The sequence below is a fragment of the Siphateles boraxobius genome, unplaced genomic scaffold, assembly GCF_051911475.1.
Source record: "Siphateles boraxobius isolate OS27281-9 unplaced genomic scaffold, OSU_SipBor_1 16, whole genome shotgun sequence".
NCBI lineage: Eukaryota > Metazoa > Chordata > Actinopteri > Cypriniformes > Leuciscidae > Siphateles > Siphateles boraxobius.
In genome coordinates this window covers 7355705-7416652 of record NW_027508766.1, presented here as the reverse complement: position 1 = coordinate 7416652, position 60948 = coordinate 7355705, and the positions used below count along the sequence as shown (strand labels likewise).

Sequence of the window (60948 nt, the reverse complement as noted above, 5' to 3'; positions counted from 1 at the left end):
TGTATTTATCAGTGTCTTAACACAGGGAGGTAATGATTTGAAAAGACAGCATTATTGCAGTGGTGTGTTGGGAAATGCAGCCAAGGCTATATTAAAATAAATCAAATAGTAATTAAACCTGTCCTTAAGGTGCATGTGTGTGTACAGGTTTGCATACATCCCTTGTGGAGGCCAAATTAGTTTATTTTGCTCAGCTCCTCTGTGCATATTAATGTGCAGTTAATGTGTTAATAATGTGCAGTTAAATGATTTCTGTAAATCCAGTGGACAAATGCTTTGTGGACTCTTAATTTGCCACGTAATTATAGCCACCTGACAATATATAATTAATATATATATATAGGCCTATAATCAATAAATTATGAATAATTTGCTGCCATTGTGTGAATAATATGTAATCATGTAATTAATAAAAAGTAACTGTAGTCTGATTACAAGCATTTTAAAACATAATAATAATAGTAATAAGTACTTTTTTAAATCTTTTTTTTATTACTTTTTTTCAATTTTTGAAATCTGATTATTGTCACGTCGAGGCTGAGGCGGTCGGATCCATTCGCAGATAATTATTAAAGGAGATGACAAACTGAGAACGAGCAGACAAAAACTAAGAAGATGTCAAGGGCAATCCAGAATCGTAGTCAAACACGCAATGGTCAGAGGCAGGCAGCAAAGGTTCACAAAACTATATGAGAGTCCAAGTTCAAACACAAAAGATCAAGTCCAAGCACGGAGAAACAAGAGGTACAAACTAAGACAGAGTTTGGGTAGAACAATACTTCACAAATGGGCACAGAACAGAACAGTCCAGATAAAGGGTTGCTGAGGGTGCACAGGTGAAACTGATGAAACCATAATCAAACATAATGAGTCCATGGTGGAACATAACGCAGGAAGAGAGTGCCCTCCAGTGGCTCATGCGGGCACTCCAGCCGCTGATTGTCACATAACCCCCCCTCTAAGGAGCGGCTTCCAGACGCTCCTAAGAGCTCTGGGGGGAGGTCAACGGGGGATGGGATGGAGGGCCAGGTCCGTGGAGAGGCAGGGGACCTGGAGACAGGAGCAAGACCCGGGACCACGGAGAAGCAAGCTTCGCAGGCAGCCCAGGCGGGGCAAGCTTGGCAGGGAACCAGGCCGGAGCACAACAGACAGGAGAACAGGGCGGAGCACACTGAACACGGGAACGGAGTAGATCACACCTAACTGGGCTAGCCGGAACCAGTAATCCAGGAAGCTCAGACGTAGGCAGTAGAGCAAAGGTCCATGTAGATGCCGCCCCCATGGCCCTCTCAGGGTACCTACTAGCAAAGGTCCATGTAGACGCAGCCCCCAAGGCCCTCACAGGGTACCTCCTGCCCCCCCCCCCCCCCCCCCCAAAAATCCTTGGGGAAATCCACGGGAGGAAGGTGTTTGAAGGGCGCCGGCAGGGCAAAGCGCAGAGGCGGGGCCGGCAGGGCGAGGCGCAGAGGCGGGGCCGGCAGGGCGAGGCGCAGAGGCGGGACCGGCAGGGCGAGGCGCAGAGGCGGGACCGGCAGGGCGAGGCGCAGAGGCGGGCCCGGAAGGGCGAGGCGCAGAGGCGGGGCCGGCAGGTCGAGGCGCAGAGGCGGGGTCGGAAGGGCGAGGCGCAGAGGCGGGGCCGGAAGGGCGAGGCACAGAGGCGGGGCCGGCAGGGCGAGGCGCAGAGGCGGGGCCGGCAGGGCGAGGAGTCTGGGAACGCCCTCCGGAGCCTGGCGAGCCAAACGAGTCCTCCCTCTCTTCCTTCTGCGACGGCGCTTCACAGGGCTAGATTCACTACTGGACGTACTTGACTCATTAGACTCGGTAGACTCACTTGACACAGTAGACTCGGTAGACTCACTTGACACAGTAGACTCGGTAGACTCACTTGACACAGTAGACTCGGTAGACTCACTTGACACAGTAGACTCGGTAGACTCACTTGACACATTAGACTCGGTAGACTCACTTGACACAGTAGACTCGGTAGACTCACTTGACACAGTAGACTCGGTAGACTCACTTGACACAGTAGACTCGGTAGACTCACTTGACACAGTAGACTCGGTAGACTCGGTGGCACTTGACTCACTTGGCTCGGCGGCACTTGACTCACTTGGCTCGGCGGCATTTGACTCACTTGGCTCGGCGGCACTTGACTCACTTGGCTCGGCGGCACCTGGCTCGGCGGCACTTGACTCGGCGGCACTTGACTCACTTGACTCGGCAGCACTTGACTCACTTGGCTCGGCCGGCGGAACCTCCGCGGTCTCCGGATTGGCAAATCCAACAGGACCTGTGCGGAATACGGCTCGAGTGGGCATACGTGAGTCACGGGTCTGGTAAGACTGCAGTGAGGAGCTGGCTCGGCCGGATAGGACGGGAACGTGGCTATGGAACAGTCCACGAAGCAAGCCTCGGCAATGTACCGGTCCAGAGTCCAATCGGTAATGTTGCTCGGCATCCAGAGCAATCCGGTAATCCAGCCCGTTCCGAAACAGGCCTATGAGCTGGATTTCATCGAGCGTTCCGAGATGGCAAATGGAGAGGAAGTCCTTAGCATAGCTTTGGACGGACTGGTTCACTTGAAACATTACCGAGAGATATTCTCTCAGGGCCCGGTTGCTGACGACTATGGGAGAGACTGCTGGAGCAACTGCTGGTTCCATTTTGCGGTGAGTTGTTCTGTAATCTGCTGGATCCTTATGTGGTGAAGTATTCTGTCACGTCGAGGCTGAGGCGGTCGGATCCATTCGCAGATAATTATTAAAGGAGATGACAAACTGAGAACGAGCAGACAAAAACTAAGAAGATGTCAAGGGCAATCCAGAATCGTAGTCAAACACGCAATGGTCAGAGGCAGGCAGCAAAGGTTCACAAAACTATATGAGAGTCCAAGTTCAAACACAAAAGATCAAGTCCAAGCACGGAGAAACAAGAGGTACAAACTAAGACAGAGTTTGGGTAAAACAATACTTCACAAATGGGCACAGAACAGAACAGTCCAGATAAAGGGTTGCTGAGGGTGCACAGGTGAAACTGATGAAACCATAATCAAACATAATGAGTCCATGGTGGAACATAACGCAGGAAGAGAGTGCCCTCCAGTGGCTCATGCGGGCACTCCAGCCGCTGATTGTCACAATTATATACTCCAGATTACATGTAATCAGTTACTACCCAACACTGTATATAAATAAACTTGACTTGATTTATGTGCAAATGTTTAATGAGAAAAAAATTACTCAGTGCATCTCAAAAACACATATGTAGTTCAGCAACAAGTCAGCAGAACTGATTAGGAAGGCACACACACTTACAGGTATTAAAATGAGATGAGATGAATTTATAATAATCAATAGCTAAGACCAGAGTTGTTTTAGATCACTTTTGAGACTGGACACTTCTGGAAAGATCCACTATTATTAATTTGGAGACTATAGTTATCATCCTGATTATGGATTTGTAGTTTTTTCTTTATATATTTTTTCTTTAGTTTTTTTTTCTTTGATAGTGCCATAATGCACTCTCTGAGAGTTTCTGCGTGCAAATTAACTGATGGTGAAAGTCAAAGTAAATTATTTTATACTGTACTAATTTAACAACAGAGCAATTACACTTACGTACGGTGTCTGTAACTTTACAGATAACCTTACATTTAAAGAATTGAAATACTTCTCAATAATGTTTTATTTATTCAGGTTCTTTTTATATAAAATTAAGTAGCAAATGCAGTTTTCGGTTGCTACATAGTTAAAAAACATTAACAAATTAAAAGGAAGTGTGAGAAAAACAGCAACACATCCACTCAAAGTTTACAGTTACCTCTAGAAAGCAAGGAATGAGGTGTCCCTTCATGCATGACATCTGTTGTCTATTGGAAACCATGACTTTGACAGCCTTGAGCTGGAGACATTAATCTAGCATAATCAGGATTAATGCAGAACACAGCCCTTTTACTCGCACTGACAGATGGCTTAAATTATGTGAGCACTTTAATACATTTGAGTCATAAACTCATCGATTAGATTAGCAAAACTCAAAACAAGCATGGGTTAATACATTTTACATTTCAGAAAAATTAATACATTTTCTTAGGGAAAAAAGAGATAAAAATCTGAAAATGTAAGATTTTAGGAGGACAACATGACTTACACAAGAAGCATGTGAAACTGGAAAAAGATAGAACATAAACATAATTATCCAAGTTTTAATGGCTATGGAGCAATTTTGGAACAATTTTGTGATTCAGTAACCATAGCAATTCCATGGGAGAACTACACCCAGGACCACAGAATAAAAGACACACTCAGCATATTGCATCTCAGGAAACAGGGAGTCTGATATTTATGTGGGAGTACTAGGTCTGCCAGGACTGTCGTTGTACTTTGGCCATTAGCTAATTACAGGGACGTACTTCACTGCAGTTCTCTGAATGGATCTTTTAGTTGCTGTTATCTTTATATCCATTTGGTTTACTCAGCCAGAATTTGTAATACCTATGGGGGCAATCATAGGAGCTGGGATTCAGAACAGTCTCATTGACTGAAGCCACAGATTCAGCGCACCATTTAGCAGTGACGTGAATAAGAAATACTTCATCTGGAGAGTTTGGCTGAGTCATTTTTAATCTGCCGCTAAATCTGTCCTCCTATAAGGCCTTCTTATTCTGAAATGTGCTTGCTCTTTCTCTGAGTCTTTCCGTTAAATTTACACTTTTGTTGCATTATTATACATCATTCTAAGTAGTATAGAGATATGGTTATACAGAGCAATATTATTCATAGTATAATATACATATACATTATAAGCTATACATATAATAATATTTGAAACTACATTACATCCATTTTCAGAAACCTGCATATTATTTAGTCAAATCTGTGATGTGTTGCACTAATTGTACCACTAGATGTCACTATGTGCTTAAACAGTTGATTAAAGCTTAACGTTTGCGTAGATGGATATGAGGTCTAGACAGTGAACAATCGGCTATCAAAAATCTGACATGTCATATACAACATGAGATAAGAAGATTATTGATTGAGGATTTAATGTTTATTTAATGACTTCATAATTTAAATTCTTTAAATTAGTTTCTAAATCTCTTACATGTCCATAAAAACCATAATTTGGAGTAAGGTCTGGTTTTACATCACAATGGTGAACTATGATGAGCTATCTGCTAACATTAGTCGGAAGTTTGTATTAAGAACATTTTACTTGATAAGCGGGCCATCTTGCTTGTGTTCTTGCTGTCTTTCTTGTGTACAGATGTTTTTCAACACACCAAAGATTACCAACTGCTGATTACTGCTCCAGCTCAAACATGTTGCATCCTTAATGATTACCGTAAAATTGCAGTGTTGCTTAAGTGTTAGCTAATAAACAAACAACAAGTTTTATTTCACCTTAAAATTATAGATTAAGCAAGAAAAAATATATTGGGGAAACTATTTGGTGTGCCCAAAATTGTTAACTCATTCACTATTCCCTTTACAGTGAATGTCACATAGTCCACACTACAGATAATATGGAACATTTTGTTCCTTCGTCAACCCAAATGCAGTAGCAAGTAGTACAGTCTACTTGTTATTGATGCCATGAAGTATGATTTTAGATGTATGTCATTGCACTATAATGCAACAGTAATTACTAGATTACTGTATGCAGGCTACCACAATCAGCACTTGATTGATTACAACTGGTGCAAACTGTTACAGCTAGATTTCTAACAAGACTAAAAAGGGGGAGGCCATCAATTATTATTAAAATGTATTCCCCCTGTTTCACAGACCAGGCTTAAGCCTAGTGCTAAACTAAAATGCCGTATTGAGATGTTTTAACTGAAAACAACTTGCACTGGCATATCTTAAATATATTAGTGCCATTGTTTTGTCTTTTAAATGTCCTAATTAAACTAAGGCCTAATCCTGGCTTAATCTAAGCCCTGTCTGTGAAACCGGGCCATTCTGTGCCTTTTATTACTGATTAGGCATCTGATTTTATTGTTGGGTTAATGACTGTATTTTTGTCTTTGGTATGGCTTAACTTGAACAGCACACTGTGTTGTCTTTAAATGTGGATAATGTCCATTTAAAAAAAAAAATATATATATATATATTTAAATTATAATTGTAATGTGTGAACACTATACAGTACCTTGATCATTTAATCCAGACTGAAGTTGTGGGCTGTCATGAATTTTGACACTGTAGCTTTAAGGAGGGGGCGGGCTGCACAGCGATGACGCAGGAATAATAATGAAAGGATGCTTGAAAATTCCTCCAAGACTGCAGCGTGTGTGGTGACCAGCCGAGCTGCACACTTCACACATCCTAACAAGAGTAATTACACAGGCAAGCGGAGAGTTAGACAGAGACTCAAAGAAGACTCCAAACAGGGGAAGAGAGAGGGGCTCTGGAGAGACTTGCAGAAGAGACGTAACTCACTTATAAACAGAAAGAGTGTGACTTTGCCATACTTAAGTTCAATTAAGGATACGTCTTAATTTATATAGCAATCTACTTGTTAGAAAAAAAAACTTTAAAAAGCATTGGCTCTTTGCAAAAAAGAAAAAAAAAAGTTATTCGTTCATTGGTGTCAATGATGTCATGTTTCATATCACTATGTCTGTCCATTTGGGTAGTACTCATGATGCCTGGTAGGACAAGTGCACTGAATGACAATATCGACGTGATGGTCTTGTTGCCCCGCAACAACACATACTTGTTCTCTTACCAGAGAGTTTCCCCGGCTATTGAATACGCGAGAAAAACCCTCGAGAGATCAGAACTGTTTCCAGGCTTGAAATTCAATGTGCGATTTGAGAACTCCGGGTGCGGGGTGGACGCTCTCTATGCGCTCGTGGACAAGCAGAGAGAAGAGCGTCCCGACCTGGTCCTCGGTCCGGTGTGCGAATACGCGGCAGCGCCGGTGACGAGAGTTGCAGCCCACTGGAACATCCCGGTGATCACAGCAGGTGCTCTGGCCACCGGCTTCAAGGAGAAAAACAGCGAGTACTCGCATCTCACACGAATCGCACCAAATTACCTGAAAATGGCTGAGACGTTTCAGGCGATATCCAACAATTTCACTTGGAGAACGGCACATTTGATCTACGAAGACGATAAAGACGAGAGAAACTGTTACTTTACGATGGAGGGTGTTTTTACAGTGCTTTCAGAACACCACATCGTCACAGATCTCGCTGTCTTGAACTCGCACGAGGAGAGAGTAGACACCGACGAGATCATCACGTCCATCTACGGGAGCGAAGGTACTCGTTCACTGGTCCGTCAATTACTAAATGCTTTACGCAAGCCGTTTTAACATTTAGAATTAATATATATTTTGTTGGTGTGCACTTTTTCATTAGCTACAAGTATTTTATTTTATTTTAATACTTATAGATACTAGTATGTATTTAATTAGTCACTAGCCTAGCCTACTTATTCATAATGCAATAACCGTGTAACAAGTTGCACGTTTTTGGCATTGAATTGCATGGGGTTCTGAAATGAAGTAATAGTATCACTTAAGACTAGTAAGCTATTCCAATTGTCGCTGCTGCCTATTTTTTTTATTTTACTAGTAACTATTCATTAGGTGCTAGTTTTGTTTTTTTCTATACCGATAGTATGTACTCCGCCTTTACAAATACTACTGATTAATAGTTTTAAAGAATAAAACGGCTTGCCATAGATGCCAAAAGTGTCTTACATTCATTTGTTAAAAGCACAACCCCCTGGAGAAGTTTCTTGCCAGAAGGGGATAATTTGCACAAGTGGAATGGATGGCAACTTGCTGGGTTTGAGCCTGATACTTTTCAAATACTTGAAACAGGCGAATGTCTCTGAAGAGTCTTGCAGGAGTGACACCTTTCAATTACTAGGCTAGATCTTAACTATTAGAGTAAACCACACGTTGTAGTAATCCACATTGATAAATGGCCTCGACAAGACTGCATATTTCCAAAATGAAGGAATTTCAGTATAACATGATGTAAATGGGAGACATTTCAGATTTGGTGATGATAAAGGGGTACTTTAATGGTTTGTACTGTAGGGGTACGTAACGTAACTTACAAAATGTTTAGAAAACGTAGATAATATTAGTTAGGAAAAAAATTCTGTGCAGTTAGATTTTTTTTTTCACCAGTTCTCCGCAGTAAGTTGTGACACTTCTATTCACAGGTCAAAAGGGTGGATTTGCAAAGTAGGCCTAATTGCCCTTGGTCAACACATTTCCTTATCCTATTTAGTCTCTTTTAGTTTAAACTGGAACATAGTTTGTCCGGAAGTGTTGCATAATACCAAATGATAAGGCATTAGTAATCCTAACAGCAATCCCAAACTGGAGCATGTCGCAACAGACCAATATAGAACAGAGCAATATAACATATACATATACAACATATACAAACGTGTCAAATGCAGATATTTTCCTAACTAGGGCTGTTTTAATCCTTTCCTGATCTCCTCAAACTCCCCGTCTATAAAGATAGGTAAGAGGTCAGTTGCATTCCATAAGTAAGCCTGTGGAAAAAATGATCAGAATTTTGACAGGCGGTCAACACTGAGCAAGAGCTGTAGGAATTTTGGGGAGCAATTGTAGGCTTTAGCACTCCCCTAGACATCCTCAAGCACTTTTTAACAACTTTTCTCATGGCGGGTAAAGTCATGCGCCGTCTGCCTGGCTGATTCTCAATAACTAGAAAGGATACACCCTCCCTGGAGCTCACTCTGCTATTGGTGTTGGATAGATTGTGGCGCTAAAATATATGCCTGCTGTGAAAACTATGAACTGTCTGCAGTTATCCTTCTGTTATCCTTCTTTCAAACATCATATCCGTCTACCCCAAATCTGTGGCGTTTCACAGAAAGTCTGACTGTGCACCTCCTTACTGATCCTGTTTCATAAACAGTGCATTTCTCACATTCCTAGCAAGGATGTTGTCGATTTTAGAAAATATAAACATATACCTCAATACAAGGGCCCTGTATCACTTTCTTTCCTAAGACAGTCCTGTGCGTTGAAATGAACATCTTAAGTTTCTTAAGCTAATATTGCATATTGTGTGAATGCTGGTAATTAAAGGAATGTTCCACCAATTCTGAAAATGTCAGTATGGAATGACTGAAACGGGCTAAGAGGTTAATGCTGTCTTGGGGCTATTTTGACACTAACAATGACAGGGTAACAGCTCTTGAGGCCTTTTATAATTCTTTCCTTTTTCTACCAGTTCACTGCAGCTAGAGGTCCTCAACATGTTGCGATCCCTCACAGCAGCTATAAATTTGATCTGTCCATCTTTCAGCGACAGCCCTGTTCGTGTCGGCATCTGCCCTCTGCCAAATAAAAGTTGATATTGGCCCCAAATACTGTACAGTTTTATTTGACATCAGCATCAAAAGATATGGTAATCTTTTCTTCTCCCTTTTAAAAACTGGTAAGCCTATTTATTTGGCTATCCTATTTATGCATGATTATGGTTAGTTCCATTGTATTATACTGTGACCCACCAGTTGAGAACACCATAGAGCAGCAGTTCAATACTATGTTTTTTTTAAGGAGCTTGTGATAGTACTAAAGCAGCCATTTTTCCAAAATAAAATCTACCAGAATTGGTCTGTTTCAAGAAGGGAACATCACATAAGAAATATATTTTTGAAAGGTTTGTGACAAGTGACCAGATAGTTGGCTATAGCCCTATGAGCATAAAAGTTTGTGTTTATATTACCATCAATTTCTGACATAGCCACTGTATAAATTAGCATATATTTAAATGATACGGCCTGTTCCATGGGGTAGATTGGTGGCATTGAAATTAGTATTCCAGGCATAGTAGATGCTTCATTGTTTGCTCATGAAAGGCTGCAGTGGTGTATGTACTGTAGCAGCGAGTACTGATACAGTACAGATGGCAAATATGCTTAAATGTATCTGGGTGTCAAAATAATAAATTACATTATGAGTTTGTACATATTTTAACTACTTGTCACTACTGATGGCTTGTTTTTTTAACTTTTTGGTAAATATCATTTTAACCTCAAAATTCAGACTGCAACTGTATTCAGTGGTCAATGACACAAGCATGTAAGCAAGTTGATTTATGTGGCTGCTTATAATAACAGCATTCATCTGTATCTACTCTTTCACACAGTTTCTCATAATAACAATCCAGTACAGTTTGCCAAAAAGTTTTTTTTGCCTGCAGTCATCTTTAAAGGTCGTCATTGGTATATTCTCCAGTGCCCGTGATGCCTGATTTGATTCACTGGCCATTGCAATGCCCTTGTTTTTATTGTTGTCAGTCTTCGCTATGCAGTTTTGAACCTGTTGCACGAGGCTGCGGTGTGTTGCCAGAGCTGAGGCAAATGTAATAAAATACAGATAACTTTAATGACATATGGCCCAGCCTGCACATGAGCGCTGAAAAAAAAATAGCACCTATTTTTGAAAAACTGTGAAGTGGGAGTGTTTTTATGCTCAATATCAGGTACAAATCGGGTATAATTGAAAGATGAGTGTCAACGTTGGTAACAATCTGCTTGTTAAGTCATGACATTAGAAATACAGTTTTCGGGCCCAAGCCTTTAGTAGTTTCAGCTAAGCTTTTAAAAACACATGTACAATACAGTCTCTGGGCTCACAGTGTCCCGAACAGCAATATTTTAACGATTCATAAAAGATGAATCTCTGGCCATCTGAAATTTCAGTATGGAGATTAAGGTTAGGATTATGATTTTTTTGGTGGTATCACAGCACACCATGAGTTTATATTAGCACCATTTGCTGTTTGCTTTTGGCATCTGATGGAGTGTTTGGACACGGAAATGACACCTAGCTGTTGAATGTGTAACATATAAAAGAAGTAGTAGATGTAATCCCTATTATAAATACTACCTTTTTTAAACATCATATACTTTATTGTATTTGAAATATATTCCCTTTTTCAATAGTAGCCTACATTGCAAATATGTATAACAATGTATAATATATATAACAAAATGTTTTACTATCTTTAAATATATTAAAAGTATATTAGCATCATGCTTTTATCTATTTTCACAATACAACTTTTAACATACTTTAAAATAATTGTACTTTAGTATATTTTCTAAATATTTTAGAAAAATATACTTGAAGTTAAAAGTTTATTTTTTAAAAGTGTAATTTTTTGCACTTTTAAAATATATATATTTTAGGTATATTTCATCTGTGTGCTGGAAATTATCATTATAACAATGCATTGAAAGTTCAAAATACATTATAGTATACAATAGTATTTTTTATAGTTATAGTATAGCTATAGTTCCCTTTCGAGGGAACTCGAACTGCGTCGGTTACGACACTAGGGGAACGCCCTTCAGGGTAGCGAGTCTGAATTTATGAATGAAATCGAATCCAATCCTATTGACGTTGCGTGATGACGTAGCGTGTGACGGCATAAGCGGATGTATACAAAAGCACGCCGGCACACAGAAATGTCAGCTTTTTTGCTATTCAGCAAGCACTATCTGTGTTTGAAACTGTGAGTCTTATTTGGTGTTGTTTGTCACTGTTATTCCCTCATCATGGCCGAACAGTTCAGAAAGTGTGTGTTTCCCTGTCCGCGCTATCTTACGGCTGGGGACACACACGAAATGTGTGTGTCTTGTCTGGGAAGGCAGCACGCTCAAGCAGCTCTCGAAGGGGCTGCTTGCGCTCACTGTGAATCCTTATCAGTGAGAGTGCTGCGTTCTCGGTTGGCTTTGTTTACCGATGATGGCCAAATGCGTTCTCCCCGCGGTTCAGGTCCCGCATCTGCCGAGGCAATGCCGAGGCAATGCGGCTGCTTAGATCGTGGGGATCGCAGAGAGATCTTTTAGGCGACAGTGGGACTGCCGAGGCACTTTCCCACTCTTCATCTGAAAGCTCAGGTTCCCCTATTCCCTGTTCGGGAGCCCGCGCCGCGGCTTCTCCCTTTCAGGATGACGACCCAGTTTTACAGCTCTCTAAATCCGACGAATTAGACGTGCTCAGCGTTGGGGAGGAGGATCCTAATGAGAGACACAATACTGTTCAGCCTGCACCCAGTTATGATGAGTTAATGGAGGTTTTAACACGGGCTGAGGCCAAGCTTGATATTTCTTGGCCACAAGAACGGCAGGAAGCGCGTCCTAAAAGCAAGCTTTATGAGCGCTTCCTGCAGCACCGCACGCAGCCTTCACGCCGGTCTCTTCCTTTCTTCCCTGATTTACACAATGAGTTGTGTAAATCTTGGAACAGGCCCTTTTCAGCGCGCCTGTCTAACCCCCCGATTTTAAACTACAGTAATATCGTGGGGGTTAGATATAAGGGATATTGGATGATGCCTCGGGTTGAGGAAGCTCTAGCTAGCTACCTTTCACCCGACCTTGCGTCATCCTTGAAAACACCGGTGCTGCCTTCTAAACCTTGCCGCACCACATCAGCTTTGGTGGGCAGAGCATATATTGCGGCAGGTCGAGCTGGTGCGAGCCTGCACACAATGGCTATTTTGCAGGCCTACCAAGCCGACCTGTTGAGGGACATGGACCAGGGCGAGGGTCCCTCTGCTGACGATATAGCAGAGCTTCGCAGGGCCACAGATTTGTCCCTCCGGGTTACCAAGGAGACGGGCCGTGCCATCGGTGCCAATGCACGAAGCATTTAAACAGTATCTCCCTCGCCGTTCAAGGTCCAGGAGGGCGGCTGCTAGAGAACAGCCACAGCCGTCTCCAATTCCTCCCATCGCCAGGCACAGAAGGCGAGTGTCGCTTCTAGAGCTCCCCCTAATAAAGCTTGGGACTCTAGACGTCGCTCGTAACTGAGAGGGCGGATCTGAGGACCGTCCTCCAGTCCAAGAAGGCTAAGGGAAAGAGGTCCTGAGGTCCCGCACCCCCGAGAGAGAGAGCGATTGCGGTCCCCTCTCTCGCTGGGCCCTCGGGAAGCTGGCGTCAGTATCCCGCCGTCTCTGACGCTTCGGGACACGCTAGCTTAAAGCGAGCACACACTGGTCTGTCTGCCCCAAAGGCTTGCAGTCAGTCAGCATTCGGGTTCGCACACAGTGGGTCGTTGTCGGTTTTCCCCTGCCGGTCCTCCGCTTCAGGGAGCCATCAAAGACCTGCACAAAACACTGGTGAATTGGTGAATTTCGCAGAGGCATGGCAAAACCTCCTGAACATTTCTCCATGGGTCCTGCGCACTGTGGAAACTGGGTACAGACTGCAGTTCCAGGTCCGCCGTACCAAAATTCAACGGGGTGGTCTGGACTTCAGTGCACCCAGAGCAGGGTCTGGTGTTGGAACAGGAAGTTCACTCGTTGCTGGAAAAAGGGGCCATAGAGTGTGTTCCCCCACCAGTCAGGGAGTCCGGGTTCTACAGCCGGTACTTCATAGTTCAACAGAAGAATGGAGGGTTGCGTCGAATTTTAGATCTGAGGCACTTGAACCGGTCTCTGAGGAGGTTCAGGTTCAAGATGCTCACCATTCCCATCATCGTGAGTCAAATCCAATCCGTGGATTGGTTTGTCACAATAGATCTAAAAGACGCATACTTTCATGTCTCAATCCTTCCGTCTCACAGGAGGTTCCTGAGGTTTGCTTTCGGGGGCGAAGCATACCAATGTCGGGTTCTTCCATTTTGCCTAGCACTCTCCCCTCGCACATTCACCAAGTGTATGGATGCAGCTCTGGCCCCACTGAGGCTCCAGGGCATCCGTGTGCTGAACTACATCGACAACTGGCTTATCTTGGCCCAGTCTCGAGAGTTGGCAGTTCGGCATCGAGATGTCGTCCTTGGCCATACTCAGCGCTTGGGGCTGAGGCTCAACACGAAAAAGAGCGTGTTGACACCCGCCCAACGAACTACGTTCTGGTATGGGACTCGACAACGATGCGGGCACAAATGTCTCCTGCACGTATCGAGTCCATATTGACCACACTAACCAGGGTGAAGCTAGGCCACACCATCACAGTGAAACACTTCCAGAGAGTGTTGGGTCTCATAGCAGCAGCGTCCAGCGTGATACCTTCTGGCCTGCTGCACATGAGAGCCTTACAGTGGTGGTTGAAAGCCAAGGGGTTTTCCCCGAGGGGAAATCCGTTCCGCATGATAAGGGTTACGCGCAGATGCCTTCGTTCCCTATAAATATGGAAGAAGCCTTGGTTTCTGTCCCAGGGCCCAAGTTGGGAGCGTTATGTCGCCGAATAATTATTTCGACAGACGCCTCCCTCATGGGCTGGGGCGCGGTCATGGACGGCCGCTTTACAAGAGGTCTCTGGCAGGACCATCATTCCTCTTGGCAGATAAATTGCCTGTAAATTTTGGCGGTGTTCCGAGCTCTGAGGAGTTTTCTGCCAGACCTCCATGGTCGCCACGTTCTCGTGAGAACCGACAATACGTCAGTGGTGTCCTATTTGAACCGCCTGGGGGGTCTGAGGTCGCGCCCTCTGTGCAGATTGGCGCATCAGATCCTCCTGTGGTCCCAGCGGAGACTGTCGTCTCTCAGGGCGATGTATGTCCCGGGGGACCAGAACCAGGGAGCAGACATACTGTCGAGGCAGGGGCTGAGGCCCGGGGAATGGAGTCTCGAGAGACGACACACTGTCCCCTGTGGTTCCCCCTCACGCATCCAGCCCCGCTGGGGTTGGATGCCGTGGTACAGACGTGGCCGAGGCTCCCCCGATCGCTCTGCTCCCGGGAGTTCTGGAAAGGGTCCGTCGAGACGGTGTCAGCCTACTACTAGTAGCCCCGTTTTGGCCGGGCCGAGTATGGTTTTCTGACATAATATCACTCCTGGCAGGCCCGCCATGGCAGATCCCTCTGAGGAGGGACCTGCTGTCCCAGGCAGGGGGCTCAGTTCTCCACCCTCGGCCCGAGTTGTGGAAACTGTGGGTCTGGCCCCTGAGGGAGGGTAGGAGATCTCCAGGCACTCTCTATTTCCCTGGGGTGCCTGGAGCTTGCTCCCGGCAACATTAAGGCCATCTTGCATCCCAGGCCCGGCTATTTGCCCAAGGTGCCGTCTAATGTGGCACGGCCTATGGTTCTGCAGGCATTTCATCCTCCACCTCATGTGACGGCGGATGAGGAGAGACTTCATCTGCTCTGCCCTGTCAGAGCACAGCGGTGTTATATCCAGAGATACTCCTCATGGCGGAAGTCGGACCATTTGCTGATGTGTTTTGGGTCGCCCAAGAAGGGGCTTCCCACCTCTAAGCAGACCATCAACAACTGGATTGTTCAGACTATTTCCCTGGCCTATCAGGTGCGCAATTTGCCTTCACCTATGGCCATGAGGGCTCACTCCACCAGAGGCATAGCATCCTCTAGAGCCCTCCTTTCGGGGGTTTCTATACATGACATATGTGAGGCGGCTGGCTGGGCCGCTCCGCACACATTCATGAGGTTTTACAGTCTGGACCTTCCCTCTACACCCGGTGCACGAGTGCTTTCGTCCTAGGTTGCGCCTAAAGACAGCTTCACACTAGGATGAGCAGGGTTCGTTGTGGTATAGTGGGTATCTCGTTCCCCTAATGTCGTAACCGACGCAGTTCGAGTTCCCTCGAAAGGGAACGTCTCGGGTTACGTCTGTAACCCTTGTTCCCTGAGAAAGGGAACGAGACACTGCGTCGGTTCGCCACACCTCACCCCGCCTGGAGCACTTGCTTCAAAGCAAAAGCTGACATTTCTAAGCTGTGCTTTTGTATACATCCGCTTATGCCGTCACACGCTACGTCATCACACAACGGCAATAGGATTGGATTCGATTTCATTCATAATTTCAGACGCGCTACACTGAAGGGCGTTCCCCTAGTGTCGTAACCGACGCAGTGTCTCGTTCCCTTTCTCAGGGAACAGGGGTTACATACGTAACCCGAGACGTTTTATAGTATAGCTAAGTATTATTTGTTTATTAATGTGCATTTTTTATTGAAGACAAAGTGAGCAATTTGTAGTATTTGGAATAAGCCAAAGGTATTACTGAGCATATACACTCAGTAATATAATACACTTACGGATGGTGCCCAAAGCCTCGTGGGCAAGTGCGCCGATATGTAACTCTGTTGTGACCCAAGTTCGAGTCCCGGCTTGTGGACATTTCCATACACCACCAGCCCCTCTCCCACTTCACTTCCTGTCTAGCTTCTGTCCTATCCTAATAAATCGCATGAATAAAACTGCATATATATAAAGACACTTATGCTTTACTACTATTTAATTACAACTAAAATATACTTAGTATAAAATTAGTTGTTTCAAAATAGCACACTTCTAGTTAACTAATCATTAACACACTTGAAATATACTAAATTAGTCTGGCTGCAAGTATACTTAGCATGTATTTTTTTTCACCAGGGATGTCTAAGCTAAACGTATATGAACATCTATTTTGTCAGATCTACTCACCGATGCTAAATGTCAGAAGATAACATTTCAATGAGGATGAGCATAGTGTGCAATTTGTTGCAATTTTTTGACAGTGAATGACTTGAGCACAGAAGCACAAACTGGCTGAGTGGTCCTCAGGGAGTGAATTTACTAAGCCAGACATATGTCATTATAGCCCTGCTTATTTTGCATTATGTGCCATGCTGTCAATGTTGGACAGGGAGGCAAGACAGTAAACCCTATGTAGTGATATAGGACAAGTTTGCAAAGCGATATTATTTACATGTGCACGTTCACACTATGCGTCTATATAGACCCCCAGCATTAAATGCATTAAATGTGGCACAACCAACGGTAAGTGTGCCATGTGTTGCCCCTTTGCATTCCTCAGCTCATTTGTAACTAGTGTCAGTGGGAAAAATCCAGATTTTTGAAATATTGCTGGCTGGAGCTGTACCCCATGGAATCGCTAGAAAGCCAACACAGGGCCTGTAGTGTGCTGTGCGCTCTGTAATTAAAGGGTGCTATAGTGCAGGAATACTGAGGTGAAGTTTGTCCCACTCAGCTGAGGATATTTCAAGCAGCGCATTACACTGACTGAGCTGTGGGGAAAGTTCCAATCCTCTGAATCTTCCTATTTATGGGACACTTTGCGAATATTATTATTATTTATTTTTTTTAAACTCTGTTTGCTTGCTTGTTTGTTTATTTATTTTTGACCTCCTTGCTCCATGGGAATATATTTAACACCTGAGACTGTGTTTCTGTAAGACCAGGTCAAAAATAAGCTATTATATGATACTTAAAGGCTTGTGCTTACATAATTGAATCAATGCCACATGTTCTTGTAAAGCTGGCCAGTAGCAAAAAGGTCATAATTAATCTTAAATGACAAGCACTGAACGTGTTCTCAGGATCAAGACAATAATACAGTACCTAAATGTGCATGTTGGATTCATGGTCTGTAAAACTCTTATGAGGACACAGTGCTTTATTTTCTCTGCCATAAATAAAAATAGTAAACATAAGGAAAATGATGATTTCGGTTCTGGTGCATACAGTATTATCATGATTGAGCATAACATTTACATTTACATTTATTCATTTTGCTGACGCTTTTATCCAAAGCAACTTACAATTGCTATATTTCAGAGGTTGCACGCCTTTGGAGCAACTAGGGGTTAAGTGTCTTGCTCAGGGACACATTGGTGTCTCACAGTGGATTCGAACCCGGGTCTCACACCAGAGATATGTGTCTTATCCACTGCGCCATCACCACCCCCATATGTCATATTAACAACCAGTCAGTAACTGATTTAGGTCCCACAAGCCTTAACATTGTATCAGTTTTTGGTGTTGTAAATAACAATATCAATGACTTGTGGTTCAGTATATGAGTCAGATTAATTGAGAAACAGCTCCAACTGAGTCATAAGTTGTGATTCATTAAAAAGAACCAGTCTTTTGCTCTGGAATCGGATTTCAAAGGTTGTGCTCTGTTTTATAATCAGCAAAAAGAACCTGCTCAGAAGAGTAATTCGTTCTGTATTTTTCGTGCTGAATAGTTAGGCAGGGAACACTTTTTTTGTGTTTTAGGTCTGTCTACCATCATTATCATTGGAAGACGTGCGAGAACCGAACGCAATAAAAATCATTGTCGCGTTATTTTATTTTGTTTATTATTTTCTTGGCTCCCCAACTTAGACATAAATGCCTTTAGACATTACTATATACACATAACCCAGGTGGCGATGGTAGCTTAAAGTTGTTGTTTTGAATGGCAAATAACACTCTGTTCCTTGTTGTTTTCCAGTGGTGATTATGTGTGCCAAGGCGGACAAAATACGAGACCTCATGCTGGCATTTCATCGACGAAAATTAACCAGCGACAGCCACATCTTCTTCAACATCGAGCTCTTTAACTCCTCTTCCTATGGTAAAGCTGTATTCATGGTTGTTGTGGACTGATTACAGAGCTTATCTCTATTCCCAAGATGAGCCATAGTCAGACAAAATAGTCCTATGACCCTGTTGCACAATGAAGCTATCTGCAGGTCTTCTGCTTCATAAAGATTACATTCAAGAGATATTTGGCTCAACACAATAGCGCCTGGATATTGTCTGGTGTGCAGGTCCAGGATGTTCCACTGATGTTCCTGTGCATATCTAAAAGCCCCACTGTTGCAGAAAAAGTAACAGGGTAGATATTTTACCCATTGTCATTGAGGTTTTTATCAGCAGACACAGGCCGAACACGCTTGTATAATGCCCTTATCCTGAGAGACATACTTTTCTATAGCAAATCTTGTAATATGTTCATGTGAACATGAATTTATTACAAATAAAAACACAACATTATTTCACAGGGGATGGATCCTGGAGGAGAGGAGACAAATTTGACAGTGAGGCCAAGGCTGCCTATAGCTTTCTCAACACTGTAACATTGCTTAGGTCCACTAAGCCAGAGTTTGAAGACTTCTCCATGGAAATGAAAAAGTCACTACAGCAGTCGGGCATCCCCGTTTGTGAAGACTGCAGTGCTGTACGTGAGTCTTTGAAACAAAAATAATGTTAAAAATATATATTGAATACTTTCGTTTTCAAAAGCCAAATATAAGATCTAAAGATCTTTGTTTCTTTTTTATCTGTTCATATTGGATATTTATTCACGTTTCAACTTTTATTTTAAATTTCTATTTTTACATAAAGTTAATTATTTAAAGAAGTTATATATTTAATTTTATATATATGCAGAATCTTCTTGGCTATTTTACAACACACCATCCTTTTGTCCACTGGTAACAATATACAGACAAATTCAGTCAGCCAGTCAGTAAATCAATCAAATTTTTCTCTTTTCTGCAATTCCATCTTTTTGTGGCTTGCAATATTAAGAGAGGTGCTGATTCTTTTATTCACACAGTTTAAAGTCAGAATATAGTGCATTCACACTTTAAGTGCTTTTGAATGGAGTGACTTGGCGTTCCATATAGGCCCCATATTTTGGTCTTGCTCTTTGTCCCCATCATGTCAGCTTTCTTTGAAAAACCATCAGAGTTTTCTAAGAAAGACAGTGGAAACTGTCTTTCTGAAATAAATAATTGTGGACGAATCAAAGTGCCAAGGTTAATAACCTCAGTGGGGGCCCTGACACTTCTGACTGGCTCAATTGCTGTATCAACTGGAGCCACAAAAGATTTGAGCTTGACCTTTGTAGGGGACCACTACCATATAGAAATGTATTCAGACAAAGCCCATTCTCGTTCCAAATATGAATGTCAAGACTTCAGTGTGCCAAGCACAATTATTTCACTGTATGAGTACACTTCCCAGAGAATTCTTACCTGACAGAATCACAGGCTAATGTGATGTTTCACAAACTTGGCCCTTTGCTTGTAGCTACCACTTGTATCTGCTCAGTTTTTTCTGACGGCGGTGTTCATGCTGAATTAATGAGCTGGATAAAGAATGCTCACTTTATTCATTAAGGAAGGTGATACATTTTTTGGAATTGGCTTACAGTGAGTGGTGTGCTTATGAGCATCTGCACAGATTTAAGCAATTCATACTAGCTGCCAGGAAATGCAGCCATACTAATTTGCAAAGAGCCCCCTATATGCATAACGTAAATCTGCTGGATAAATGACAGTTTCCTATAATCCAGCTACAAAGTAAGACCTTTAAAATATTAGTGAAATATGGATATTTAAAAAGTGCTGTTTTAGATCCAAAGGTGCTGTCAATCATATGTCCTTAGTGACTAAAATGACAGAGTCTGTGAAAAATGCAAAGTATTTTTATGCACTGATGACCAGTAGGTGGGTGTGTTGGATTACCACAGTCATTAGGAACATGTTTTATGTATTCAGTATAATGTATTTTATGTTTTTGATTGGATTTCTCCAAAGTTTCTTCCATGTTTTCCACTTGCAAAATACTCTCAGAAGAAAAGGTTTTAAAATTATCTTAAAAACAGGCAACATTCTTTAGAATCATTAACTGTTTCTAGTTGAGAAATGTCATCTCTTCAAAAGAAGGAAACCGTGAATTTGGCCAGACTGACATGTATTGTATCTTACTTAGTAATAGTTGTCATCTGTTTGCCCTCAGGTTTATCTGTTACTTATTTTCATCTAATTTCGGCTCGCCCGTTGTCGTGCGTCACTGCAGATTATCAAGTTCCAGCATGTCCAGCATGACAAAACCATTGAGGCGTGTGTATAATACAACCACAGCTTCTTAAATCAGGTGATTTGTGTTAAAGTCGAGCAATTTAAGGTCAAATTCCAGTAATGAGGTTTTAATGCTTGGCAATTGACTCTAAGATGTATATTTAAGTCTGTACTTGAGTAAAACTGCTTCAAAAGAGGATCAGTGAAGCAACTACTAGGTGCATTCATTAGAGATGATCGAACTCAATACACTAGACTGCATATGAATTTAAGGCCACCCATGATTGCTTCGTTCCTTTCCTTCTTAACAACCCTTATCTAGAACAAGAAATGCAGCCAACCACTTCGCTGACCATTAAGGGTCCCTAAAACTATCTCACAGGATCTGAACACACTGTGGCCGATTGGTTAAACTGAGACAAACAAAGGAAGTTAGACTTATTATAGGCAGTTCATTCCACTTCAATCGCCTCCATTTGATCAACAGTGTCACTGTTTTCAGAACAGACCTGCAATAACGACCAATATAATTATCTCATGACAGCCTTTACTTTGTCCCATTTCTCTATCTTATAATTCATGCAAAATCATGACTAAATATTAAAATATATAAAAGACATGTGAAAAAATACATACATGGGAAAAATAATACATGACCCAATGAGATTAAATTAATTTTTTAATTGAATATCGCATTTTCCTTAATTTCCTAATTGAATAAATAATTTCTACATGTATTTATTTTATTTATAATGTTACTGGATTTTCGTCCTCCAGTATAATAAGAGAACTAATGTCAGGGTTTGGGGAGATGAGGACTCAATCACAGAAGAATGATGGCTTATTAAATTTTTTTTTTAAAACACACACCCCTAGGGGGATGACTTGAAAACAGACAGGAGGAACATAACAGGGTAGAGTTACCACGATGAACCAGCACAGGACTGCAAACACAGGGAGAATAGGGAGAGCAAACAAAGCAGGTAATGGAGGACCGGTGGGGCAAATGAATCAATCAGGTAACAAGATGGGAGGGGCTAGACAATCGACAGGAGAGCACACAGAAACATACATGACGAGCCATCTGCTCACACCAAACATGACAAACACAAGGCCAGTAAAACAAAAGCCATGATCTAACACAAAACGAGATATGAACACGCAGCTAATGAGAACACTCATAAGCCACGTGTTAACAAAACATGACAACATGCAAGCACACAGCCAGTGTAAAACACAAGCAGCGTGCTACACAGTACAAGACAATAAATGACATGAAGGCACATGAAACAAGGCACACAGACAAAACAGGAATGTCAGGGCTCTGTCACAAAACCAAGAAATAGACCAGACAGAAGTGACAGAACCCTGACGCTACCCACCTGGCGTCCCTAAGGAGGAACACCAAAAAACAATACAGGAACATGAAAACTCACCAACAGAAAACACAAGACAGGAAGATAAAAACACAGAGATAAAGAGGGGAGGGAAGCCAAGACAGGGCTTTAGCAGAGACCAGGGAGGGTTTGGAGGGTTGAGCCAGGGAGGCCCAGGCAGGGCTAGAGTCCTAGCAGGGTGGTGCCGGAGGGACAGACAAGGGAGACTCCGGTGGGTCTGGAATCCTGGCAGAGGGCCAGGGCGGTGACTGAGGGACAGACCAGGGAGACTTTGTCGGGTTTGGAGTCTTGGCTGAGGGCCAGGGAGGTGCAGGGAGTTTAGGTGGAGCAGGCAGGGCAAGACACTCGGGCGGCTCTGGAACTGTCTCCTTGGCCATTTCGGTGAGAGGGGAAGACTCTGGGATGACAGCGGGCTGCTCTAGGATGACAGCGGACATCTCAAGGACGGCCTCCAGGAGCTTGAGCCAAGCCAGCATGGGCGGCACTGGCAGGGCAAGGAGCTTGGGCGGCGCCGGCAGGGCAAGGAGTTAGGGCAGAACCAGCTTGACAGGCAGCAAGGGTGGCGCCAGCAGGGCAAGGAGCCAGGGGACGATCTCTGGGCCAACAGCAGGCTTTGGGATGGCCTCCAGGCATTGTGGCACGCAGGAAACCACCCTCCTCCTCCGTTTCCGAGAGCGAAGCAGCGCTGCAGCCTCTTCGGCTACCACTGGGGGTGCTGCAGCCTCTTTGGCCACTACTGGGTGTAAGACAGTGAGAGTAGATGGCTCTGGGACCACCAAAGTCAGAGCCTCCTGGACCACCAGACTTGAGAACCCCGGAGTCAGGTCCTCCTGGACCACTGGACAAAGGGAAGCGACAGGAGCCCACCTCTTCCTGCGCTTGCGAGGGCGAGGCGGTGTCTGCCTCTGTGGGAGCTGCAGCCTCCTTAGTAGGAATATTCCCATGGTGAGTGAGAAAATCCACAAAACCCCCAAAATTCAGGTGATCCAGGTCTCTCATTCTCCACCAGCCGAGCAGAGTTAAAAAGATCCTTGAGAGCCGCGTTGTTGAACCCCGGCCCCTCTGCAGCGTCACTGAACTCTAGGGAAAACTTCTTCAGATCAGTCCCCCATTGAGGGAGGGAACTCAAGGCCTTGAATTGGAGAATGCATTCATAGAGGGGGCTGGAGAGAGTGGAGGCTGGTGGATAGTGCAAGCCCTTCCGCTGAGTCCTGATTATGGCTGATTCGTTCTTTCTGGGTTTGGGATTGAGGAGATGAGGCGAGGACTCAATCGCAGAAGAATGAAGGCTTTTATTAAAAATAAAAATAAACAAAAACTAGCCCGAGGGGGGAAAACAACACAGACTTGACTTGTCTTGGAAACAGACAGGAGGAACATAACAGGGAGAATAAATAGGGAGAGCAAACAAAGCAGGTACCGAGGGAGGACAGATGGGGCAAATGAATCAATAATCAGGTAACAAGATGGGAGGGCCTAGACAATCGACAGGAGAGCACATGGCACAAGGAAACATACATGAAAAGTCATGTGCTCACACCAAACATGACAAACACAAGGCCAGTAAAACAAAAGCCATGTGCTAACACAAAACGAGATATGAACACGCAGCTAATGAGAACACTCGTAAGCCACGTGTTCACAAAACATGACAACATGAAAGCACACAGCCAGTGTAAAACAGAAGCTGCTTGCTACACAGTACAAGACAAGAAATGACATGAAGGCACATGAAACAAGGCACACAGACAAGACAAGTTGAGTGTCAGGGCTCTGTCACAAAACCAAGAAATAGACTAGACAGAAGTGACAGTACCCTAACAACTAAACACATTTTGCTGCCTCACCTGTTGCTTTAAGCCAGTGGTCTCAAACTCAATTCCTGGAGGGCCACAGCTCTGCACAGTTTAGCTCCAACCAGCTCAAACTCACACCTGCAAGGAAGTTTTTAGCAATCCTGAAGACCTTGATTAGCTGGATCAGGTGTGTTTGATTAGGGTTGGCGCAACACTGTGCAGAGCTCTAGCCCTCCAGGAATTGAGTTTGAGACCACTGCTTTAAGCAGTGCATTATAATTGAATTGTGGTACATGGATAAAGAGTAAGATCTTTATATTTCTGTGAAGGTTTTCACAACAGGTCATCACAGAATATATACTGCTCAGTCCTTGCAATTGGACTCTGATTCTTATCATTTGAAGAGGTTTCACCAGATGATGTCTGAACAGTTGATTATCTTTCATTCTCTTATTGCATTCCATTATGAAGAAATAAAAATATGAAAATAAGTAAAATCAAGTATTACATACAGATATAAATAAGTGAAAGAATTAATGTTTAACAGATTATTGCGGAAATTATTAAATCAAGTAAACAAAAAATAAATTAACAATATTAAACATCATAATAAAAATTTCCCATTGGGTCATTTATATTTTTGTCTTTCATTTTTCATATTTGTTTCTCCATATATGGTGTTTTAGAAGTTCTGTTCTGGTCATTGCAGCATACCTGGTAGTGACAGTGACACTCCACTTGGTAATTTTTTCACCAGGGTGAGGAAACTGACATGCGGTTGCACCTTTTCATGCCAGAGCCTGAAGTTAATCAGCCCAAATAAACAGAAACAGGCTTATAGTTAAAAACAGTGAGTCCAGTGAGCCCTGAGGATGTTACATTCACTCTAATGATGCATAGCTTGTTTAGGTTTAATCACTGCAGTTGGGCCAATTATGAATTAGTCCCGTTATGGAGTTCTCTTTACCTACCCAATAACTATGAAGCAATGTAACACATAAAATTATGTATTCAAATTATATATATATATATATATATATATATATATATATATATATATATATATATATATATATATATATATATATATATATATAATTTGAATACATAATTTTATGTGTATATATATATATATATATATATATATATATATATATATATATTGTGTATGTGTATACATACATATTATATATATATATATATATATATATATATATATATATATATATATATATATATATGTGTGTGTGTGTGTGTGTGTGTGTGTGTGTGTATGCTTTATAAATAAGAAATATATTTTAGTCAATTTAAAAGTTTTATGAGATAAACATGAGTGAGATTAAGATTAAGATTGTGAGACTTAAAGTCAAAAATAGCCAGGCTAAATAGGCAATAGAAAAAGGGAAAAAACCTTACAGTGGATTTATTTATTTTTGTATAAATAAATCAAAAATATATTTTTTGAAAGAAATCACTTTATCATTTAAAGATGCTGCAAACTGTGATGGAAAATCACAAATCTCAACAAGGATGACAGGCCTTGAGACCTCTCGTTTAACATCCTACTTAGAATAATAGAAATTGAATCAAAATCTCTTCTATATCTCTTTCATATCACATTCTTGAGCTGAGATTGCATCAGTTTTACACAAACTGTTAGCAATAGTGCCTGATCTTAAATATCAGCAGGGTTTGTTTTGCAATGAGAAAGCATGACATTTTTTTGCATTAGGAATGTTTTGTCCGATACATTTTGTTGCTGAATCACAAGCTGTGCTCTGTATGAAAACACGGCAGGGTTTGTTATGCTCTGAATGCTTGGAGATTTCACCTCTGTTCACGCTTCCAAAAATGAATATGTATATAAACAGTCAAATTACTATATCAGCTTTTCCTGCCGTTTCTCTCTTATTAGGCAGTTGAGGGTGAATGTAAATAAAGAGTAATCTTGGCAGCCCGATATCAAATCTCCCCCGGGCTGCAGACTGACTAAGCCCCAGGTTTTTACTATTGTTTGTCTTGAGCTGCGCACATGCAGCATGCGGCTCTGTGGCAGGAACAGACCATCAATCCGTATCAAAACAGAGCATCTACTAGTACGTGCTTTTCAGTATTCATGGTGGCTGGGTAGCCCTTATTATTTTTTTAATTGATTAACATTTTATTGAACAAGACAGTGCTGTTAATGGATCCTTTTCATCTTTTTCACTCTTGATGTTAGAAGACACTGCATGAAGTTGTTCATTCATTTGCAGTTTAACTAAAAAATGAAATTGATAAATGAGCTGCTCTTGGATTCTCTCATGATAACCTTTGCTTTATCATATTTGTCTACTAACGTCTTATAATGTAAATAAAATTTGGCCAACGTTTCTTTAGAAAGCAAGGAGTGTTATAGAGTTATAGAATATTAACTAAAAGACTCACGAAATGTGAAAAATAAATGCATGTGTACTGTAATAATCCACAGAGGCAATGTATTCTAAATTGTTTATCAATTTAATCATTTATTCATTTTATTCATGAAAAATTCGATGTTCTATTTGAATAATAAAATATCGTTGCAGCCGATAGCCTCGTGGGCAGTACTCCAACACCTAAGTTTGAGTTGTCCTTTCCTGATCACATCCCCCTCTCTGTCTACCCTATTTTAATAAAGACAAAGACGTCAAAAATACATCTTATTAATAATTAGATATTAAAATACAATTCATATCAAAAAGAGTGTAAATGTGTGAGCCCTGTGATGGACTGGCCAATCCGTCGAGTCTGTCCCCCGCCTGTGGCCTGAAACGCTGGGATTGGTACCCTGCATCCCCGCATCCACGCAACCCTGCAGAGGATTTAGGGGTTTGGGGATGGATATAAACATTTTTATCACTTCTCTATTTTTTACTCTAATATGCTAATGAAGGGTTAAAGCCTGGATATTGGCCTTTTTCATTGATGAATAGAGGTATCTCTCTCAGAAGCAAACATCATTTTGATTAAGAAATTGCTGTCTTCACCTAGTGTTCCTCAGACCTTGCTCTTTTATTGCATTGCAGGTCAATATGTTTATGGAGGGGTTCCATGATGCTTTGCTTCTGTATGCAATTGCCTTGCGTGAGGTGATGAGTAACGGTCTGACGAAAAAGGATGGACTGGAAATCACACACAGCATGTGGAACAGAACATTTGAAGGTAATTAGGGGGGAAAAATGCTGTGCTTTTTCCCGCAAAAGTACTATGGATACTGGAATGTGGCAGACATAATTTGTATTTTATAACAAAAATTAATCAGCAGCTGTAGTTCTAAAATGCAAATATATCGGCACAAAGATCACAAAGATCGGACAAAGACTGGCTGAACAGACGGAACTTAAATACAAACACAGATGACACTGATTAACAGAATACAGGTGATACAGATGAACTGATAATGACAGTGAAGATGACATGTGACATGTGAATACAAGTAAACAAGTCCAAAAGACTTGTCCAGAGGTTAGGGCAGATCGACGAGCGACATAGGCGGATCCGGGGGGACGAGGGAGCCTGGCGGAACTGGTGAACTGATGGGCCACGGCAGAGATGAAGGAGGTAGGAGCCAAGGGTGAGCCAGTGGACTGTTTGTCCGATGAGGAATTCTGGACGCGGTGGTTGGAGTCGGATCCAGGGCATCCATTGTCAATGATGGCGCTGAGGACTGGAAGCCCCTCAGCGAGCCCACCATTCCACTGGTGTCTTGAGGGTGAGTGACGGGGCTGACAGGAGGCAGAGGACATGAGTATGACGGCTGGATGATGAGAGGCGGCAGGAGAGGGAGCTTGGGTGGGGGTTCAGGAACAGACGCAGGAACAGACTCAGGAGTAGCGGCAGCCATCTCCACTGAGGGCTCAGCCGACGGCCATCTGGGAACGAAGCTCTGAAATGCCGGCGGCCACGACGGAACGAGACTCAGGAAGGGTGGTCTCGGTGGGACGAGACTCTGGAAGGGTGGTCTCGGCGGGACGAAACTCTGGAAGGGTGGTCTCGACGGGACGAAACTCTGGATCGGGTGTGGCGGTGGCCATTCTGGCTGATCGCGCTGACATGAGCGGTGGATCTGTCACGCTGGACATCAGTTCTGGATGCCTAGAGACCGATCCGGTGGCAGGCCTGATGGCTGGCATGACGTGAAGATTCTCAGGCTGGGCAGGCCTGATGTGAACAGTCTCTGGCTCAGGCTCGGCAGGCATGACATGAAGAAACTCAGGCTCGGCAGGACTGACGTGAAGAAGCTCAGGCTCGGCAGGACTGACGTGAAGAAGCTCAGGCCCGGCAGGACTGACGTGAAGAAGCTCAGGTGGTGCGGTGATTTTGATGGCTGCTGGTGATGGTGGTTGTTTTCTGGATCGGGATGCTACGCTCACCAAACATCTGCTGATGGCTTTCATCCAGTTCAGACCATCGGTGTTTGGGAGGTCGGTGTTCTGGTGGAAATTGGCACCGATCCAGAAAAGCAGCTTGAGGTTTTCATCGTCGAGGGGCTAGTGACGGCTCAACGAATAAAGTTCTCCGCAAAGGAAAAAAAAATCTGTACTCTCTTCAGCAATGGCGACAAAAATAGCCCTGTCATCCATGTGGGCTGGTCTGATCTTCTGTCACAGGTGGTTGCAGGAAGACAGACGGAGACGAGGATATATTTCCAAAACGAAGGTTTAATGGTAATTAAACACAGGACAGCAGAACAGGCAGCAACAAACACTAAATATAATGGAGATCGGACAAAGACTGACTGAACAGATGTAACTTAAATACAAACACAGATGACACTGATTAACGGAACACAGGTGATACAGATGAACTGATAATGACAGTGAAGATGACGCGGGACATGTGAATACAAGCAGACAAGTCCAAAAGAAAACAAACTAACCCAAACACCACTGTGACAGCAAGGAAGGGATTTGAAGCAATATAACATGTTAACATTATGCACACTTAGTTTGTAGTATGATCAATTATATGTTATTCAAATTATACAAATTACGTTAATTGCATAAGTGCTCTATTAATAGTCACAATAGCCGCAAATGACATCTTTTGATCACTTTAACCTATTTACTATCAACAGACCAATACACTGTATACACTTTCATTTAAAAGTTTGGAGTCAGTGAGTTAAAAAAAGAAGAAATTAATACTTTTATTCAGAAAGGATGCATTAAATTGGTCAGTATCGACAGTAGTAAATGCTTTTCATTTAAACTGTCTGTTCATCAAAGAATCCTGAAAACATTTTTTATGGTTTGCACAAAGAAATGTTTCTTGTGCACCAAATCAGCATATTAAAATAATTTCTGAAGGATCATGTGACACTGAAGACTGGAGTAAAGGACCGTTCACACCAAGAATGATAACTATAAATATAACAATAACTATATTGGCGTCCACACCAATGCATGATATTGTTCTGTTTATTCTAAGCAATCCAGTTTTGTCGTCTTCCACTTTAAATGCGTGATTGGTTGTCAATGTTTTATTGTTCATTAGGTGAAAACAATCTGTTCTAAAAGAGATTCTAACGATATTGTTCATCTTTGCCATTATCATTATTGTTGTGGCGTGGACTCTGCTATTCTTTTACATTTATAATGATTTTTAGAACTATATCTTTATTGTTATTGTTATCGTTATATTTATCATCATTGGTGTCAACGGGCCTTAATGGCTGCTAAAAATTCAGATTCATCCATCACAGGAGTAAATTACTTTTTAAAATGTATTAAAATAGAAAATGGTTATTTTAAATTTTTATAATATTTCACAGTATTACTGTTTTTCACAGTAAATTAATGCAGTCTTGGTGAGCATAAGAGACTTATTTCAAAAACATTAAAAAAAAATCTTACCAAACCCAAATTTTTGAACGGTAGTGTATATAGTAGTGTATATAGCAATTTTCAAGAAAACATATCATTTGGTTTTAGTGGGTTGGCAGACTTTTGTCCTTTAACAAATCAACATCCTATTAAATTATATTTTACACTCTAAGCTTATTATTAAGAAAATAGTAATGCATATTTTGTGCAAAAAGAACAGTGGAATCTGAACACTGACCAAGTCCCATTTTATTCCCATTATTATTATTCACCACATTTGATTCCCATTATTGTAGTTGCGAACAGGGTTTGCAAGTATTCTTGCCACTGTAATTCATTAAACTTCCCTTACAAAATAGGTGCTCAGACATGTCTGCGGCCCAGACCTGTCTCATTGACCGAAGAAAGACAAGTAAATGTGAAATAACAATGTTTTGCTCTGCCAGAATCATCAGGAACAGGGTCATGTTTTCCTGTTAAATTAAGTAATATTTTAAACATCTCAAGAATTCAGGAACACAGATGTACAGATGAAATTACCATTTCTGCAGTTAAAGCCAACAAAAATGGCAGGAGGCAGATGAGATTTCCTGTTTTATTGCCCACCCGGAATTTGCCGATTCTTGCTGGTGTTTTCCTTGGAATCTTTGACTTTTCAAACTAATTAATTTTCTCATTCCTCACATTCCGTTATACAGGCATTGCTGGCCAGGTGTCTCTAGATGCCAATGGTGACCGAAATGGGGATTTCTCTGTTGTTAGGATGACAGACCCAGAGGCAGGAACACACGAGGTATGCGCATGTAATAATTTCTGCTTTATTTGACCAAAAAAGTCAGGACAGTAAGTGAAATTCAATCATTTCAAACTAATTTGCAGGATTTGGTTTACTATGTTTGTGCCAGAATTATGTCTGAAGTAAGGAAAGAGATGTCTTTTTATGTCTTTAGATTATCATGAACTTTGGCACCAATGGAACTTTCAAAACCATGCCAGGCTTTAAGAGGGAATGGTTCTCCTTGCGAACAGCTCCAGAGCCTCCACCCCCAAAACACATTGAACCATCATGTAAATTACCCTTTACTTCTTTAAGACTGACACTTTTTTGTAACAACATGATATGCACATGTGTCACATATTTATTATTTTAATTTATGTGCAGTTTTCCTTATAAATGGTTTCATTTTCTTTTCTAAGCAGGTGGACTAGGTGTTTCGGCAGGGACTGGGCTAATAGTAGGGGGAATTCTGGGAACAGCTCTCCTCATGGCATTCTACTTCTTTAGGTAAACAACAAAAATAAATATATTTTGTTCATAAAATAGCTCAATGTATTAAAGTCCCCCTGTAGTTAATAATTGTATGCCTTAAAACTCATCTTTGTTCACCAAAATGACACATTTAAAAAACAATTTCTCGGAAAAAAAAAAGTTCTAAAACAGGTAGCCGAAAAATGTCTACGTCTGTATCGCTCTCTACAGCGTCAAACACATAACGTTAATTAATATGATTAGCATTTTGCTTGACTACGTTATCAAACAGCTAATAATGTGTTTCACCAACCATGTTCCCATTCGCCATCTCAGTCTGCCTTCTAAAAATCAGCATCCTTACAAATACTTTGAACAACTTTGAACGTCAGTGGAGAAAGGCATATAGTTCATCATAACACTGTAAAATACATCATATACATAATTCACCCGCTATATTGCTAAATGTACATTATTTTTTATATTAACTGAAAAATATACTGGGATAACCTGGCTTCTCTTGAGACTTCCCTGCTTCAGAGCATAGTTAATGATATTCTAAAGCCCGCCCGCACGTTGACGTGATTGGTTACAAGGTAGTTTGTGACGTAAGGAACATCGGCGATTATAAAAACTGCGTTTTTGAGACTGTCTTTGGTTCACTGCAGTTTTAAGGAGAAAATACTCAGCAATGGTGTTGACTTAAATCATATTAAAAACACCACATATAAACAACTTTAAAAACTTGATTTTCATTTTAGTTATAATGAAATAAGTGTCTGAAATTTAAATCTCAGTTTTATTGTTTTAGAACCATCTGCCCAAAACGTACTCTGTTACTAACATAACCTCGGTTCACTGAGATAATGGGAACGAGTATTGCGTCACAAGACACTTTGAGAAAAGTCCTTTTTCTCCAATACTGAAGCCTTATTAAATCACGCTGTACAACTGCACAAACGATGGCTGTGCAGTGAAACTGCAAGAACATATGGCGCTTGCAAGTCACCCACTCGCTTAACCGATGCTAAGGATAGCAGGAGGGCGGTCTTTAGCGAAAGGGAGTGCTGCTCAGCCGACTGGAGTGGCTCTGAGGTCCCCAAGGACTGTAGACAGGTCCCATTTTGGAATAGTAAAGAGACGAAGCAGGTTCAGCCTTTTGGCCCCCCTCAGAAAACGAACAACTAAGTTGTTCCTGCCTATAGACTGTCCGGCCACAAGAGCATGGTACGCTGCTATGGCCACCACATAGACTTTGAGCGTGGAAGGGGTACTCCCGTTGTCGAGCAGCTCCTGCAGGAAAGACAGTACCCACGAGACATCAGAGGATGCACGCTTCTCTGGTGAATTGAAGCAGCTGCAGAGCTGGAGCGCTTGGGCAGGAGTGGCACATTGCCTGCGACGACCTCTGTGCTGCGGTGAAGTACTTTGCGAAACAATCCACTGCGGGCCGAAGAGACGAGAAAAGCAGCCTTGTCTGCATCCTTAATCTCTGTTAAGTTCAGCCATAAGAAGCGTTCCAACACCACTAAGCTGGCCATGGTGCTGCCAATAGCCTGGGCGGTCGACTTTGTAGAGCACAGGGCCAAGTATGTTGCGCTGCACAGCGCTCGAAATGCAGCAGGGTCTGGGCCAGACTCGTCCATGGATCGAAGGAGTTTAGCCTGAAAGAACCTGGAGGGACCACCATGGTGTGGAGAGCGGAGCCCGCTCGGATCTCTAGACGCCTGGGGGGGGGAGTCATCTTCTGAGCCCGACCAATCCTCCGTGTTAGAAGCCACCAGTGACATGCTGTCATCGGGGATATCCTCTTCAGATCCCCCAAACGAACCTGGGAGGAAGAGAACGGGAGAGCGCGAGGGGCAGAGCCGCTCTCTGAAAAAAATCTAGGTACCCCAGACAGGCACCACACTCACTTTGCTCGTCAGAAGCATTTAGCCACAGGGGAGAACGCTGAATCAGCTTGCGTGCAGAGCACTGTCAATCAGCTTGCTTGAAGAGTTTCGATCAGTCAGCTTGATCTGCTGCAAGGCTAGTTTGACGGTGAGAAGGCTTCTTCTTTTGTCTCGGCATACAGTGAGGAGAAGATCTTTGTCGCTAAAGGGAAATTATTCTGAGAACCTATGTCAAATTTCCCGCTTATATAGACAGGTAGCCCCGCCCGGGATAAAGAGCCATAGGTTTGCTCAGTTTCCCTGCGTGATTCAATAAGGCTTCAGTATTCTGAGAAAAATTTGTTTTCCCAAAACGTCTAGCAATGCAATACCAGTGAACCATATCAATAGGGAACTATCTGCCCAAATGTTTATTGAGATAATAGAACGTTATTAGTATTGCTGATACTTGACATCTACATTCATGATATTGTTCTTCATCGCTCCTCAGAAAGAATTACAGGATAACCATTGAACGGAGAACACCTCGAGAAGAGTGTGACATCGGAAAACACCGTCAGTTGCGGGAAGACTCCATCAGATCTAACTTCTCTGCAGCGTAGTCTGCAGTCGTATGTCGACTGCTGGGGTGTTCGAATTCGGGGAAGGTGCATCTCAAATGGGTCTGTTGGCTCATCAAACACCATCCCAGGAACCCAGAAATATTTATAGACATGCTGTAGTGTTGTTTCCTTGTAAATTTTTCTTGCTCTTCAATTCGTAAACTCAGGAAAGTTGAATTTTTGGAGGAGAAGTACTTGCAGGCTTCTTGACTCTCTGTAAAGAAAAAGGGTCTTTTTATTTATTTAGCTACTGACCTTTTTTCCCTGAAAAAACTTTTTCCTTTTTTCCCCTGTAGAAGCCTGTCAGTTTTGTAGAAAAGAGCGAGCTAACTTGAGTCCTGTCAGCTGCTGGGCCGGTGGGGAGAATCGTTTATGAGATATTGAGGACTGAACTTAAGCTTATTTAAAACCTAAAACTCTCCCCAGTGATCTCGGCATCACTTTACCTTCCTCTTCTTCGATTAGAGAATGTCCAGTAGAACACACTGATAAACATCCATTGTTTCTTCTTTGTAGACTTGGTAAGGAGGCACTGATGAATAAAAAACTGATGTGAACTTTAAAATGATGTTCCTCTCTGTCAACACTTATCTCAGCAAGCTTTGATATATCAAATTTGGCTGCATGCTGAAACTGAAACACTGAACTGTTTTTATTTATGATTATAAATTCTGATTTTCTACAATAGGTTTTAGTCCCATTAATTATAATAATCAAATATAATTTCAACTCTCTGTCATATCTTGATTTACACTGCCATGTACAGTATCATACATGCTGCTGGGTGCCTCATAACCAAATGTTGTCTGATGGGTGTTCGCGGTTTGACTTCAAGATTCAATTGATAAAACCGACTGTTGTAAAACTTAACCAATCTAAACTATGTCCATTCATGTCAAGATGTTTAAAATAGGAATAATTTCTGCTTTTGAAACTTGTCATGCTTTAATAGCAGCAAAAAAGTCTACTATAGACCTCCTCCACCATTACATTTTTATGTCAGTCGTTTTGTACAGCCCTCTTTATATTGTTAAACATCTCACTTTTTGAATGCTAGAAAGAGTTTCAAAGGAGAGATGATTCTGCTCAAATCATGCCTGATTCTTCATCGTCCTGCACTTTGTTGCATCTGTTAAGGTGAACTGCAGAGGCAAGCAATTTGTTTGGTTTAAAAATATAAAAAGGAGGTTGTGAAAAAGTTATGTAATAGATACATAGATATGTCACAACATGATTTCATACACAACAGAAGCCGGTCTACCTATCAAAGAAAGATTTTGAAAAGCTATGTTTTGTTTATATTGCACATGTACATTGTTTAACTTTATGTCTTTAGATTGTCTTTATCAGGAGGTGGTTATCAATAATCTATCTGTTTAATAGCATATTATAAATAATATTTTTTAACTTTTGTGATTATTCAGTAATGAGGATGAGATGTAAATGTGAAATGTCACATTTAAAACCACCTCTATGGTGTGTGCGTCAAAAAATATAGGGTTTTATTCAGGCTTGGTATGATGGCAATTGTATACTGATGTAAGTAAATGTATCAACATAAGATGTGATGTTATTTATTGATATTTTTGTAGAGGTTTCATTTTTCTTAGTGTTGATTTTAACATTGTGTCTTGTGTGAAATATACAGAATCATTTTTGTAAACAGTATATCTGCCTTGTCAGAGCAAATTTTATCTGATAAGTATATTTACAAGACTTTGCAAACACTCAGAAGAATTGTAACTTATTTAGATTGATACATATTGACCAATTAAAAAGAAAATTTGTTAAATGAAATAGTCTCTCTGTGTTTACCACTAGTGCCTCTCATACAACTTTCAAATGGTCTATTCTGGGTAGGCCGACTTTAGTCGCAGCACATCTTTTACTCTTGTAATTTAGTTTCTAAAATTCATAACCAACAGGGTGGAAATGTTTTCCGTGAGCTTGTGTCCATTCAGTGGACCAATGGACTATCATAGCTGTGGTCTGAAATTCCTCATAGATCTCCAAGAGAATGTGTGCAAATGATCCCAGACTGCAGAGACACTATGTGAACACAGGTCATGTAGCCAAAGCAAACACAACTCACTTCCTTTGCTGCTCATCACAACAGGTGTCACACACACAACATTTTACCATTGCTAGTCGATACAACTCCTCCAGAACACATTTTAATGCTAAGGGATTGTTCACTCAAAAATTTAAAATCTGTCTTAATTTACTCATTCACATGTCATTCCGAACCTTTATGGATTTCTTTCATGTGTGAAACAACTGATGGATTTCTTTTTTGGCTGAACAGTTCCTTTAAGTTTCCTCTAAATGTATATCTCACCAGACACTCTTCAAATTACCATCAAAATTATGAACCAATAGTCCGAAGTCATGTCTCTTAATGTTTATTGGAGTACAGTATGAGTTCAAACACACTTTAAAGAACCATGAAATCCCAGCTGATACAAAGTCATTCTTTGACCTCACATCTGGCAATGGAAAACCACATGGAAAAATTCCTTGAATGCTTCTAAGACTACAGACTATGAGGCTGAACCTGTTGACTAAAAAGGCACTGAGAAGAAAATGTACCTGTCTGTATACAAACACAATACAGCTCAAAATCTTAAACTGCTATTGTAATGCTTTTCCCTTTTCACATCTTGTTACATTGTCCTAGTCTTAACACAAGCGAAGCAGATCTATTTTTAGCACACTTTGATAGAATGCATTTTTCTTTTTTTTTCTTCAGAAATGCAAAGGTTTCCTGTAATCATGTTCAAGTGTTTTCAAGAGGAATCCATTATTCAGTGCCTCTGCCATAACACATGTTGTAGTTGTTGGAGTGATTCTTAAATATTAGTACAGTGTGTGTCTGTTCATGAGAGTGAATGACCATTTGTAGTATTTGTGAAATGATCTAGTAAAATTCAGGGAGATAAAAGCTGTCCGGTAACATTAACATTCTTTATCACAATGTCGCGGTTGCTCGTCTGGTAAAGGATATTGGTACAGGTTTTTCCTTATGATTTTTTTGATCCAATCACTTGGAGCAACAAAATTAGCCACTAGTAAACTTATGATATAAAATATTATCACAAAATAATTGTCACAAAACATGTCTACTTTTGAATGAAGGAGAAAGATGCCTTTTGCAGACAAATGGAGTAGTTACAGCATTTGCCAGCAGAGGCTAACTGGCCTGTGCTAACCAGCCAAACCTTGACCCCTGTGAGAAATCTAATGTTCTTTTTGACATCTGAAGACATAACTTTTGTGAAATATGGCATAAAAATCATATATTATTACTTTTAGTATGTAAAACCTGACATACTAGTTATAAGTGGCTGTTATAATAGTTTATGATCTGAAGTGATACCCATTCATACTGTTATTTAATATCCCACACCCAATCCATGGCCAGAACAAACATTTTTTAATTCCTTAAAATGTGTTGCTTTCTCTTGTGAAATCTTCAGTCCTTTGTGAAATACCACTGATGAAGCTTGTGTCAATAAATGAGTACAACAAAATATTTCTTGATTGCCTTTACTGTAAAAAAAACAAAAGAAAAAAAGCCTGTTTAATCAGTTTAAACTATAAAAATGCATGCTAAGATAACTCATTAGAAACTTGCAGGAAAAATACAACCACAAAAGTGTTTAAAGTGCCTTTTAGATTCTTTGTCATGATTCTAGTCTGTTCCTGTCTTGTTCCATGTTTAGAATCTCCCAGTTATGTTTAATGTTTATTAGTCTCCCCAGGTGTTTCCTATTACCCACACCCTCTTGTTATCTCGTTTAGCTTGTCTTTCTCTGTATTTAAGCCCTGTGTCTAGTTTCAGTCTTTGTCAGTTCTTATTGTTGTTTGTTCTGTTCCTGAGTCTATATTTGTGTAGTTTAAAGTTTATTTAATAAAAGAATACTGCACATGGATCCTTCTTCCTCCCCTCCTTCAACCAACCGTGACAGAAGAACTGACCATAACATGGATCCAGCAGACTGTCTCTTCCGCCTCCGCCAGGGTAACCGTCCGATAGAGGAATATTTGAAGGGAGTTTTGTGAGCTTTGCCATGGTGTAGACTTTAATGATACTGTCTTAAAGGACATGTTTGGCCATGGACTTAAGTTTCTTCATTTCCTCATGCCTGGTGATATTAAATATATTGGCTTTGTCCTTTAATTGAGTGGTTCGTCATTTACTGTCGGCTTTGTGGATGACCCCGCAAGCTCACAGTATCCCCTAAGCCTGTTCATGTCATGCCCACTTTGATGTTGGCACCTCCAGTACTCGCACTGTTCGCCAGCACAGTCACGCCCTGGCCGCCCGCTCCGCCCTGGCCGCACGCTCCGCTCCGCTCCGCCCTGGCCGCCCGCTCCGCTCCGCCCTGGCCGCCCGCTCCGCCCTGGCCGCACGCTCCGCTCCGCTCCGCCCGCTCCGCTACGCCCTGGCCGCCCGCTCCGCTCCGCCCTGGACCACCATCCCGCCCCCAAGACCGCCTCCGCTTCACCCTCCTGGACTGTTTCCTGAGGAGCATCTGGAATCTGCTCCTTAAGTGGGGGATTCTGTCATGATTCGAGTCTGTGTTCCCATCTTGTTCCATGTTTGGAAGCTCCCCATTATGTTTAATGTGTATTAGTCTCCCCAGGTGTTTGCTATTACCCACGCCACGCCCTCTTGTTATCTTGTTTAGCTTGTCTGCCTCTGTATTTAAGCCCTGGGTCTAGTTTCAGTCTTTGTCAGTTCTTAACGTTGTTTGTTGCTTGTTCTGTTCCTGAGTCTATATTTGTGTATTTAGAGTTTATTTAATAAAAGAATGCTGCACGAGGGTCCTGCTTCAACCAACCTTGACATTCTTAAGTTCTGAAGAAGTTTAAGAAATTAAGATTTTCAAGAAACCTCCTGATGCCACTTTAAACAGCATGGCATGTTCAGAAAACTTGTTTTTAAAGTAGGTATGCATAGCTGAAAATCTATGAAAACATGCACCAAAGCTGTTGGTGCCAAATTAATACATTTAATTAAATTCATTCTAAATAAACTGAACTAGCAGGCACCATATACCAAGTTTTGCACATAATAACAATTTTATATTTCCAAAAGAATCTCATTATTTTCCCTGTAGAATTGAAATGCATATGAATATAAGTATAATACCTTTCAGAACATGCTGTTGCATATACTGAATACTAGAATTATTTTTAGGCCATGCAGTTATGCATCTTAACTCTTATAAACATTTAAACATCTTTTAAGCAGATTCAATAAATAAACATAAGTTGTCTAAATACTGATCTTACATTCCTTCTCTACTGCACATAAAAGCACACACTTAAAAGTCTAACCGCAAGCAGCTCTGACATCCATAGACTTTGCCTCCAAAATTCAGATTAGTGGTCAATCAATTAGTTTTTACCTTTGGCTGAATATTTGATTATCATAAAGATTGTAATGCAAGATTTGCAGGTATTCACGTCCACAAACAGGTTTAAGAACTCTGTAATTTGATTAGGGGTGGCAGTGGCTCAGTGGTTCATGTAGGTTATCTACAAACTGAAAGGTTGGTGGTTCAATCCCCGGTTCCACCTGACCAAGTGTCGAGGTGTCCATGAGCAAGACACCTAACCCCAACTGCTCGAATGACGAGCTGGGTGGCGCCTTGCATGGCTGACACCGCCGTCGGTGTATGAATGTGTGTATGAATGGGTGAATGTGAGGCAACTATGTAAAGCGCTTTGGTGGCCATTCGGTCTGTGAAAGCGCTATATAAATGCAGTCCATTTACCATTTAATTAAGGGTTTTAACTTCATTAAAATAAATTGTAACATACTTGTACTAAGCCCCAATGCAGAGGCTTAATTATGAAGAAATGCTTTATAAAACCCTTTACATAACATTTTTATCTGAGTACCAAACTTCAGCACTCAACGGAATGCTCTCCCTTATTGCAAAATTGCATGTGATGTTGGATAAATATTATTATCCAGGCGGGATGTTGTGAGGGATGCTTTCATTAAATTTACTCAGTGGCCAGATTAACATCTGTGATGTTACAAACAATACAGCTCTCTGAAACAGCCTCAGTATCAACACTGCCCATTGCTCTTCCAGTCCTCTCAGACTGCTTATGACCTCTGTGGCCTTAGTATGTCCTCGCAGAGACGTCAGAGTTTCCTTATCAGTTGTGATTCTTTGTCCCAGAGCCCCCTGTTTTAAATTCATACACATTTAAGTCTTGAAGCAATTTCAGTCTTCCTTCCTCCTTGATGCAGGGTTTCCTTTTCATCAGTCTTGTTCAACTCTGATCAATTTCACTTTCCTGCTACTCGGCCATGCAGCGCTGTTGATGTTCAGGCTAAGGAACAAGCCACTGGGACTTCTCACAATGACCTTCTAAGGTCTGTCACAGCCTTCATAAATGTTTTGACTGATGTTAAAATCTGTTTGTAATCAAAACCTCTGTGTTAATCTATTAATCATCTACAAAATAATCTGTCTAAAATAATCTGGCTTTATGCATGACAATGCAAATCTAAATATGCTCTTTGTTCAACATCAAAAGGAAAATATCAACATTTCATAACATTAGATTTGGTTAGAGAAGTCAAGCTAAGCAGCAAAGCATGAAGTATTATGTAATGCAAGCATTAAAATACCACTTGCTATCCTGTTTCCATAGCAATAAAGACATTTGAACAGTTCAGCAATCTGTCTCAGACCTTTTTTTTTATTTATTTTTTTATCAGAATGAGTTGATGGAGTGGAGTGGAGTTAAAAAAAGAGAAACGCAATCACAGTGCAAGAAACCAGAGCCAATACTTCAAACCTTACTGTGACTAAAAAACAGCACTGATGATGTGAGGACCCCTTACGGAACAAAAATATATGGGAATATACTGCAAAATATAATGCGATATATTACATAATACATTTCCATATATGGGAAACTAGTGCTTATATTTTTCCATATACTGCAATATATGCATTGACCATGCATGTCTATATATTATGAATATAAAATATTTATAAAAGAAGACAAAAATAGCATTACATGTAATATTCACAAAGTTTTATCCTTTATTGTGTATATGTATTGTACATACATGTTCCCATATAAATGTGAATGTATGTTCACTCATTCAATATATACATACATTCACAGAATGAGTTACATCAGATTTCTAGTTCCCTGCATGCTTTGCTTCTGACTGTTTAAGAAGAGTAAATGTTAAAATTAAGTGTTATTAAACGTGTTTTGCGCAATATTAATATAGGGGAGATCTGTTAGTTTTTAATGCTCTATTATTTTTTAATTTAAAAGATTTTCTGGTATGTCTGAGTTTTTGGGGTTACCATTGAGCTGAAGAGTAGAGCCTGTGATTCGGTTGACGATTGGCCAAACACCATTGAAGCTGTAAATCCTACATTTTATAGGAAATGTTTGTGCACTCTTCAATACAGTGATAATCTCTTGGCTAAAACTTAGGTATGTACTATTATGAACTAACTTGAAAATATGAAACAACTTATGATGTAAATAATAATAATAATAAAAGAAATGTATTACATTATATATTTCTCTATAAATGTGTGTTTATGTTGCATGAGTGAATATATGCAATATATTACATGTGAAGTACCATATCTGATCACATATACATCTATATACTATGAAGAATATTACTGAATATAAAATTACATACATTATGATATATTAGTAAATATATTGTCACATATATTTCCATATATGAAAAGCAGCAATTACTTATGTATTATTAAATATATTGTAATATATTAACACAAAATATTATTCTGTATATTTTCAAATATACCGTTAAATCATTTAATATATTGATAATTCATATATAGGAAATATATTTTGGTTCCGTAAGGGACATGTTTTAATCTATGGAAGAATATCTGGACCAACTGATAACATTGTCAGGTTAGCAATAACAAATCCATGGGATTTGTATTCTCTTTCCTCATCCTTTAAATACAGCATTATATTAATTCAGTACATATATACTTGAAGAAAACACTTCCATACTAATGAAATTTACAATAAAGTTAGCAAATTATGTTACATATCAAAGTATCAGTGCAGGTATAGGCCTAGCTGAGAATACACAAAGTTATGCCTTAAAAGAGTATATGAGATCAATGAAGGAAATACTATATATTTAAGACTACTTTATTGGGTGTCTTTATTTTACTGTGGTTGGTCACACTGCTACTAAAATCTGTTTTATATTTTATATACTGACATCCACCATAATAACTCTAATGGTAAAGAGAAAAATTACATGATAAATCAAATTTCATAACAAGCAGCTTTTCCACAAGCTGAGTTCCACACAGTGTCATTTATACAAATACAAAACACCATCATGCAACACAAATGACACAAAAAGGATGCAATAAACATTAATTTACCAGCATAAGATGTTACATAAACCCTAATGTATATAAATGATAAGAAAAAATTAAGAAACATAATTATTAAAATGAAAAAACATCAAATGTGAATTGAAGTGTACTTCCAAAAAGAACATTTTACCGTAAAATTACACAGAATGTAAGGTTAGATCTATTACAGTTTTTTTCTCCATATATAGAGTTAAAATTACACAACTTACATAAATTACATAATTTGCAGTGTAATTTTAGGCAGAAAAAACAGTCCATTAAAGTCGGCATAAAATGAAAGTCGCAATAGTCTTTTCTTCCCTTTTGTGATATATATTCAAGTGAAATGGCATCTCGAACAAGAAAAAATTTAGGTCAAGACTTGATCTTGTCCATTGGGAATTTATTGGATGGTTGGATATGTAACTCTAATGTCCAATTAAGAAGAAGCTGAAGAAGAATATAACACACAGGGTTTATTAGAATAATCCGAATACAAAGTCAACGTGCGAAACAGCGTGTAACGATTGCTCATGTCTCCCTTGCAGCTGAGTTTTTTGCGTCTGTAAACTCCGTAATGCTTTCTGTTTTGAATCTTTACTTACTATCATTCCGTGTTGTTTATAGCGCTATTTATATCTTACTCATCACCACACATTAATCTGACATCACTAGCTTCTATCTAAATCGTTCTCTGAAGCACAACACGCTAGTAATTTCACTGGCCTGCACAACACGCTAGTAACTCGCTAGCCTGTTAACGCGCCATCTGTGCCTGTCGTCTTTATTTATTCATTTTTGTCTCTTGCGCCTTTTAGGAATCCATCAAATAACTGTGGTAAGTTTAGGATCAGTCAACAAACATGGTGAATAATGTCTTCTCCTGTAATTGTCACTTGCACTTCATGTCACATGTATAGCCTTCTCTGTCAGCAATATAGGATTTACATGTGATAAATGCAGGGTGATAGTCAGGCTGACGGAGAAGATTTCAGAACTAGAGACACGCATCCAAACTTTAATTGAGGATAGCAAGAGTGCAAGGGCTTTAGATACTGCTTTGGATGCGACTAGCTTAGTGAACCCCGTGCAGCAGGGCAACTGGGTAACCGTGAGACGCTGTAGTCGCGGGACAAAACACCGCTCTTCCATTCTGATTACAACATTAAACAGGTTCTCCCCTCTCAGTGAAACACCCACTGTGAATCCTGCTGAATGTCTAGACTCTTTCACCTAGATATCATCATATAGAGACTGTGTCTGTTCCCCGAATTAGGACATACAAAAAACTCCTAAACCCATTTAAATGTAAAAAATGTATTGATGTTCAACATCACTTATTGTTAATGATATGATTACAGATTATATCCTAGATGTGCTGTGTTTGACAGAAACCTGGCTAAAACAAGACGACTACATTACCTTAAATGAGTCCACCCCGCAAGATTACTCTTATAAACATGAGTCTCGTCTGAAAGGCGAAGGGGGGTTGGGGGGTTGTTGCTGTAATTTATAGTAATATCTTCAGAATTACTGAGAAGAGTTTTAAATATAAATCTTTTGAAGTGTTGGTGCTTAATGTAACACTATCTAGTGTAAATGATAAATCACGTTTGAGATTCGTGCTGGCTACTGTATACAGGCCACCAGGGTACCATACAGACTTTATCAAAGAATTTGCTGATTTTCTTTCAGAGTTAGTACTGGCTGCAGATAAAGTCCTAATTGTTGGTGATTTTAATATACATACAGATAACAAAAAAGATGTATTGGGATTGGCATTTAAAGACTCTCTGAACTCTTTTGGGGTTAGACAACACGTGTCAGGACCTACTCATTGTCGTAATCATACTCTAGATATAATATTATCGTATTAGAAGAACTCGATATTGCGACAGAAACTTTTGACTCTCTCTTTTCCAGCCCTTTAGACACAGTTGCTCCTTTGCAATTAAAGACAATAGTCCAACACCGTGGTACAACGAGCACACTCAGGCCCTTAAGAGAGCAGCCAGAAAAATGGAGCGCAACTGAAAAAAAAAAAAAAAGAAAGCTTTAACATAAAGTTCTGCCAGGAAGACTTAATTATTACGTCACTTATTACCTTCACATCTATCCAATCACGTCCTTATACTCGCTGTATAAAAGGTGGGTACTTACACACGTTTGAGTTCGCAGATGCTGTCGCGAAAAATATCGCTCTCGTTCAGTCGCCAACCAACATGCTTCAGGGCACGCATATTGTTTACGATTATGAAGTTACACGATGAATATGTCTCGCCATCTCTTCTGCTGCACATCGAAATTCCCGCTTCAGTGCCGCATCTCCCCATGGGCACAGCGGTCTTCGGAGAGTTTGATTAGCCATGGGTTCTCAAGAGAAGTCCTGCTCTGTTAAGGCCCAAAACACCGGGTAACCCATCAGTTTCCATTTCCACGACATCGAAAGTCTCAACATCGTCAGCTCAGCCAAATAATCCGTCAGGAAGAGAACAGCAAAATCATCCTCAACTTGTCCAGCAAAAAAAGAACCTTACTGTCTGCACGGGTGCCATTTGTTCTGCTGATCACCGATCCACCGACACGAATCAGCAATTCACGAGAGGCGATCTTCTCACACTGGTTTTCAAGTTCAAGCTCCACTTCCAAGGCTTTCAGTCGGGGTTTCAAGTTTGGTTGGCGCTTCCACCAGCCACTGTTAATTATCTCCACTTTACCATGATTAAACTTCATTCAGGTAAGTATTTAACTTGGCTACTACGTGGTATGTTCCTAATAACGGCTGATATGCAGACTGCAAGGCATCATACTGCAACGCTCTAAACAGCAGGGCTGGCTAGCTAGCCTTAAGGTTTGTTACAAGTGTAAGCAAAGATTTGCGTTACCGATATTCCACAGTGCAGAGTGGTAATCTAATAATACGAAGCGTCGAATTAGCGCCGCCGATCCCACGCTCACATGGGCAATTGCAAAATACTAACAACTGCGCAACTGAATAGAAATAAAATAAGCTTAAGAGTAACCGAATATTAAACTGGCTTTAAACACATGCCATGTTCAGCCGGCGCTCTTCTCATAACGTCTGCTTTCACCACTGTTCGGTAACATCAAAGAGAATAGAAGAACAAGAGGCGAAACTCTGATGCTTTTTTGGAAACAGCCACTAGGTGGCGCTTCAGTAGCGCGGCTGCCATTTTGGGGTGAAAATTTCAACCGGAGTTACTGGACAACAGCACAGATAACAGTTAATCCAATCATTAAATACACATTTGAGGTAGTTTTTTCTTGCTTTATTGAGTATTTCCATTTTATGCAACTTTACACATTTATTACTATTATTAGTTACCAACTCCACTAGCCCTGAAATATATTTTGTACGTTTTACCCATACAAAAATGTAATATATGGCCATATATGTACTTATATTTTAAATAGCATGACCTATATCTATACATATATTTTACTTATCTGAGAACACAATATAGCCTATGCCTGCAATATATGAACATTTATGTGTCCAAACATGTGAAGAAAATATTTGAGTTCATCCATATATGATACCATATATCTGCATATATTACAGCATAGTATTGGTTTCTCGCATATATGGACAACATTAAGTATAAATATGTGACATACATATTTGTTTCCCACATATTTAATAAATGTATGTAAACATACATGCATGTGATACTTATGCATTGAAATAAGTACATATATGCATATATACATATATGCGTCTATAGGCTACATATATTTAACATTTATGTGCATATACGGGAAAATATATGGCACTTACATGAAAACGGCCATTTTTGCTATGTTTCATATATGTCTATGTGTTTTATTTGAATTTTGCATATATTCTCATATAGGCAGCAGAGATACATGGGCACTGACATTAGGCTATATATGTAATTTACTTATATTGACATATATTACATTTCTGTATGGGTAATCCCCTGGATCATGCTACAAACATGATGATCTTATAGAACATGATGGACAGTGGCTGTGTTTTTTTGTTTGCATAGTCTTGCTTTAACGGTCATTAAAGGTGCAATGTGTGACATTTCTTAGGATCTATTGACAGAAATGCAATATAAGATCCATAACTATGTTTTCAGTGGTGTATAAAGACCTTACTCAATGAGCCGTTATGTTTTTATTACCTTAGAATGAGACATTTATATCTACATAGGCGCGGGAATCCCCTTCTATGAAGGTCGACATATTGTGACGTCATGTGTCTACCGTAGCCGAAAGCGAACAAACAGCGCTAAAGAAACCTCATTGCTTGACTTACTACTCTCTGCTGCTGACTCAGACTCAGACGACGACATCTTTTGTCTTACGTCGGCCACCGTAGCTTCTCATTCGAGTTTGAAAACCGAGGGATAGACCACGAGTGACTAGCTGTTTGCAATTCGCAAAGCTCTGCACTAGATGCCGCTAAAAATTACACACTGCTACTTTAATATAAGATAGTAGCTACTGCAAAAACAAAAAACAAAAAAACAGTTGACTGTAAAGCTATTCTATTGCTGTTATATATAAATATTGTCCAACATTCCCAAATATCTAATATGTCCTATTCTTACTTTTATATGTTGGTATTAATTCAGTGTTTGTAATGCTAATACTAAAGGTTTTGTCGGAAAAAAGTAGAAAACTTGTCTAAGTCTGTGAAATAAACTGTTAAAAGGGATTTGATGATCACTAGTCTAGTGATTGTACGTTATTCTGTGTTGTCATCATTCAGTTTGGATTTGATCTTTACATGTACTTAAAAAAAATAATTACAAAGCAGCTGAAATTGCCATATCGTCTGGCTCTTTTCAAAGAATCGGCTTTTAGAGCCTTCTCGTTCGCGAACGACACATCAACACTAGTGGACTGCCGAATCGCTTTCACCCCAAAATGGTGTAAGTGTAGCGCTCCTGCTGGGCGCGTTTGTTGCACTGGAATGTTCTATTGAGTTTCGCCTCTTGTTCTTTTATACTCTTTGGTGACGTTCATAAAAAAAATAATAATCAACGCCACCCAGAAAGCTGTTGCTATGGTAGCACGGGGCGAGTACTATGCGCTTATCAAAATGCAGCCATTTGAACTTCTAAATATGTCACTATTTAATGGTTTGTTACCTTCTGTAAGCTAATGTGTGGGCGTGGTCACATTAGAGTTAATTAGCTTGGGCTGGAGAAACTGTACATGTCGTTGCTTTCATACGGATTACTTAAACAGAGAATATTTGTTTTTGGTATGATTTACATAATTTAAAAATGGAGACTTAAAGCTTTGTAAAGACATAACTCTCACGTGTGGGTGGCAAGTATTCGCTGAGTTACAGATAATTTTCTGTCACGTTTCAGAATGAACTTCACATTGAGAGAGACGACAGAACGCACATCATGTTGAATTTCTTTATTTTTCGAAAAACACAACATTTTGTTTTTATTATTAGTGTGCACAAATAAAAGTAGACATTTAACAGTTTTGAATGATGTATAACACTTGCCTGTATGACAAAAATCGACAGAGTTATTTGAGTCTCTTTTGCCTTGATAAGAAAAAAAGTGAGCTGGTAACGCCGGCGATACCACCGACCCCAGAGGGTTAAAACAACGGATCATCAAGCATCATTGAGGTATCGATAGTAGCTTCTTGATGGGACGCCGTCACCTTACTTCTGGTAAGCATCGCATTAAGAAGTCAGTTTTGTTGGTTATATTAGCATCAAGAATTTCCATGACATATGTTTAGACGAAGGGTGTATGTCCGATCTCAGATTAGGATACCCGGATCAGTAAAGGCCAGATGAAATTGTGAAGCGCAGATGAAACGAAGCTTGAGTGAGCTCAGTAAAGTTTCCCTATAGCCGTCGCAGCGTCTTTTGGGGCTTGACGTGGTCGCTAAACATATGTTGCTTGTGCTAATGAAGCAACATTGCCATCATAAAGGCAGATCTTCTGTCAGACGATTATGCCATTTCTGGAAAAAAAAAAAAAAGAAAAAAAGAAAAAAAGGGGGTGGCGGTACTCTCTTGCATTGGCAATCATGACATTTGAGTTTTCTACAGTGAAAAACAAAACTGCTACGGTCAGGCGGTAGCTGCAAGTATTAGACGAGAAGCGAATTCTGATATGGGGGGCCGACTGCTTGCTTCACGTGATTTGTCAAGATCTGAAGTCAGTCACGTTGTGAGAAATAACAGAAATGTTAAATTAGACGATTTGCTGAATCTAGCTATACCGCATTTTTGAGACACGGCTCCCTCCACCTTAAAAGCTCATACTTCTGCTTGGTTCAGTTTATAACGTTTTGCTTTTCTTCCAGATTCCTCTAATTCCCATCTTTATAATGACCGGTGGTTCATTCCTCGTCTACAATTACGGAAATCATAATCAGATATCAAATATTCAAATAATCAAATATTGCTCGCAGGTGTTCGAGTAATAAGCGAATGAGAGTTTGCAGTGAAAAGACTTGGGAATTAGGATTGCTAACCTTACGTAAAATCAGAGGCATTGATAAATCCTCTAGCTCCTCCAGATAAACACCTGCCTATTACCTTGCTCTGTCTCGATTACTAATTATCTCTACCCACTATAATATCTCTACCCACTATAATCCCTTTTCCTTATACATATTCTGCTAAAAGCTGCGTTTTATCTGCTTTTACGTCTTCATGTGTCTGGGGATTTCAACTCAAGAAATTTAATATTTCAATCCTGCTGTGCTTTTTCTTTCTATTATGCTTCTCACCATGCTTCTCACGGTGGGCCGGTAGTGTTTCGAGGCCGCGATTGCAAGTTCGCCATGCGCACTTGTGGCCCAAGCGAGGGGAAGAAAACAAATATTTTAGATAACGGAGCGTATATTTGCACTAAGTGCCTGTCTTTTAGCAATAAGACGGCGTTCACGGAATAGCTACAGTGTCGCAGGTCGTAGCGCGTGAAGTGCTAAAAAGCAGCTTTTGATGCGCTCGGCCCGAGTTCGAATCCGCCTTTTGCCGAACTCTCTCTTCTCCCTTTTCCCAACACATATGAGATGTAAAATGTATAACCTTACCTAACATAAAGGTCTCTAACGTTATATTTTGTCAACGAACTAAAATCGAAACCATGATATGGCTTTGTGCCTTTATAAAACAGCACAAGACTTTAAGAATAGGCATCCTGTTGTGCTGCGTGATTTAAAGAAAAGTGCGCTCTTTGCTCACGCGATCAGCATTGTTATCTGGTGTTTTCTCCTAAATAAAAGCTCAAGGGTTTATTTCTTGCAAGTGAAGAAATTAGGACAAAAGTATTTTAATTTTCCTGTATTATAGTGTAATGTAGACTAAAATATACTTTTGAAATATTCATTTTCATATAGTACATTTATAGGCTATATGGATTTTACGTCATAGGAATAATTCTATAAATCATTATTACATTATTATAATAATTGTTTGGCATCCTAAAACACCATTGATAATGTAATGTAGACTGAGACTCTCATAACTAAAAAGATGTTTGAGCCCTTTTTATTTTCCTGGTACAAATCAATGCTTTTTCTTTGTTCAACGAGCAGCTATAGGTTGAAGCTCTTAATTTTGATCTCTCAAAGAGCACGAGATTGATGCATTTAACCTTAAAATATACAACATTTTCTTGCGGGGGAGCATGCCCCCGAACCCCCCTAGAGCCACAGAGGTCCACCCAACATAGTTTTACAAATACCTATGGGAAAGAAAAACCATTTATGAACTTTACTCCAGCATAGTACAACAAGGTTCCTTTTAAGTCAGTAAAACTGTAAATGCCATATTAAAATGTCCTTGGACAAAATATACATTTGGCCTGCCTAAGGAGGGGCCGACAAGACATTGTGCCCAGGGGCCTCTGAACTCTTAATCCGGCCCTGACCCTAACACTCCAAAATCAATAACAAATTTTTCCCTTCACATCTATATTTAAAATTCTTAAAATTCACCTAGAACTTCGGAGCATCTCTTTCTAAGGCCTGGCTCAGGACTCATTTATCTATTGTTATTAAAGCTGCAATCTATCCCCCTCTCCCTATACCGGCCATTTCTTCAGAATCGGGGCAGCTACTACAGCAGCTAAACCAGGAATCTCTACACCATCTACTAAGATCATGGGCAGATGGTCTGTCCTCTGCATCCGAATCATATTCAGACCCGATTCAAAACCATTCTTGAAGCTCAGCAAGCTCTCCAGTGATAAATCAGGTAAATACCTATGCAAATACTGGTGGTGGTGTTATGCTATTTCATTCTCATTACCGGCCAATGAGTCATCGTCCATGCGCGGCTAGTGGACTGTCGTCAATGTTTAGCAGTGGCCTGTCCCAGTGAGGCCTTGTCTCTATGTGGCTGTAAAAAAAAAAGAAAGATGCCTATGGTTGGCCAGTTGCCCTTCGGGGCATAAGTTCTGTGTGGTCTACCAAGGCCTCATAGCATCTATTGGTTAAAAAAAAAATGTTTCGTCTAGTTTACCTCGTCTTTATGTGGCATTAGCGGCCGTTGTGGCCCATCGAGGCCTTGTCTATGTGGTCTATCATTGCCGTCTGGCTCATCGGGGCCTTGTCTATGTGGTCTATCATGGCCGTGTGGCTCATCGGGGCCTTGTCTCTGTGGTCTATCAAAAAGTGGCCTAACGTGGCACTGTTCTGTTTGGTCAACGAGGCATGTCTATGTATGGCCTAACGTGGCACTGTTCTGTTTGGTCTAACGAGGCCTGTCTATGTATGGCCTAACGTGGCACTGTTCCGTATGGTCTAATGAGGCCTATCTATGTATGGCCTAACGTGGCACTGTTCTGTTTGGTCTAACGAGGCCTGTCTATGTATGGCCTAACGTGGCACTGTTCTGTTTGGTCTAACGAGGCCTGTCTATGTATGGCTTAACGTGGCACTGTTCCGTATGGTCTAACGAGGCCAGTCTATGTATGGCCTAACGTGGCACCGTTCTGTTTGGTCTAACGAGGCCTGTTTATGTATGGCCTAATGTGGCACCGTTCCGTATGGTCTAATGAGGCCTGTCTATGTATGGCTTAACGTGGCACTGTTCCGTATGGTCTAACGAGGCCTGTCTATGTATGGCTAACGTGGCACGGTTCTGTATGGTCCATGCGGCCTCACTTTGCGCGTCCTTAGGAGTGGAGCCGACAATCACGTAAAAAGTACATTGAATTCTATGTAAATCGCTGGATAAATGCCCGGCTAAATGTAGAGAAAAAAAAAGACCTTTTCCATGGCTCCACATTGTACCTTACAGGTCAACGTTTTACAAAACTTCTAATAAGCTATAGGCTATGAGGCATCCACATCCAATGTCCATCATGCTATTTATGGTAACCCCCTTTTCTATTTTTCAGGAACCACAGGATTCACGACCGGTGGGTATACTTCCGTTACCATTTTTTGGGGGTGGGCTGGCCCCATCCCGGTGGATCCATTGTAACAGTTCTAGTAAACTGCTACCTGTCTCCTATGTTAACTGCAAGTTGCAATTTCACTCCCGGCCAGTAGAGAGCCATAGGGAGCCATTATCCGGGAGATCTCTTCAGGCCAGAGGGTAAAAGGAAGAGGGAAGTGTGAGTTAGATATACCTGTTGGCTGAGAGCACATGCTCTGTTCATGCTTTCATTCGGAAAAACCTGTTGAGGAACATTTGTGTTCAACATCTCAATGTGAGTTAGGTTTACTTTTGGGTTCTTTATCATTAACAAAGGATTATAGTGCTAAAGTATTTTGCTTGTTGAACTTCATGTTGTATTGTTTGTTTTATTTTGACCAGAGGGTTTTTGGTATCTGCTTGATTTTGGGGGCTTATCATCTGATTCAAGTTCTTTGTGTTGTCATCTTCAACGTGGAAGTATACTCGAAATCCCGAACGAAACGACACTTTTTCCTTGGATTAACCCTTGTTGAACAAACGTGGATGATGTTCTTCTAACATCTTAAACATCTACAATGGTGTGATGGACCAAGGACAATTGTGGTAACTCTGGACTTTGATATTGGGTGCACATTCATAAGGTTTTGCTTCCAAATGCTCTGCTTCATGTAATTTTGTCAAGGCATGTTAAATGGTAAAAAATTGTATACTTTAATATAATTGTTGGTAAATGGTGATTGATCCCTCCTCATTTATTTATGTGACCCTTAACTTTAGTGTTACATAGTTTGGCGCCCGAGCAGGGACGTGAACACCATTCCAACAACTTTCATCAAGAGTGAAATGAGAGTATGTTTTTTTTCCCAAGTGCCTGGTTGCAATTTTGGTTGCATGAGACAACGTTGAGTGTAGTCCCGAAATGGATCCAGACTACACTTCTGAACCTTTTGTAACCCGACGTGAGCCAGTTCGAGAGCTCATATGCTCATTCAGCAGCCTGTATTTAGAGTCAGAAGGAGGAGGGGCTGTTCCAGAGGAAGACAATGACTCAAGTTATCTACCACCTCCACCACCTGAAGAGGAAGATGAAAGCCTGATCAGTCTTACTATTGTGACAAAGGTGAGACAACTGGAGGTAAGAATGGATAAGATGGAGAAAGAGCTTGTTGAACGTGTTCATGGAGTGGACACCTCTGTTCAGAATTATTTTCAGCAATATGACCGTCGTTTGATTGCTATAGAAGGGCTGATGCCAGACTTGATACAGTTAATGACCACTCAATCATCACTCGACCAAAAGTTGAAGAAGTTGGAGGAAGAGCTTGTTGATTTTGTAGAAGAAAGGAGTAGCCGTCTAGAGAAAACCCTAGAAAACCAGTTACAAGAGATGGGTAAAACCATAATGGATTGCATGAAGAGAAGAGACGCCCATCTTAAGTCTTTGCTTTGTCTTACACCTGGAGCTACCTCCACACCAATTACCACCTCAACATCAGATGTACAGTTAACTCCCATGTTACACCAGCTGCCTTATAGAATGGCCGTTAAAATCGAGATCCCTAAGTTTGGGAGCACAGGAGCTGAAGACCCGATTGCTTATCTGGAAAAATGTGCAGAGTATCTAGCTGTCCGACCTATGAGTGATGCTGAAATATTAGCAACTCTGCCATCGGTACTGACACATACTGCCAAGGATTGGTGGGTGGCTGAAAAAGCACAAGTTAAAAAAGGGAGTCAGTTCAAAACTGCCTTTTTGCGGTCCTTTTTACCCGATGATCATGAGGTTGAAGCGGAAAGGAGGATAAGAGAGAGAAAACAAGGGATTGATGATCTTCGAACATTCGTTTTCCAGTATCGAGCCTTATGCCTTAGACTGAAACCAACGATGTCTGAGAGAGAGATTCTGCAGGCTGCCTTAAGAAACTGTAATTCCCGTATTGCTAGTATTTTGAGAGGAACAGTGACTACCTTTGATGACTTGGTGCACACAGGAGCTTTGGTAGAGCGGGATCTTGCTGAGGAAAGGGCCTTCTGGAAGCAACGTCAAGCGGAACAGTCTTCCAGAAGAGGAGGCCAAGATAAGTACAGCAGAGGTAAGCCCGGAAGTCACAGCATGGCATTAGTGACAAGAGGTAATGTAAAGCTTCTAACCTTGACCATAACTTTGCATAGCCAATCTTGTGAAGCCATCCTGGATACAGGCAGCTCCTACTCATTAATTCAGGAGTCATTGTGGAGGAGATGGAAGGATGATACGGAGTCTTGGCGGTCCAGTCGGGGACAGACATTTACCCTTGCTAATGGCCATATTCAGAGGGATTTTGAATCCTCCACATATTCATTGCCTGGAGAGAAAGAAACAGTACATCCTTTCTCTTGTTATGACCAACCCCCATCAGTCAACATACACTGTGCACTGCCAATAGTGCAAGTATCTAGTGATACCACCGCTGCCATCAAGGATTTGGTGGGTTTTGCGGATGCCTCCCGTACAGAGAAGAGGCGTTTAGAGGGGTTGCTGTTTAATTGGCCGACTGTCTGTACAGATACATTAGGAAAAACTTCTATCATTAAGCACCAGATTATAACTACTGACCCCGTTCCACTACGGAAAAGAGCATATCCCGTTCCAATCAATAAGCAAAACTTCATTGATGAGGAAGTCAAAGCCATGCTGAATAAAGGTATAATACGACCATCTGTCTCCCCGTGGGCAGCTCCAGTAGTGCTAGTGCCTAAGAAGGATGGGTGTATATACGTTTTTGTGTGGATTTTCGAGCACTGAATGCCAAAACCCCACTAGATGGGTTTCCCATGCCTCAGATACAAGAGATCTTGGAGTCTGTCTACGGAGTAACAGTATTCAGTACCCTAGACCTCAAGACTGGATACTGGCAAGTGGTGATGGATGAGAGTAGTATCCCAAAAACTGCTTTTGTTACAAAGTACAACCAGTATGAGTTTGTTCGTCTACCATTTGGGTTGAAAAATGCTGGAGCAACATTCCAAAGGCTCATGAACAAAGTTCTACAAGATCTTATTGGCAGATGTTGTTTCGTGTATATAGACAACATTGTTGTGTACTCCAAAGACATCCATCAACACTTCCAGGATCTAAAGAAGGTGTTTGCTGGGCTGGAATCAGCTGGCCTAACCCTTAACCTTAGGAAATGTAAATTGGTAAGGAAATCACTGACTTTCCTAGGACACATCATTTCTGCAGAAGGCATCAAGACAAAGGATTCCAAAGTGGATGCTGTCAAGAATTTTCCTGTGCCTAAGAACATTAAGGGAGTTGAAAGGTTCCTAGGTCTTGCTGGGTGGTATGACCGATTTATTCCATATTTTTCAGAACGTGCTGCTCCACTTAATGCACTTAAGAAGAATGGTGTACCATGGAACTGGACTAAAGAATGCCAATGTTCTTTAGAAGATTTGAAGGATGCCCTACAAAAGGCCCCGGTTCTGGTGCCCCCAGACTCAAGTAAATCATTTAAAGTGCAGACCGATGCTAGCGACTTAGGACTTGGGGCTGCACTGACTCAGGGTTCAGAAAAGGGAGAACACGTCATCGCCTATGCATCCCGTCTGCTTCAAGGAGCTGAAAAATCGTATGCCGTTTCAGAGAAGGAATGCCTCGCTGTCGTCTGGGCGGTTGAAAGTTGGCGACAATACCTAGAAGGGAAACCCTTTGAAGTTCTTACTGATCATGCCGCAGTCACTTGGGTATTCAACCATCCTCGTCCAACATCAAGACTTACTAGGTGGGCTATCCGACTTCAGGGTTTTGACTTTACTGTGAGGTACCGAAAAGTGAGATGTAATGTTGTGCCTGATTCGTTGTCCCGTGAAATGCCTGAGGGAGAGCCACTGGGAGGTGTTGCGGTATGCCAGGCGAGGGATGTGAATGGAGAATTACCGATCAACTGGGAAGAACTTGGTCAAAGCCAAGAAAGTGATCAATCATTGCAACCTCTGTGGGATGAAGCAAAGCTTACCCTTATCGACCCCCAACGTATCCATTATGTTGTACAGAACAGCTTTCTATTCAGATGTGTCCCTGGAAATCAAAAGGGTCATTCTTTGCAAGTAGTCACCCCAAAGGATCTCCGACAGCAATTTCTCCAGTTTGCACATAACAATCCTTTAAGTGGGCATCTTGGGCGCATGAAAACATTGCGTAGACTACTCAACGTGGTGTACTGGCCAGAAATCCAGCGAGATGTATGGGATCACTGCAAACAATGCCAAACCTGTCAGCAATACAAGCCACGTATATCCAAACTTTCTGGAACCCAGCAATCTACTCCGGTAAAAGAACCTGGATATATGATGGGCATTGATCTTATGGGACCATTTCCAAGGAGCATGAAGCTGAATGAGTATTTATTGGTTTCCGTGGATTACTGTAGCAAGTGGGTCTAGGTGTTCCGTTTGCGGTCAGCTAAGACCCCTTTGATAACTAACATCCTTACAACTGTGTGTGTAACAGTTCTAGTAAACTGCTACCTGTCTCCTATGTTAACTGCAAGTTGCAATTTCACTCCCGGCCAGTAGAGAGCTATAGGGAGCCATTATCCGGGAGATCTCTTCAGGCCAGAGGGTAAAAGGAAGAGGGAAGTGTGAGTTAGATATACCTGTTAGCTGACAGCACATGCTCTGTTCATGCTTTCATTCGGAAAACCCTGTTGAGGAACATTTGTGTTCAACATCTCAATGTGAGTTAGGTTTACTTTTGGGTTCTTTATCATTAACAAAGGTTTATAGTTCTAAAGTATTTTGCTTGCTGAACTTCATGTTGTATTGTTTGTTTTATTTTGACCAGAGGGTTTTTGGTATCTGCTTGATTTTGGGGGCTTCTCATCTGATTCAAGTTCTTTGTGTTGTCATCTTCAACGTGGAAGTATACTCGAACTCCTGAACGAAACAAAACTTTTTCCTTGGATTAACCCTTGTTGAACAAACGTGGATGATGTTCTTCTAACATCTTAAACATCTACAATGGTGTGATGGACCAAGGACAATTGTGGTAACTCTGGACTTTGATATTGGGTGCACATTCATAAGGTTTTGCTTCCAAATGCTCTGCTTCATGTAATTTTGTCAAGGCTTGTTAAATGGTAAATAATTGTATACTTTAATATAATTGTTGGTAAATGGTGATTGATCCCTCCTCGTTTATTTATGTGACCCTTAACTTTAGTGAACATAATCCACCTACTTTTGGGGGTCGGCTGCGTCCCTGCCTTCATCTTCAGGCAGGAAATGCAGATCCGCTATTATGAACTACTGATGGGGCCAACGCCACATAACTTTATGAATAATTGCTTGCTGGGCTGTCAATAAATTAATGCTTTGTTACATCATTATATCTCCCGAGTCTTTCTGGTAGAAATGAAAGCTTTAGCATAAAGTTCTGCCAGGAAGACTTAATTATTACGTCACTTATTAACTTTACATCTATCCAATCACGTCCTTATACTCGCTGTATAAAAGCTTGGTACTTACACACGTTTAAGTTTGCAGATGCTGTCGTGAAAACTACCTCCATCCTCCCCACCACCACCAGGATGGCCCTGTCCATACCTCCCAGGGGGGTTGGCTGCGCCCCTGCCTTCATCTTCAGGCAGGAAATGCAGATCCGCTACCCTCGGATTATGAACTACGGACGGGGCCTACGCCAAAGAACTTTATAAATAATTGCTTGCTGGGCTGTCAATAAATGAATGCTTTGTTACATCATTATATCTCCCGAGTCTTTCTGGTAAAACTAGAGTTTATTTGCATTTCATGGAAAGAGAGCACGATTGCGTACAGAGAGGCCTTAAAAGCTGCTAGATCTGCTTATTTTTCAACCATATTAGAAGAAAATAAACAAACCCTAGATATTTATTTGAAACAGTGGCTAACGAAAAAGTAAGTTTCAACCCCAGACGTTTCCAAGAAGCACAGCAGTAATGCCTTTATGAACTTCTTTACTTACAAGATAGATAATATCAGGGAGAAAATAACTATTTGATTCATTCATTGGTATTGTCACGTTTTCTATGTGTTTAGTTATGTTCTGTGATCTTGTTTCCCCCTGTCTTTGTGATTTTGGTTTAGTCCTGTTAGTTTTTCCCGCTCCTCGTTTGTGTTCAGTTTCTTCACCTGTGTTCAGTTAATTATCCTATTAGTCCCTGTTCATTTAAGCCTTGTGTTTTCCCTCAGTGTTGGTTGGTCGTCGTCCGTGTATGGTTGTGTCTCTGAATTCCTGGAGTTTGTTATTTTGTTCCTGTATGTTCCTGAAGTTTATTTTGTAAATCAACTACTTTGAAGTTCCTCCATCCTCGTCTTCAGCTACCTGCACACAACCCTGACAACTATAGGAGAGGAAGAATTTTCTAAACTCGTTAAATCATCTAAATCAACAACATGTATGTTAGACACTATACCAACTAAGCTATTGAAAGAGATGCTTCCAGAGGTCATAGATCCTCTTCTTAATATCAGTAATCAATCTTTGTCATTAGGATACATACCAAAAACTTTTAAGCTAATTAGTCAATTGCAGGCTGATCTCAAATCTACCTTTTCTCTCAAAGATACTAGAAAAGGCAGTATCCTCACAACTATGTTCCTTTTTAGAAAGAAATGGTATCTGCGAGGATTTTCAGTCAGGATTTAGATAGTACAATACTACTGAGACAGCTCTCATCAGAGTCACAAATGATTTGCTCTTATCATCCGATCGTGGTTGTATCTCTCTGTTAGTGTAACTCGATCTTGGTGCTGCATTTGATACCATTGACCACAACATTCTTTTAAAAAGACTTGAAAATTACGTTAGCATTAGTGGAATTGCATTAGCATGGTTTAAATCATACTTATCTGACCATATCAGTTTGTAGCAGTAAATGAAGAGATGTCTTATCGATCAAAAGTTCAGTATGGTGTATCACAAGGCTCAGTACTAGGACCTTTGCTGTTCCCTCTGTACATGCTACCCTTAAGAGATATCATTAGGAAGCATGGCATTAGTTCCCTTTCGAGGGAACTCGGACTGCGTCGAATGACACTTTGGGGGAACGCCCTTAACGTTGTACATCTGAAGTATGAATGAAACCAATTGTTTCGTTGTCGAGGCAGCGCGTAGATTAAATGTCTGCATTGCAATACAGAATCTATAGTGGCTCGGATCTCGCGTTTGCCGAGGCAGCGCGTTGATTACGGGTCTACTCTGCAATGAAGATTCTGTGGCTGGGATCTCGCGTTGTCGAGGCAGCGCGTAGATTTAAGGTCGTACATTGCAATATAGAATCTATAGTGGCTCAGATCTCTCGTTTGCCGAGGCAGCGCGTAGATTACGGGTCTACTTTGCAATAAAGATTCTGTGTGTGTGCGAGGCATGAACAGTCAGCTCCTGAGGGTGCTGGCTGTGTTCATTGAGAAATATCTCGACGCGCACAGCCGTGCGTTTTCGGGTGTTTCAGCCTCGTGCCTGTTGATTTCCTTCTCGAGAGATGAAAACCAAATATATAGTGAACGACTCGAATCTCGCGTTTGCCGAGGCAGCGCATAGAGTACGAGTCTGCAATGAAAGGGACACACGCGATCTGTGAAATAATACTGTTTGGGGGCGAGGCATTCACAGTCAGCTCCTGAGGGTGCTGGCAGTTGTTCCTTGAGAAATATCTCGACGCGTATATCCGTGGGCTGTCGGATGTTTCAGCCTCGCACCTGTTGACTTTCTTCTTGAGGGATGAAAGCCAAATATATAATGACTCGAATCTCGCGTTTGCCGAGGCAGTGTAGATTAGGAGACCGTAGCCTATAACACAAAACAGTATGTCTGGTAATTATGGCTGCATTTAATTTTAAGATATTAAAATGATGAAATTTTATCTGACTTTAAGGAAGTTAGATATTTTAATTCAGCCTACCATTCAGACTGTGTTTCACTTATACAGTGTTTATGGCTGCATTTAATTCTGAGGAATTAAAATGATGAGCAGCGAACGCACGCTGCTCTGTCTGCCCCACAGGCTTACGGCCATGCATTGTTCCTTTTGCGCATCAAAAAACGTTTTTCGATTTTTCCCTGCCGGTCCTCCGCTTCAGGGTATTGAAAACGAGACAAAAATAGCTCGTCCCCGTGGAGGGACGAGCGAGAATTGCTCCTCCGCGGAGCCCTCAGAAAATCGATGTTTGTATCCAGCGTCAAGTGCGCTTCGGGACACATTGGTTTTCAGCGAATGCACTGCAGTGTCCGCCCCAAGGGCTTGCGGCCAGGCAGTGCTCGTGTTCGCCCATCGGAAAAGGTTTTCGATTATTCCCTGCCGGTCCTCCGCTTCAGGGTGTCGAGAACGAAACCGAAAGGGCCCTTAGGAAGTCGATGTCTGTATCCCGCCGTTAAGTACACTTCGGGACACATCGGTTTCCAGCGAACGCACGCTGCTCTGTCTGCCACACCGGCTTGCGGCCAGGCAGCAATCGCGTCCGCCCATCGAGAATCGTTTTCGGTCGAACCCTGCCGGAGATCCCCTTCAGGTGCCCGAGAACGAATCCCGATTGATACCCGAAGCCAGGCTCGAGAGCCTGGTTCCTTTGGTAAAATATTTCGATTCATGGAAAAATCTCACGAATATTTCTCCCTGGGCCCTGTGCACCATTCAAAAGGGGTACAGGCTGCAGTTTGGTTTCCGCCCACCAAGGTTCAACGGGGTGGTCTGGACTGTAGTCGACCCAGTTCAGGGTCGGGTATTGGAACAAGAAGTAAACTTCCTATTGGTAAAGGAGGCTATAGAACGTATTCCTCCACCAGACAGGGAGTCTGGGTTTTACAGCCGCTACTTTATAGTTCCCAAAAAGGATGGGGGGGTTGCGTCCAATAATAGATCTCAGACACTTGAATCGTTCTCTGAGGAGATTCAGGTTCAAGATGCTCATTATTTCCATCATCGTGAGTCAAATTCAATCCGAGGATTGGTTTGTCACGATAGATCTAAAGGACGCATACTTCCATATATCCATCCTTCCATCTCACAGGAAGTTCCTGAGGTTCGCTTTCGGGGGCGAAGCGTACCAATATCGGGTTCTTCCGTTCGGCCTAACTCTCTCCCCACGCACATTTACCAAATGTATGGATGCAGCTCTAGCACCCCTGAGGCTCCAGGGCAACAGGGTACTCAATTATATCGACGACTGGCTGATTCTGGCCCAGTCACAAGAGCTGGCGGTTCGGCAACGAGATGTCGTCCTCGCCCACATCCAAAGCCTGGGGTTGAGACTTAACACGAAAAAGAGCGTGTTGACACCAGCCCAGAGAACCACGTTTCTGGGAGTGGTGTGGGACTCGGTCACGATGCGGGCATGATCGTCTCCTGCACGAATCGAGTCCATTCTGGCCATAGTGTCCAGGATAAAGCTAGGCCAAGCCATTACTGTGAAACATTTTAAAAGAGTGTTGGGGCTCATGCCAGCAGCATCCAACATTATTCCATTTGGCCTGCTGCACATGAGGGCCTTCCAGTGGTGGTTGAAAACCAAGGGGTTCTCCCCGAGGGGGAACCCGTTCTGCATGTTCAGGGTTATGCGCAGATGCCTTCGTTCCACATCTATGTGGAAAAAAGCTTGGTTTCTGTCCCAAGGTCCAGTGTTGGGAGCGTCATGTCGCCGGAAAACCGCTTCGTCAGACACCTCCCTCACGGGCTGGGGCGCGGTCATGGATGGTCGCTTTACGACAGGCCTATGGCAGGACCATCATGCCTCCTGGCACATAAACTGCCTGGAGATTTAGGCGGTGT

At 41.4% G+C, this 60948-nt stretch overlaps 1 protein-coding gene across 2 annotated transcripts; it reads left to right on the top strand.

Moving 5' to 3' along the window:
* Positions 1 to 6266: 6266 nt before the first annotated feature.
* On the top strand, positions 6267 to 35146 carry npr3 (natriuretic peptide receptor 3). Of its 2 annotated transcripts, none has more exons than XM_077231324.1 (8): positions 6267 to 7276; positions 18206 to 18328; positions 18759 to 18934; positions 26805 to 26940; positions 30302 to 30396; positions 30554 to 30671; positions 30804 to 30888; positions 33238 to 35146. In XM_077231324.1, exons 1-8 carry the CDS (start codon positions 6604 to 6606, stop codon positions 33347 to 33349), a joined length of 1518 nt encoding a protein of 505 aa, XP_077087439.1. In that variant the 5' UTR covers positions 6267 to 6603; the 3' UTR covers positions 33350 to 35146. The 2 variants fall into 2 exon arrangements, with proteins under 2 accessions (XP_077087439.1, XP_077087438.1); XM_077231323.1 differs by having other exon boundaries at positions 6287 to 7276; positions 30801 to 30888.
* Positions 35147 to 60948: the final 25802 nt, after the last annotated feature.

Bases quoted from the DNA above. Each gene is read 5' to 3' on its own strand.
- npr3 (XM_077231323.1), top strand. From the start codon at position 6,604: ATGATGTCATGTTTCATATCACTATGTCTGTCCATTTGGGTAGTACTC. The intron at 26,941-30,301 runs GTAATTAGGGGG...TCCGTTATACAG, and splicing joins GTGGAACAGAACATTTGAAG to GCATTGCTGGCCAGGTGTCT. The intron at 30,672-30,800 runs GTAAATTACCCT...TTCTTTTCTAAG, and splicing joins AAAACACATTGAACCATCAT to CAGGTGGACTAGGTGTTTCG.